Here is a 71,854-nt window from a genome sequence, read left to right on the forward strand (position 1 = left end):
AGAAACAAAGTGTGGATCGAATGAGGCACTTAACTTTTACACTAACAGACCATCTCAGCTCATTCATAATTGAGTGAGTGTATTAGGACACCTACCAAACAATACAGCAAGCTCACCTAGCTCAAATTCATGCAATTCTTGTGGACGGTATGGACACTGGAAAGGAATGTATCCAAAGAGGCTTGCTAACATACACAAGCTAGAAACCGATAGGCGTAACAAATTACAAAATCAAAACAAAAGATTTGCTAACTTTGTGCAGGAAGAGAGTCCATAGAGCTTCTCTGCATCAGCTCATACACTTGCTGAAAATCCGGATCTCTCTGATCAAGAAGATGTATTTGAAGTAGCCATCTTTGCTTTGGACATCCAGGGACATGATTCTGGATGGTACCTTGACTCAAGCGCTACAAGGCATGTGAGTGGAAGTAGAGATTCTTTTGATTGCTTAGAACAATGCAATAGAAATTTCAGGACCGCAGGAGGACAAAACTACGCCATTGCTGGTTGTGGATCTGTAAACTTTACCTTATCCTCTGGAACAATAAAGAGAATTCTCAACGTTTTGTATGTCTCAAGCCTCAAGAAAAATCTTCTTTCAGTGGGCTCAATCATCAAGAGAGGATGCGTTGCTTGCTTCGATGAAGACAAGTGCATATTATATAACAAAGGGACAAAAAACATCATTGCAGAAGCTAAACAAAATCCCAAAATTGGTTTGTATCAACTGGTAACCAGAAATGTCAATATACAAGCCAACATTGCTACCTCCTCAGTGAATCTTACAAGGCAGTGGCACAGGCGCCTTGGACACATTAACTATCAAACACTCCATCAAATGAATTTTGAAAATTTAGTTTCTGGGCTTCTTTACATTCCAATATATAATGAAGTGTGCAAGATCTGTCAAATGGGAAAACAGTCAAGGGCTTCTTTTCCAACAGCGAGTCAAAATAGAGCCAGCAAAGCACTTATGTTGTTGCACATTAATCTCTGCGGACCCCTACCGACCCAGTCCTTAGGAGGGTCATTCTTCTTCTGTCGCATTCATACTCAAACAAACACCCACATCGACCAATCCGGGAACTACATTATATCAAAAATTGTTCAAGAAGCGACCAACTATGGACCACCTCCGGATTTAAGGCTAAAAGGTCTATATCCTTCTTGACGGTGAACAGCGCGACAAACTAGACAATAAAGCGATTGAGGGGATTTTAGTCAGCTACGACGAAGAGACCAAGGGCTACAGATGCTACATTTCCAAACGCCAAAAACTCCAGATAACGCACAACGTCCGCTTTGATGAAGACAGCATGCTCAATAGCGGACAGTTCAAGCCTGCACCACTACCTCTGCACCATGACATTGCCCCGCTCCCCAATATAGATCCAATGTTGTCAAACAAACAGTCACATGGACCTCGCATCCCCGGCATCTGTGGCTACTGACGCGTCTCCAGACCCGTCTCTTACACTGCCGCACCACGTGCTCGCCAAAACCGCTAACACCCGCAAGCTCCCACCACAAACCTGTCAACCATTGTCTAGATTACATGATATCATCACATATCTAGCAGAATCTTTGTCGAATCTCGGCCTTTTGGAAGTAGAATCTATCTACAAGTTAGCTGCAGAATCCATGGGTATTTCTCATCTCAATGTCAAGACAGCGTTCTTGAATGGCGATCTCACTGAACCGGTACACATGGTCATCCCAGAGGGTTTCAAACAACATGGAACACGTAAACTACTAAAATCAATATATGGCCTTTAGCAAGCCCCATGGGCTTGGTTTGAAAAGTTTGATGACTTTCTCCAAACACATGGGATGCAACGCACAGAAGATGGAACTTCTTACTACACTGCATCAAAGATGCTAGGGGGGTAGCTCTTTTCATCTTATATGTAGATGATCTCCTTCTAACAGGAGATAACAACACAACATTGAACTGGTTGAAAACACAATTACTCAACCGATTTGAAATGTAAGATTTAGACTATCTGCAGTTCTACTTAGGAGACACATTTCTCATCACCAAAATTGGAATTTTCTTCAATCAACAAACCTACATCGAGGCAATTCTCATTGAATTTGGCATGAACAAATGCCATAGTACTTCAATGCCTATGCCCAAAGGCATCAAACTGAACAAAAAAGAGTGGGCTGAAATTATCAATAAAGCGACCTATTGCAGACTTGGTAAGCTAATTTACTTGTTAAACACCCGAATTGAAATTATATTTGTTGTTTGTACCATCAGCCGCTGTATGCAAAATCCAAGAATTCCTCACATGGATGCAGCCAAACACATCCTGTGCTATTTGAAAGGGACATTGGACCTTGGAATTACCTATCATTGAGGAAGTAGCACAGCTATTGAAGGCTTCAAAAATGCGAATTGGGCAAACATCAATGATCGCAAGTCCATTTCAGCATATGTGTTTAAATCTGCTGGTGGCTCAATCACGTGGTCTTCAAAAAAGCAATCTACGATTGCTCCTCCTCCACATACGCAGAAACCAAGGCTATAGCTGAAGGTATAAAAGAATCAATATAGCTTCGAACTTGAACTCATTGTATCATATGCAAAAAACCTAAATCCATTATGTTGTATTGCGACAATCAAAGTTCTCTGAAGTCTGCAAGAAATGCTCTTAGTCATGCTCGCTCAAAGCATGTGGAGGTATGGCAACACTTCATCCGAGAGAATGTACTCATTGGAATTGTAAACTTAGTCTATATTGCCTCAAATGACCAATTGGCAGATCTGCTAACCAAAGCATTAGGACGTCTAAAGTCTCTCAAACATTGCAATGGCATAGGAATCAAAACAGCACTCTAGAGGAAACTAATTATGAGATACTTGATCCTCCTCACAAAGAGATCCATAGAACATAGAACAGACTATTTCATTAGATGAACAACTTCGTACTATTTCACTAGGAGAACAATTTCGTGAGACACAGTAATCTAGCCTAGACAGATCCTCAACTAGCAAAATCTGTAGATGCTTTATCTCAAATCCTAGTCTAGTGGTAAGTAATCTTCTTTCAGCACCGATATCTGCAATAGTTAAATAGCCGTGACGATCCACCCAATCCTGTTCATGTATAAGATGTGAACTGGTTATCCTTTGTATCTCTCTTGCTTTTCTCTTATCAATATAATATGTAGAAGTTCTATATCAACAATACCCAGATCCTGCCTGTAGTAAGTTCGAACCACATCCCCACGCCCTCAACATTATTACCACGATATAGAACATACCCCACAAAAGCGCATCCGTCAATAAGAAGCACTCACAAATCCTCACCCTCGAAGATCAGTCTCCGAGCACCTAACCACTCGAGGAATTTAGAACAAAGAAACGAGATCTTCCGCATCATTTAAGAAATAGACGACTTATTCATCCTGCAAGGCGGATCATGAAACTCTCTGGCCCACCCTTACGATGAGACCATTTGTGGAGGGTACTTTGAGAAAAAAACGGCAGTGAACAGAACGACTTGTGAAGGGGAAAATGATGTGAAATTGTCAAGAACTGGAGCACTTTCAATTAATCTATCGTAACCATTTTTTCCCTGAGACATCAGCGGAGTTGAAAGGAACTCTCCATCCAGGGGTAGAAACCCAAGTTCTACGCTTATTGATACTTTGTCTTTTTGACATGACAGTGTGCAGCGACCTGCCATGAGAAAAGAAAAGCTGTCTTGTTGGGGGCAAACTCTAATACTTCCGGTTAGACGTAGAGCTACAGATGCACATATGTTACATGGAGGTAAGCTCCGCTTCAATGCCTTCGATGCGCGAGGTGGTGGAGAGCGGAGGCGGCTAGAAGAGTGGACAGGAATAGAAACGCGAAGCCACCGAAGCTGGCGATGATGGCGCCTTGGGTGTAGTCACAGAATCTGGTCACATAGTTGCAGAGTTTGGGCCAGTAATGAACTTGTTGCAAGTCCTCGCCGTTCCTTGCGATTAAGGCAACCGCTAGTCCTGCTGAAGCTGCTGACATCAATGCAGACGCAGCGAGCTTCACAAGAACACAATTCCCATTCAGAAGACCATTTTCGAGACTCATAATCTTCAACTATCTTCAGCAGCATGTATGAAAAACGTGATGAAAGGTTTCTAACTTACAAAGTCGACAAGGAGTGTCAGCCATGCGCTCGGCGAGTAGCTGAGAGGTCCTCTCCGGGCGATCACCGATATGCATGCCACAATGGCCGCAATTACAGAGTACACAAACACCATGGCGTTTGCAATGACAAACCACCTGCACCACAGTATCAAGCATCCGTTGGTCACATTGCAAGTGACCCCCCAACCTCAAGTGGCAATGGCGGCACAGTAGCACCATGGTCATGAGCGATGCTGCATGATAAGACACATTTTGAAGTAACACTTACCTGTAGGCAGGGTAATCTCTCCAGCGGCCCCTGAAATAGCCGTAGACAGTGTCGGAGGTCTGCGTGGAAATGAGCATGACGATGACTGCAGCAGCAGTAGAGGCAGCAGTGAGCACCCTGAGAAGGAAGTTGGTACAACTGTGGAATGAATGATGTCTGTGATGCCGGTGGAAATCGCCATCGCTGTACTTTCTAGGAACCACAACAACTGGGTCAGACATTGCTTCTGCAGCCGATAATGTGCACTACCCGATTCAATCCTCTGATGCAGACCCTGCTTTTCTGCAAAACACACATTTACAGAATAGTTATGCGCTTTCCTCCCATGTACTTCATTGCCATCGCCAAATAGAAACCACTAGTAAGGAAGCTAACATACCGTTCACTGAAATTCGTTCCCACAAATAAGATTTTGATTATGAAAATCTTTCTGGGTGCGCTGCGGCAGCTGAAAACAGTTGAACAAGCAGGAACATTTCCATAGCTCTCATCACAATCTTCACAAGACCTGTTACGGCCGTAGCTGTGCGCATCGATTTCCGCTCCTACAATAATTGTTTGTGTTGTACACTCCCTCTGCAGCTGCTGCCCAAGATCGAATAATCACCTCTGATTGCTTCGGAGTTGTCAGGAGCACCATCGACACTACGGCACCTCTATTGGTTACTTTTTCTCTGTTATCTTGGATGCTATATTCGGCTGCTGCGGTAGATACCATACTGGTAGAGGAGTCGACGAAAACAAGCACGACGGCTGAATCGTGTAAGTTGACCGACAACAGTCAGTCACTGACCTCCATCACCAAGCCACGGATTCTCTGACAGACGCACAAGGCTCAAGGAAACAATGTGACCGCTAATCGAAGAAGAATTCTTGCCGCAAGCTTGCGGCTACAGAAGTATCGCTTGGACTGAGTCTTCGTGAAAAGGCCCAAAAACTGACAGTCCACATGCCGGCCATCTACACTGCGCATTCGGCACATTCTAGTATCATCGTGAGTTGCCGCAAAGACATCGATTCCCGTTGGAGTGTTATTAGACAAGAGCGTTGAAAACATATGGTTTTGTTTTGGTCAGCTTATTCAAACTAAATACAAACTAAATACAAGACCCTAAACTTGGTCTCTGGGAATTTGTGACAAGAACCACCACTCTCGCAGTACCTCCTGCAGCTATGGAATTGCACGAGGCTGTTCTGAGAAATATTGTTAAGTTAAAGCTTTTGAGATGATCTCATACACTTTTGAGAAGATTGACTGTACTTCCACACATAGGCGTTTCAACTGATGTGAAAAACGAGAAAAAGCATTAGATCCTCTAACCAAACAGTTACATTGTACGAGGCATTCAGCTCTTATGGTTACTCGTATAAGATCATTGAAAAGTCACTCTTTCGAAAACACGCTCCTCGAACATTACAAAATAATGCACACTGTTCTGCGAAACTCACGTGAATGTTAAAAAAGCAGTAGTTGAGGAGTAATCGGACCCTCAAGAATTACTGCATTATTTTCAGGAAACTACATGCAATGACAAGTTACCAACACGGCGACAGTTGGAAGCAGTCCTTCAAACAATCAATCAAGCCTTCTCAGTATGAAATTCTAGGTGGATGAAGATACGACAACTGACTAACTGGAATAGGAGATGAAAAATCAGAATATTATAGAGTAGCGTTGTATACGAGTGTGTAAGTCACGCCAGAAAGGATTGTCTCACCATATGCAAGTTCCAATTTGTACGTCTCCTCCACTCAGCCAAGATGAAAAACAATTTCACTTCCACGTCGACGTTGGCCACTTTGAAATACGTCTTTTCGAAGCGTGAGATTCTTTTTCGCGTATTGATAGCCACACGACTAAGTTCATGCAAGTAAGAAAAAAACGCAGCCAATGATTCAACCTCTGTTTGAATAGAAAAGAAATTTTCAAGTCCCAGTACTGGGTAATTCATCCTTTTGCCACCACTAGCATCTTCACTAAATGGCGAGATGAAGAACCCTCGCCTACGAATAAGGCTGTATAGTAAAATCTTTCGCTTCTCAAAGAAGAAAGAAGGAAAAATAAAAATAAAAATAAAAATTCCGAGAAAAAGCTGAATCCTGCGGAATTATCCACGAAGTCGCCACCGAATCTATCTCTAGTTGTATTCCGTTGGTATGAACCCGGAACTTAAAAAACCCTAACCACAACCAAAATACATTCTCATTTATACCACATTTATTTAATCATCAAAAGTCATCTTCTTTCCCGTGCCAACCAGTGGAGCAGAGGACCTTCCACCACGTCCTCCACGCCCACCACTGCGACCCCCCCTATCACCTCGGCCTCCACTTCTGCCTCCAAATCCTGTGAAAAGTACCAAGAATAAATAAGCATAATTTGTGGAACTTCGTAAGGCAATGAGTATTCTCATTCAAGTTACAGGAGTTCGGCATGTTCTGGAATTTTAAAAAATACCTCCTCTGTCACCTCCTCGTCCACCGCGACCTCCACGTCCACCGCGTCCACCACTGAAGCTGCCGCCGCCACCGCCGCCACCACTGGGTCCACCGCTGCTAGCCTCGTTGACCACAAGACTGCGGCCATTGAAGTCTGAGCCATCGAGCTCGAAGGCTTTATTCACCTCATCCTTACTCCCAAACTCAACATAAGCAAACCTGTGAAGTAAATAAAACCGTACATTCGATTATGCAACAAGTCCACACCCGTGAACGAAAAGCTAGGGACATTTTCAAACACCAATTCAAGGCTATAAGCGGTGCAATCATTTACTTACCCCTTGATTTGTCCAGACTCCCTGTCAGTAGGAATGCGAACATTCAAGACTGTACCGCAATCACTGAAGAGCTTCGTTAAACCACTACGGATCTGTTCCAAACAAGAGCATTTGGTTAAAGACTACTGAGATGTCAATACAAGTAGGACACAGGAGAGCTCAAAAAAAAGAACTGTTTCAGATTCAAAATTCCGTACAGTCTCCTCGTCTTGGAACTTATCGAAACCTCTGACGTAGGCAGTCTGGCCACCGCCTGATCTTCCCCCACGAGTTCCTCCATTTGGCCTGAATATGCAGAAACATATTGGATATTAGAGTCCGGTTTACTGAAGGTACAGCGAAGGTATCGAAAAGATACGTAAACGCATCGCGGACTTGTTTACGAATTAGATGAACTTACGTTTGGCTCCAGTCCTTGCCACCTCCAGGTGTTGCTGCTCCACGTTCACGAGCCAAGTCGCACCAAATTTCCCTTCCTTCGACATTTTGCCCACTCTTTAATAAAGCATTCTGGGCACCCTCAGGGGTTTCGAACTCCACATGCCCAAAACCACGGGACCGGCCATCATCATCCTGAGAGATCCGAACATCTGCAACAGTGCCTGCATCCGCAAAAAACTCATAGCTACAAAAAAAAAAAAAAAAAAAAAAAAAAAAAAATGCAATTAGTACATGATCAAACTTGAGTATAAAACATATTAACGTGATTTTAACATACTTCAAAAGTCGCAAATTTAAAACATCCCAGAAGACGCCTACTTACAGTGTGTCTTGCGTAACTTTCCATGCAAGGTTCTTTACGAAGATCGTCTTGCTACCTCCCGTTGATGACGTGGTTGGAGTCTTGGCTGGAGTCTTTGCTGGAGTCTTGACCTTGTAATGATCCAACGATAAATTTTAGTAGAATGTACAATAAGAATCTACGGCAAAAGGATCGCACTAGAAGCCAAGAACTAATGATTAAGCGGCTCATCAACTCACCTCTTCTTTCTCATCTTCCTCTTCTGATTCCTCTTCTTCAGAGCTTTCTTCCTTGGCAACTGGCTTTGCAGCGACCTCCGTATTCTGAGGCTACAGAATGAGCACATAAGACGAAAATAACAGTAATATTACTTAATATCTAAAAGAATAATACGGCGCAAAAGAAATCCACATTTATCTGGAACAATTACAATAGTGGAAAATGGTTGTCGATCTTTTACCTTGGCTTCCTCCTCACTGTCATCATCATCACTGTCATCCTCTTCAGAACTATTGTCATCAGCCTTTTTTGCTGCTTTCACAACTGCGCCATTCTTGGCTGCGGGCTGAACGCAACAACCAAAAAAACAAGGTATTTCAATCTTCTCTTACCAAGCAGGATTCAGACTTCTAGATAACAGTTGACGAGCTATAAGCTGTTAAGAGCCATAACTGTACACCGCTGAAAACAATCTGAAACACAAACAGAACAGTTTGAAACAGAAGCAGAGTACTCACTAAGGGAATATTTGAAAAACAAGAAATTCTAGAGAGTAAAACTTGAGAAGCTCATAGGCATATGTCAAAATGCGCAACAGAAAAAGCTAAATCACGTGCACAACACACCATACCTTCTCGTCTTCGCTATCATCATCATCATCATCGGACTCCTCCTCAGAGCTCGTCTCTACCTTCTTAGCAGGAGCCTTAGCAACTACCTTCGCAGGTTCCTATATTTCAGAGTTTTCCTTAAGTTAATGACCCGAAATTCAACATCTTTACCAAAAGATATGCCAGTATGTACTTGACTGGGACCTACATAAGCGAAATTACTTGAGTCGAGGCGTAAGGATTATAGGCAACAAAGATGAAGCCATAGAAGAGCAACATCCCCGGACTTTCACCCACCGAAGGACATCATTATAGTTTTCCAGTTGTCACGCACTTGCTGAAATACAGATCCAATTACAGCAGATGATCAAACCTACCACATCTTCCATATCACTATCCTCGTCAGACTCCTCGGAGCTACTCTCTTCCTTCTTCGCAGGCGCCTTCGCAGACTTGGCGGCAGGCTGCATGAGAAAAAAAGGTGGTAGAATGTCATGATACAGCCTTAGCTTAGGGCTTTAAAGGAAGCCTGCCAACAAAAATTGAGTAGGCTCAACCAACAGTAAAATCTCCATTATATCACTTGCATACGAAAACCCGTAACTACCTTGACTTCCTCCTCGCTTTCATCATCGCTATCCTCTTCTTCCGAGCTTTCTTCAACAGCAGCCTTCACAGATGTCTTGCCATTTTTCGCTGGCGCAGCTTTAACAGGGACCATCTCCTAAATATGTCAAACAGTGAGGACGAGTTGAGCCATAAAAAAATTATTTCAATACACAATAATGTGCATACAATGCGAAATTCTTGGTGGGTGATCAAAGAGTAGAAAAAGACCTCATCAGAAGAGTCGTCGTCCTCTTCCTCGGAGCTGCTCTCTTCCTTCTTTGCAGGAGCCTTGAAAGTAAGTTTCGCAGCCGGCTTTAAATCCTGGAAAAGCACATGTAGTTACAGGCTGGACTCATTCAAGCATGAGAAAGCACAAAGAGAAATCTCGTGGTCCCTATTCGCAAGCAGTATCTAATACTTCAAAGGTACCAATAGAGCAAATCAAGCGAAACCTCTTCATCAGATGACTCCTCCTCGCTGCTACTTTCAACAGGTGCTTTCTTGGCAGGAGCTGCCTTAGCGGCTGCTTTCGGGGCAGCTTTAACTACGGGCTTGGGTGCCTGAAGCAGACAAAAATTGCATAAATTTACTCAAAGAAGGGCTGAAGCTAGGATCCGGAAACCAGACACAGGTATGTAAAATATAGGCTATCACCAAAGACAGTTCCGTTGATGCACACCTCTTCTTCCTCAGACTCAGAATCCTCCTCAGAAGAAGATTCCACCTTCTTGGGGGGTGGTACAACCTTCTTCTCAGGTTTAGTCTTCTTCGACACGGGGGCCGCGATGGCCTCTTCTAATGCTCTCTTCCCTGTTTAAAGAACACCGAAATGCAAGAAAATGAGTGTACGGGTACTCCATCTAAAATGGTACAACAAAGTCTACATCCACAAAACCACGACTTTTGGTGCTGGAAGCAAGAACATGAAACTAACGCCAAAGTTACATCATGTCTTAGGTTCAGTGGGAAAGTACTAAATTGTCGAACCTGAGTTCTTCTCTGATTTAGCCACGACGGGAGCAGCTACCTGAAAAATTTACAATATTTGAGTGCTGTAAGCGAAAAAAACATTAAAACATTAAAAAAACAAATAAATAAATTTTAAAAAAAAAAACGGACGAGCAACAATAAAAATAAGCAATTTCATCACCTTCCCACCGACACAATGAAACACAGTCATAAAATGTCCTGCTCGCGTCAGACCTTAGCAGAGCCGAAACGAAAATTATTACTACATACCTCAACGGATTTCGATTTCTTGCCCATCGTAGAATTCAATTTGGACTTCCAAAATCACTTGTCGATCGATCTGAAACATGGATACCACGAGGATGAGAGTGTGTCAGATGACGGTTACTGAGATTACAGACGACGAACACCAAAAGCAAGTTTCAATACGTGTAGAGGTGGCGCCTAGTCGATATCCTAACGTCTCATAAACCCCGCAATTCAACATAAGCGAATCACAGATCGTATCAATCAAAGCCAACGAAAAATAAATAAATAAATAAAAACGCACATAATTCCCACAATCGAAGCTAAAGAAACCTGCACAAAGGCTACCATGACAAAGAATGCAACTTTGCTACCCCTTCAACCCTTCTTAAACCCTCAACCTCACAGATGCTCTAAACAGAAACAAACCTCGCCACCCCAATTTCCACAGGACATATCCCTCCACAATGCACTCCAACTAATAGAAATTTAAGACAACTGAACCCGACCAAACCCAAACACTCGCTAAATTCTTAGCTGGAGAACCAATCACCATGGAAGCCATAAACCCTAGAACCCATCAAAACCCAACAGTCCGTACCCAACCAACAATGCGACGAGAAACCACAAACCTCACAGGCTGTATGGAGTTGGGCTAACAGGCCAGGTAGAAGGGCATAGAACGGCTCTCACTTAGACACAGATACTCGCAACTCGGAGAACTGCAAGCAAAACAGGACGCGTTGGCAGCATCGAGAGTATCAAGGAGAGGGACGACACGGCTCTCCGTTGGCGGCGCCGCAGTCCAGGTCTCATTTGAGGTCCCCTATTACAGCTTTGACACGTGAATTGGTTCCTCGAGGGGGAAATTCCTGCACACCGGCAGGGTTAACGCTGCAAGATTTCGTCTTCGCATCTTTATTTTTCCTTTTAATTTTCAAGCAAATATTTCATAACCTCCAACGAAATTTTCACACATACCTGTTCTGTTACAAACATGCTTTTTCTAACCAGACAAACATTTCTGAAGTCAACTATTTTATAACATTCGGTTATTCTAAAACAATCTTTTAATTTTGCATTTAATAACTCTGATATATATATATATATATATATATATATATATATATATATTTCTGATATTTAAAATCTAAAATAAAACCTATAATTCTGTAGTATGCTTATTTGTTTAAGTTATGTATCATAAATGAGATATCTTATATGGAGATAATATAACATATAATGTAAGTATATATATATATATATATATATATATATATATATTCCAAAAATAAACAAAAATAAATAAATAACACATAATTTGAAGATACTGGTGGAGAGCTATGATTTAACAAACTAATAAGAAAATTTATCATTTTAAGCAGTATGGTGACACAACTCTGGTAATGGTGATAAAACTCTACAAAGCAATACTACTTAATGTTACCTTTAAGAGATTTAGAGTCAATATGAGTATGATTTTATTTTTTGGAGATTTCAAAAGCTTGAAAGTAAAATTTTGTGACTATATGTATATTTATATTTATATATAGCAAGGATATTATTACCTCTTTATTTCTATAATTTTGATAGTAATCTATAGGAATTATAAAATAATACGACTATTATTAGAACTTAAACATCAATAGCTTAAAAAAATTATCAATAGTTAAAGTGGTACAAATTTGCAAGAATATTGGTTTTTTATAAAAATAATCAATATATATATATATATATATATGTATATATATATATATATATATTTTTTTTTCTTGAAGGATTTTATAGTTTTCTAAATTTAATTTTATAATCCTTGTTCCAAAGCTATTAGCTTGATTTATAATCTTCTAAACTTGAAATAGGTTACTAGCAATTTTTAATACTTGCATATAAATATAAACCATTCAAACAAGAATAAAAGCAGAGATCAAAAATAATTTACATTGAAATATATATATAAATATATTCATTTGTAGGTTTCATGTGGATGACACCTTATTGATTAAAATTGAGTATGTATACTGTTAATTACATTATTTGATATGATTTTTTTCTAGAAATTTGTAAAAATATATATATATATATATATATATATATAATTGTATTTAATAAATATATTTTTATTATAAAAATATATTTCTTTTAAATAATAAACAATAGAGTGCTAAAAGCATCAAAATAATTCATAATAATTAGTAAAATTATGTACTTTATTTTAAATTATTTAATAAACTATGAGAAATATTTATTTTTAATTTAATTGGTAATTTAATTTATTATACATTAAATAATAAATTAAATTGAACTAATTGAACTTTCAATTTTCTTAAAATATGACATATATGTAGATGTTGCAATGCATAGTGATTTCTACAAACAAACCTCTAAACTTAACTTGTCAATAAATAGTGCCTAGAGCATTAATATCTACAGGAGTTGAGTCTAAGACAAAGGGATCCACATAATGCCTAAAGCTCCTTTGCTACTCCTAAGTTTGGAGGCAATAAGCTAACAATAGACAAAAATGTAATGATTTTGTAATAAATCTTGTTACATTTGGCATAGTGGATATGTGCTAAATGGATCCTTTGCATAATAAAGGTAGTTTTCTACCTCCAAGATGTCACCAATTTGAATTTAATTGATGTTATCAACTTTAGTTCAATCTACAAGTAGATTTATTAAATCAAACAATATTAAATTGGAACATTGCATCTCTATAGACTACTCTCACACTGGACTATTTCTATACTTGAAATACCTTCTTCTAGACTACTGTCATCATCTTATTTGTAAATAAGCTCAAAACAAACTTTGGACCTACCTATCTTTTATATTTAAATTATTGTTGATTTTAAAAAATCATCCTCTTATTGATTGCCATGTATACCAAGTGCCAAAAGTTAAAAGCAGCATAAAAGTCAGATTGTGAGATACAAAACTACATGGAGACTCATAAATCTACGACACACAAGCCTGCTTGGCACATTTCTTCGAGGACAACACCTCTGAATTCCATGAATGGCAATGGCGACATGTGATTTGCAACCCCGTTTGAATCGAGTGCCACTTGCATCATGTGATTTGCAACCCCGTTTGAATCGAGTGCCACTTGCATCATTGCAGTTTAAGATGACGAACGATACTTCTGCTCTACAAACAAGCGGAGCCGAAGTCTTCCAGATGTTCATCTCTGACTTCTATTGCTAGGATGCTAAGATACCAAAGTATTGCAGGATTCTCCACAGATCAACTTTCTCATTCCTGTATTTGCTTGTAGGAGAGGTCATTACGTGTGAGGTTATCCATGAGCTTGAGTGGACGTAGAAGGGGCGAGAAGATCGATAACCTGCATCAGAGAAGGATTGATTCAGAAATATACATTCCCATCCACCGATGTTTCGCGCAATGAGCTGGGTTCTATTAACCACGTACCAAACTGGATTTCAGCAGGACGTTAAGTTTACTGTGAGCACACCGCAAAATGACCGAACCTTTCGGGTAAGAAGAGGTCACATAGACGGCTCTTGGATAATGATGAGACCATAGAAGATGATGCTACATTGCAGGCTATGAATGTGGTGAAACGTAATGCAGGAACCGTTTGTTTCCAGTATTGTTTCACCAGGGTCATCCACTGCTCGAAAAGTCCATCAGCTCCAACATATCCATAACACAAATGTTACGACATCGGCTGCACATCCACAAGCAGCTCGATTGCGGTGGAAGCCGGCATTTTATACATCGGCCGTTGCCACAAACATTCAATCCATGCCAGCGCGTAACTGTTGACGCAGGCGGTGTCCTGCACCGCTCCGCAGAGAGCATAACCGTACCAAGCCCGATACCCTCATATCGATCCGACCAAAGTCGCAGCCGCAACCGCTATCCCTCCCGACAACTTTTCCACGTCAGTCGGGGATCGGGTGAATGAGAATCGCTGACTCCAGATCCGTCGACTTCAGGCTGGAGAGCCGAGAATGTGGCAAATATCTGAGAGCAGTCGGCACATGAATGTAGATAAATGTCGCACACTTTCCAGGTGGTCGATCCTGCCGTCATGTGTTGCTGCTGCAGATCACTCAGATCATGCAGGTTCGACAGCGACAAGCGCTCGCATTCCAGTGCGGGAAGTCGATGACGGACCCATCAAGGCGCCAGTTATCCTTCCGACTCCCGTCGCGACTCTTGCAACAGACATAAATCCTTTGGCTTTTGAAGTTTTAGCAGCTTCGAATTATCGATGTCTTCTACATTGGGATTCCATAATGAGGGTTGCATCGTAGCCAGCCCGTTAAACCATATTTAGATGCGAGATTATGGTCAGGGATTTTATTTATGCCCATGTTTTTTGGTTCGTTGTTTTACAATGATATTTTCTGAGCAGTATATTTTGAGGTGTGACAAGATCAATGTCGGATGGTAGTCAAGAAATGAATATATAACTCGGCAGAAGTTACATTTGAAAAGCTAGATTTAATATTTAGGTTGAGAGATTAGCTGAGGAGAGATTTTCAAATTCAAGTCAATTTTTTATTTATTTGATAGCAAAGTATTATGTGGTGCCAAACAAGTCATCATACAAAGAACAAGAACATTTTGTGTACAAGAATAGTATTGAATTTTGTAGATCCATTAATTATCAAGCCTTAATTGCAAGATTTTACTGAGCTTCGGGAATCTTTGTTACTGCCCAAAACATTACCCCAAAGCATTACCAATACTTCGGAAGCACGGCATCTCAGCAGGACGCAATAAAACCACACAGCATCAAGTTCTAAATCTCCAAAGAAAGGCATCGAGCAAACCTGAAAGAGTAACTAGACTCAGTTCGTCGATATATGAGTAACATTTATAACTTACCTTGAAGTTGTCGATTCTTAGTCAACTCTGTCGATTTTCATTCAGTCAGATTCTACGTCCAAATCGCGTTCAAAACCCCTAACAAAATAAAGTTAACAAAAATGTTCCAAAACAATGCACGTGTGGGAGTTAGGAACGGATTTGCTAATAGGTCTTTTCAAAAAGAATCAAGTCCTCTGTGATAAGAGGTTGACGCTGAATCTGCTGAACGACAAAGTGAGCTGCATCCCACTGGCATATTTTCATCTGCAAGTATCATTGCTATGATAAGGTACAAGCAGATTTACGTGTAGGAAATAATGCTTCAAAAAATTTGCAACACTCTTTGGTTACTTCCAGTTCTAACGCCTAGTGACTGCACCATCTACTACTTAGGCTTCCGCAGGATCTGGTTGTTAACATTACGACCCCTAAATTCCCAATACGCATTAGCATTATGCAGATGTGGGGGTTTTGATTCTTCCCAGAATGAACATGACGAACTTTCGCCCCCTCAAATCACAACCGCCTTCGACTTCGTACTTCATCTTCTCTTTGGCCACCACGTCTACGTGCGACTTGTCCAGCATCACGAGAGAGCCAGCTAGCGCTTCCTCTATCACCATTCCGAGCAAACATCTGCTTCTCATGCTTTTCCTTCACTAAACTATCTGGTTTTTGTTCGGTCGAGACATCTACGATTCGAGAATGTTGACCCCCTGCAAAAAGGAGAAAAATTCAGCATGATTAGAGGTAGGTGAATTTGGTCACTCTATTCCGCATATATCACCACAAGCGAAGTGGGATAATTTTAATACCTGTGGAAACCTGTGCACTCATTCCAGAGTTGGACCTGGGATCGACATCAGAATGCATTCCTACAGCGACCGCTGTCTCAATGGAAGCTGCCTCCTTCACAATCTTCGTTGATTTTCTATCCTTGCTCAAAATTTCAAGCCTACGAAAGAATTCATATTCCTCCCGTACAGTATCACCTAAAAAGCTCGTCGGCTGTTTCTCTTGCACATCACTCCGGCCTCTTTCTGAGAAACTCGCCTCAGATCCTGTCTTTTCATTCATACACGCATCTTCCCCATTACAGCTATCTCCCTCCATACTATCACGTCTCTCTAAAGTAGCAAGTGCAGATTGTGCCTTTTTGACTAGCACATCAGAGCCACACTTCGCTTTCTCTACAAACCGCTTGATCAGCATCCTTCCAAGCATCTCTTCGGCTTCCAATACAAGATTTTCTTCGCTGAAAACATTGAAGTCGTCGCACTCGGATACTCGAGATTGACACTCCCAATCAGACCCGGCCGCAGGACCAGGAGTCTCCCCCTCCATTAATCCTTCCCATCGAGCAATTTTCTCTAGAACTGTGGGACTCAGTTCTCCGGGCCACTGCACAGGTGCACTTTGGTGGGACATGAAAAGCTTTTGTCTCACCTTTTCAACAGGGGTAGTCAGTCCTGCCCGGCCAACCCCAACCCCAACCCAGAATGGAGGATTATCATCGGCGGGGACGACAGGCTCAGAAGCAGGCCTCGTTGTCAAATCTATGTACTTAACGGAATAAGGAGTCTTGTGGTCTAAAGTCTCTGCCTCTGAGATGTCAGATACCGATTTCGACGACTCCATTGCTTCAGTGTATCTTACATTAGCTGTACAGTTATCTGGATTTGGGAAGGGAGGTTTTTCACTATCTAACTTTCTGTTCAGTACTGGATTGTTTACGTCAGAGTTACATGAGGTCCGTCTGCTTGGATGCGGTACACCGAGTTTTGCTTGGGAAAACAAGGCACCTCCAATGCCTCTACCTTTGAATGGTTCAGGAGTGGCTGATTCTACAGGATGATCTACCGCATCCGAAATCGATACTGAGCTTGAAAGGAGACCAAAACTTGGAGTGGCACTGCCCAACTCTACACTCTCTGCCTGATCGCCGTAAGACTCCAAACCATGAACAGAATCAATCAGCTGCGTAATAATCTGAGCATTGTCCAGTATCAGTTTACAGTCCCTTGCAGCCACTTCGGCTTGAGATCGTCCTTCGTCCTCAAATTCAATCACTGGTTGTAATAACACATCGAATGCATTATTATCTTGTTCATTGGATTCTCCTGATATTCCCCAGCCCTTGGAACTCTCTCTTCCTGTAACATCAGATTCCTACACACTAGCGCAAGGCTGAATAAGTTTAATTTGTGGCTATTCTGGGTTATCCTGAAAGATAAGTAAAATCAAATGCATGATTTAAATAAAATCATGCATACTACATGAGGCTTGCTCATACCATGAACTTGAAACACAACTTCTTCAACACATATGATGGAGAATTACACGGTGATGTGTATTTAACTACCAACATCCAATCCAAAAATGCAAAGAGTACTTGCGAGCAATGTAGAGCTGCAAGACCTATACAAACAAGTGTACCTGCTTCGTCGTTTCCATGTGCAAGCTGGATTTCAACACTCCTTGCCTTCCAGATCCTAGGCTTGGATGTGAATGAAACCCTGTTGGGATTTCCTCTGAAAGAAGCACAATAGCTGGTAGATCACCTTCCTGCACAGGAAGGTGAGAGGAATCTACACCACCTGATGAGGAACCCTCTCCCGGAACAGCTGAGACCCCCTTAACCTCTTCTCTGGTGGTTGAGCTTCGGTCCGCTGAAGTTTCACCCTTTTGGGGGGTACAAGGAGTCAAACATTCGTCACCTGCAACTAAGAACCCGTCAGACTCGTTCTCCACAAGACTCTGAAGGACTTCGAAACAAAATCAATCGTCTCTTACACATCAAAACCAGTATACTCACTTTAAAAATAAAAATAAAAATTTATCCATGCAGTAGGACAGAATGCAAAAAGTGTCCGAAACCAAGCATGTTGATACAGTCCATAAGACATACATAACAAGGAATGAAGGTAATAAGGAATACCAGAAGCAGAGGTACATGAAACCTCAGTTAGGCGTCTCAACCTTTCCTTCAACACCTCAAGCTCCTTATCCCTACTTTGTAATTTTGACAGCGCTGCCTCGAGATCCTCCTCTAATTCCGAGATTAAATCGTCTTGGCGAGCTTTCTAAAATTCACCAAGTGCCCCAACCATCAACAAAAACCGGAAGAGAAATCAAAAGTTCTGCATCCTTACAGCATCGCCAAAACTAACTACTAGACGGTAAAATCACATTAAGAGTTAAACAAATGCATTAGAATTAAAGCTAAACCACACATGAACAGACCTGCAATTTGTGCAATAAGCGCGTGAGCTCTCGGGGTGAAACGGCATAATTATTTAAGCATGCAGGTTGTGCAGGAGGTGACAGATCTTCATCAGAAGATTCTTCTACTCTAGCAGGTAAACCTGTTGGTGCTAGATCTCCATGAACCACAGATACAACACCATCCGTGTCTAGCTGCAGTAACAATGATCACACAATACCAAACATATGAGTTCATCTGAAGCAAGCGAAATAGCTTTGTGGTTACATTCCGATTCTACATGCTGCATTTACTTTTTATACGAATACATTCATAAGTGTCACCATTGGTCAACAGATGTCCAGCTGGCACGTCAGACTTGAATTGGAAAAGGGCAGACCTCGTCGAAGGCAGAATATTGACTGTCCATCGTTGCGGAGTCGCGACCAGTAAGTTGATCAAGTTCAGCTTCCAACTCCGCTTCGAGATCAGCCATTTGATCTTCTTGCTCGATGTCACTTACCGAAGCTGAGTCAAATCTGTCATTACGAACAGCACCTTCCCTTTTTGCGAGTTCCAACTTCAATCCCTCCACGCTCGCTTGCGCCTCTTCCAGAAGCTTTCTTAACATATTCACTTCAGTTCTATGTGAGCCGGAAACAATCAAAACCCCAAGAGCCACTCCAAATATGAAAACCAGTGTGTCGAAAGAAACCACCGCTGAACCTGAAATCAAAAGGATCCCCACATCAGGACACCGTATACAACCTTTAATCCGATAACTAGCACGAAAAAAGTCGGTGTTAGAACAAAATAGGGATTCTAAAAATTAATAATCAAAACGTTTCTGTTCCTAAACCTCTCAACGTAGACATCTGCGTTATCTACGTAAAAAGTCCAACTTCGACAAGGCCACTCGGAGGTTTCTTAATAGAGTGATACAGCGCTACTAAAATTGCCATCAAAGAACAACAACTTTCAATCCCAGGCTCAAGACGGCCATGCCTGATGACATTTACTGAATCTAAATCTCACCTTAGGCACGGGATAGCTTATTACAACTTCCAAAAACAAATCTCGTGTAGAAAGGAGCTAAGAGTAAAAGAATAAGCAATGAAAATTCTTTGATTACCTTCTGAACTAAATCTATACAATCCCAGCTCAGAAAAATTTGAAACAAATCCTCTACAATCAGCTACATTTTGGTTCTTTAAATGGACTAGTACAATCGGCTCCTTACAACTGCTGCCGTTGGAAGAGTTTGAAGCCATATCATTTTCTGAAACACCTTTGTTGCCTGTGACATTGTTGGTGATGCTCTCGTCCTTGCTAGTTAATGCTAGCTTTGAAGCATATTCTTTCAGGAACTTTGAGAGATTTGGCAGTTTTAACAGTCCAGACCGCCTGGAACTGGAGCTGTTTTCGTCAATCACATTGATATCACGAGAAGGTGAAGCTGGAATATCGACAGGCTTCAATGTCTCAGACTTGGCTTTCGCAACTGCAGGAGATGGGAAATTAGGCGGCCGACTTATGACCTTGACTCGGTTTGGAACAAATAAGTCTGCCATCTGAGCCCTGAGACAACTCTCCAAGGACGACACAGCCTTTGGAGAAGCACTTAGGCCCCGCACTTTTCGAGCCAAGGCTGCGCCTTTGCTGTTCTTGACTGCAGATTGCCTCCTGTAACCTGCGATCGATTGATCCTCTCCCTTCGCGATCGTCCCCCAAATACCAGCAGCATCGTAGCCCAGGAAAGGGTCACTGTGACCAACCAAACCCCATGAGAAGGCATCAGGCTGTATGTCAGAGGGAGCCAAGTCCGCTGCTGCTCCCATTCCATCCTTTTTCTTCTTCACAGAGGAAGAATCCCATACGAAGTCCCGGGCATCCGCGAAACTGGTCCTTGTGGAACCAGACCGCTTACTAGTGTGGTTGAAAGATAAATTTACTTTCCTTCGGTCACTCATGTTTCCTTCACCCTTGCATCCAAGATGATCGCTTCTAGAAGTATCCTAACCTCAAGTACTCCTCCTGCAAACGTCACCAAGTTTCCCAAACCATTTGCGGACTTGGAATTCGAAGTCAACTCTCACCACCAACTCAACGTCCCAGGGTGCACCATGGCAGAACTCCAGCTAGTCAAGACAATCAAACCCTATTGAATGATCTTTGTCTTTCTCTTCAGATGTGAGTTATTTTCCTTCCAGCAATGTCTTGCCTTTGCACAGATTGAAGACATTATCGTTGTATGGAAACTCTAAGTTCGGCTCAAAAACGCTGTTCGCGTTCAGCGGCTCAGCGTTCAAAGGATTGTCAACAAATTCGGCGGGTGAATGCAGGTCACTGTGCTTAGCATCACATCTCCTTCATGGAGACAGATATTCTCAGCGCGTTGCAGTCGTATGTGAGTTTACTTTGACAACAAGTTTTCAAGGATCCTCGCAAGTACACGACATGTCAGCAACTACAGCCGAGTCGATAGAGAATCTCTGATAGTAACACCACCTGCCACATTGTTATCCAATACTTCGGCGAGACAAGGAGCAGACTGAGATTCCAATATGCAGGGCCCTACTTCAACTGCAAATGAAAGATTGGTCTTAAAGCTTCCTAATCTAAATCGATGCTGGTTCTCATAAGCTACAAAAATCATCACCTTCATCTCCTTCACAGGTTAGTTATTCCCTCGAACTCAGGAGAAAACTGATGCAGCCGTGTACAACATATTATGTAGCGGCTGCGTAGGGGGCTCCAATATCTTCCGCATGCAAATTCTTCTCCTCGTCTAGCTGCCCAAGTTCAACAAGTCTCTGATTTTCTGGGATATGATTGAATTCGTCCGCATCCTCGAGCGCATGCGTACATCTGCGAGAACCTCCATAATCGTGACTAAACCTTATGGTGAGTACCCTGATTGGAATCAATCTACTCTGCTAGACCTTTGAAGATAGAGAACTCCTGGGTGGTGTTGAGCCAGTTGACGCCTGCTCTGCAATCAGGCCACAAGAAGTGATTAAAAAAATTATTCGTGTTCTAAATACATCCCTTCCACTACGTGCTCTCATTCTGCAGGGAAGCATTATGCTCTCATAAGCAGGCACTTGTCTCCTTAGCACACGTTCAGACTTGAGTGATGCTCGAAACTAAGTGTATCTTCAAAACCAATCGAAATCCTCGCAAGGGTCAAATTCTTCACCTCTAACTTGATGCTCTTGCCGATATCTCATCCCTAATGCAGAAATTAAGGAATCCTAAGCATGCTCCTTACGACATGACATCTGGAAACTTCAACCTGAAAAAGAACTATCCCAGTTAAATCCACATTCTGTCATGGTGGTGCCATGGAAATCAAAATCCTCCCCAGAGGCGTATCCAATAGATGCAAGAACAGACGACATTGAGCCATATACTTCACTTACAATCCACAAAGGCGCTCAAGTCGACTAGAAAGAGATGAAAACAAATGTTTCACAATGAAAACCTCCTACACATGCTTCATTCGACATCGGTGCGGAATCCACAACCACGACATTATTAACAAGTACCCGAGCCTGCTCAAATCAAGGAACTTTCTTCGTGTACATTGAAACTTCTATGTGAGGAAAGAACTACTCGTGTGACAGTTACTATCAGCAATACTTGCTAATACACAGAGCTGCGAATAGTCCACCTACAACAGCGTCATTCAAGGACTTCTATAAAGTCTGACCATACTGTACAAAAAAAAAAGTGGGCTCCATATGTTCAGGTACACAAATCCGCGATACTCAAACAGCCTTCAAGTGAGTACTTCAGAATGATGCAAGCCTCTGACCAAGATTACTTCAAACTAACCAATCTCAGATTGGCATTGTGCATTTAAGAAATGCTACGGGCCTAAACCGTCTTACTGAGGACTTCTTCGCAATACAAGATTGAGAAACGTTACACTTTCCGAATTCTGCTCTTCTGTGTTGATTCCAAATTAACTAGTATCTCCTCATTTCCCAAGATCATATGAAGGTGACGATTCTAGAAAGTAACGAGCCCAAGCTGTCGGATCAGACACAAAAGCTTCAATTCACTAATCTCAAAAATCCATTTCATTAAAGCGTGACATCATCTGATCGCGCGTAATCTACAAGCCCCTCCCTCTCTGTCCTGCTTGTCATCTACCTGGTGCAGGGCTCCAAACAATGTAACCTGCGCTCCTCCCTGGGGAAATCGTCCCGGGGCGCATCTTTCACTCCTAATTATTCTTAGAATCTTCACCACCACCCAAGGCAATCACAGTCGCAGTACAGATGAGATTTCACAACACCCTAAAAGACTACCATGGAACCAAAAAATACATAGAGCAAAAAATAAAATAAAACAAAATAAAAACCTGTTGCTCTACGCCTTCCCCTGCGCTCGCTCGCTAGTTGGCTTTCTCTCTCTCCCTCTCCCTCTCCCTCTCTCTCTCTCGCTCTCTCCGCCTATCGAACCTATCCAGAATGCGGTCGACACAGCCCTCGAAACCTCACATCCCTCACTCCCACGGACGAACCTCAATCCACAACAACGCAGTCCAGCTCCCCTGTCCTCACCCTACCATCAAGAATCGACTCTAAAACCATAGTTCTAAAGCCTGCGTCCCCAGGGCGATGATTACTGAGAAATCCGCAGGAGCTCACCCGGCGGCAGATGACTAAGGGAGGAGGCAAGGAAGGAGTCTGCGAGCGCGGCGCCATCATCTGAGCGACACTGCGCAATGGCGATACTGATGCGCGTGTGGGATCCGTCGGTCAACGTGCAGCATCAGCGATCAATGCTGCCGGGGTAAAAGCTGTGGAGCGTTGTTGCTCTCATCCATGATCCCTCTCCTCCAGGATGCGGGTGTGGTGTTGGTTGGAGGCACGAAGGGGGAGCGTTCCATCACGGCGGGGCGTGCTCAGCCACGACCACAACGACGACGACACCCCGGGTCCTCTGCTTCGTTTCCATCTCCATTCATGTGTTTGTTGTTTCTTCATCTCGGGAGTAGGGCTCGCATTGTGAGCCAGCCCAGCGAATGGTGCGCGACGTTGGGCCCCGGAACCAGGCTCTGGCCTTCGCCCCCCATTGCTAATCCTGCAGCGGTTGATACCCTCCTTCTTCGCTTCTTCGCTTCTTCGTTCCGGGTATCACGCTTTCCTCCACCAGAAGCTTCCCATTGGCACTATATTCCCATTTGCCGCTGCTTATGAGAATTCCGCCATCATAAAAATCCCACTCCTCCGCTCCCTGTGCTAAAAATAAAACGAGGGAGAGAGGATAAATGGAATCCTGACTGTGGAAGGAATGGGGGTTGTGTGAAGAGGGGAGCATTTTCGAAGGATGGGGACAAGAGGAGGCGGCTTTGCCATTTGTGGGTACCACTGTGAGTCTTAGCAGCAACCCAAGTTGTTCCCATTGATTCAGCTTTGGAACACAAAATAACAGATAAAAATATGAGATGTGACATTTTGAGACACTCACTGGATACAGTTGGTGGGGAAACCTAGTTGAGATACAAGATTCATTCATTACTTGATTAGTTGCCATATACCTCACCAAGATCCCAACTTGGTTCCCATTGAAAATTAATGCGACTTCCCTCATGCCACTTGTGCCTGTCACAATACCAATCCACATCAAAGACTGTAAACAAAGGACAATAACTAATGAATAAGAAGAAGAGAGAAAGAGAAAGGCTTTCATTTTCAAATAAATTTCATACAGAAAGTAATAAAGGAACGTTAAGTAAATTCGAAGGATAAGTGGACAAACCACCGCATTGCTCTTTTTGTGGAGGACCGCCACATGTAGAGATTAGTTATTCTTCTTCCGGTTAAGCATCTTTATTTTTGTGGTGAGGCTGGAGCAGCTATCCATGCTTATCAACAACTTTGGGGCTGGATGGTGATTTGTTTCTTCATCTGGAGCAACGAGCGAGATTGTAAGAGTCCTTTTTCCCCTTGTGGATGGGAGGATAGATGGACCCCAACTCCACGGCCACACACAGAAAAAGCAGCAAAATTAAAGGTGGAGAAATTTGTGGATGGAAGGAAACTTATGAAATGATGGACCCCTTGATTAAAGACAACAAAACAGAAAAGCAAACCAAACAAAAAAAACAAAGTGTGTGGCAGTAATTTGTCGCCGAAAAAGATGTGTATTCTAATTCTATACTCGAGGATGAAAGGAATGAAAATGGTGCGGGCTAAAGTATGATCTAGATAGATGCATAGCGAGTAATTACACACATTCCAACATTGTTTATACTCCATTTTTTGTGAAGAGATGAAGGGTTTTTGTGGTATTTTCATTTGTATTTGTGGAAGTTTTCCAGAACATTCTGCTGCACATGGTCTCTCCAGGCTTGAGGCCGAGCTTTTCTAGAGCATCCCACGAGTAGCCACGTCACACCTCCAAGCTCAGAGAGTAGCCACGTCAACCCTTCCCAACTATTACAGACCAATGGTTCTTGTGCCCACGTCGGTAAAAAAAAGACCATTGTGTGTTGTGGGGAAAGCTTTTGCCTCTCAAATAAGAAACAATACCAAATACGATAAAAATAGAAATAATTTAAGGGCGACAAGCTGATTAAGGTTGTAGGATCTATGTCAAATATTTGAACTTGTCCAAATAAAACCGTGTTTACACGTGCAGTCTCTCTCTCTCTCTCTCTCTCTCTCGCTCACTCAAACTTTCCATAATAGACTTGTAGATAGAGAACAATTCCATATGATGTGAAGTAACATTTTTATATAAAAATTGGAAAGTAAATTAACTAAAATATAGTCTCATTCTACTGTATACGTCATCTCTTGTCTTTTGTTTTCATTTTTCTTTTTGCTAACGCAACCACCAAAATTAAACAACATTTATATATCTTCAATAACATTTATACTACCATTGCAGTAATAATAATAAGAATACTAGTGCTAAGGAAAATGTTAACAGTGGTTACAAAGGTGTTTTTATGCACCACAGAGATATCGACTGGTGGAAAGTCAATGCATGTGAAAGGCTCACAAATCATTGAGATAGTACCCTGTCAGTTATCATCCATGGGGTGAATTTCAAGTTGAGGGTTTGCCTCAACCACAAATAGTCCAGTTTGGTTTTAGGGTTTTTTGTATTTTTTGACACAGAGATTCACACTGCATACATTGCTGTATGGATTTGGTCTCCAAACCTTATGGTTACATTACAAAGCCCTAGCTAGTTGATATAGTCTTTCCAATTGATGCAACCTTGTATAATTTTTAGCATTATTTATTAAAGTAATGTTTTTGTTTAGCTTTTTTCCTCATGGCAATGAATTGGACAACAATTGTTTGGTACTCACCTGTGGTCATAGTTTGAGGTAGTTCTTTTTAATTCCTCTTGCCTATTAAAATTATCTATTGAGCATTAGGTAGTGGATAGATACAAAAATCCTTTTTTTTACAAAGATTTTGGCGTGATTAGATCTTCACCATGAAAGGAGTCATAAACTCAATCCAAGTGGAGTTGGGTAACTTACCTCCTACTCTCTGCAACAGTTTAGGATGTTTGTGTTACATCTTTTGCAACAATATGTGCTTAATGGAGCTCATTCCATTTGGATTATCATGTAAACATGCACAATAACAAATTTTAAACATGTCCAAGTTCCTTAAAAACATTAGTCATCCTTGGATATAAATCTAGGGATAGTTTCTCCTTTTCCTGAACAAGGCAACATCATCATCTAATTGCTAATAATCCCCTCTCAATTTTAAAAAACTTGACAGCAAAAGCCAAACAGGGTTTAGGGTTTTGGTCATGCTAGAATGTGATGCCCATGAACCTGTTCAGAGAAAGGGTCTAAAACCAATGCACTCAGCATATTATGGAGCCACACCTGAAAACTGCATCCCTGCCTCAATAGGATTCAGATTCCAAATTCTTCCTGACAGTTAACTACCTGGTCTGGTGCCCTTCACTGTCAGGAATTTGACAATTCCACAGCACTGAGCTTTATTCACAGGCAATGTGCAAAGGGTCCTCAGGAACACATGGGAAGCAACAGCCTGTCTTGTCTCACCTGGGACAATGTGTTGTGGATTTTGTACTTAGGTTGGGAGGATTCAGCAATGACATCCGACTGCGGCTTTTCAGATTATTCCACTACATTTCTCCCTAAGGATGACAATTGTAACATGTGCAAACAAGAGGGACAAATCTTAAAGTTCACTCCTTAGATCCTTGGAATGCTTGAGAGTTGTGGTAGAGAGGCTGCAGTAACATTGCAAATGTGGACATTACCTTTGGTTCACTTGTATGCAATTTCACTCCTTGAAGCTTGACATCAGCAAAGTATTTCAATGAGGGAGCAGTTGGGTACTTCCCTTGATCCCACCAAATCTCATTAATTTCACTGGCACTAAGTGTGCTTCTGCCAGGTTTAGGTAAAGCTAAGTATTATGTTACAACTACTGTAAGCTGCTTCTTGATGTGGTTGGCAATCTGTGCTCCGTCGTGCATTGAGACATAGCTCCAGCTCTGTCACAGCACAACTTAGCATTGCACATGGCTGCAGATCATTTATTCAACTCATCCAATCACACTTGTCAAATGAGCTGTACTTGATTAGGATAATGCTTTAAAGGTTCAGTTTCATGTTCTTGTAATGTTTTCCTAAATCAATTGCCAGAGTAGGGTTACAACCTAAGCTACAGTAGGGTCTCCAGTGGACATACAAGTATGAACAATTTAAAGTTGACATTAAACTAAACTAAAATAAAATAAAATCCATTGCATAGATTTTGAGTATCTGGAATTCACTGTTACAAACTCAATTTATGTTACATGTTCACAAATAATAAGTGAATATATATATATATATATATATACATTTTTTTTCTTCCTATTTTAACATAAATTTCCAAAATTTCATTTGGGGTCTAGAAATATGTTGGGTCTAACTTATTTTAGCAAGCTAAAAAACAACATCTATGCCACATTCCTCAAATCCAATTTGCCTCAACCTCATGTAGTTGTAATCAGGAGAATTGAATGGCATAATTATTGGATTTCCTTTTTTAGGGTTTTGCATAGGTAGAGGTGAAGCCCCATAAGGAGCTTTTATAGCTTGAGCTGCCATAAACACCCATCCAGTGGTGATCAGGGGAACAAGAATGGCATCATTATTGGAAATTCTTTTTTAGGATTTTGCACATGTGGTGGTGTAGCCCAACTTTGCAATGAAGGGATGAAGTGTTTGCAAGCACTCAATGTCTACCTCAATGGGTACCTTTCTCTGGCTTCATAGTTCAACAATTGAAAGGTCAAACCCTACCCCTAAACATCCTTGATAAACAGTGACCCTTATCATAAATTAAGACAAGTTTAGGGTGTGAGTAACCACAGATTTGCATGTTAACTGTAAAATATCATTGTCTTCTTTGTATGCCAACTACTCTGATGTTATCACATTGATTGAGATATTCCTGTGTCAATGCTTGTCAAGCCAGTTGGACTAAGCAGAAAACAATTACCTTGTGGAATATAATAAGTTTTGTCATATTGTCTTTGCAAGTTAAACACTCTTTATTTTCTTAGAAATCTGTGGTCTGCGGAGATTATGAAGCAAATTGTTCATGTGTGTATTTGTAGATAAGTGTGTAAATACATAAAAATGTGATTGGATTCTTGAATTTGTGGCTAATATAACTCTACTTGGTTGGAAATAAGTTGTGATAGGTTACAATATTTACTATCATACAAGAAGGCATTCTTTTATTAGACCATAAATGCAAAGTGCGTATAATGTTTTACTGAAACTTTATTTTTCATGGTATGTTAGAAAATGTTTATTTTATTATTTTGTAATATTTTGTAAATGGGAACCATTAGGTGGATATTCCCTTTTTACTACATGGACACCCTCCTGCCATTTGCACAATCCCACCAAATCCCATTATTTTCACATACATTATAAAGTATTCATAAGTGCAATAAGTTTAGAAATACCAAGTAGAACTAAAAATCAAACATTATTAAATAAAATGCATTTATAAGATGTAAAACCTTAAAACAATCATTAACAGAGTAATTAAGACCAACATTGTTGATTTTTTAAAATAAATATCTGAAAGGGATTTGAATATGTAACAGAGTAATTAAGACCAACATATTCAAATCCCTTTCAGATATTTATTTTAAAAAATCATTGAATAATAATAATAATAATAATAATAGTAAAAAAGTACATGAAATACTGTATTATAATTAATTCTAAAACTTTGTTTCAAATGTGATCAGCAATGGAATATATCTATATTTTTATAATATTATTCAATGTTACAAAATAGTTACGTCTAAGTTACCAAAAAAGATGTGTTTAATTATTTTATGTTGGTCCATTAAAAAAAAAACGTTTAAATCAATATATTTTAAGTACATATTCCATGTTTCATTGTATAATAGCAACATAATTAATTTCTTAACATATCCTATTAAATTTATTAAATATATAAAAACGATAAATCATTAATAACATGCAATTGCAATGTAAATAGAATATTTTAACAGAGCAGATGTTTATTTATTATTTTATCTTGATAGTAAACTATTCATTCAAATGAAAAAAGTAAAAAAAAATACATATATTTGTAAAAGTATTGGATCATTTCCCTAATTTAAGTTAGAATTACCAAACATATTCTTGAATTTTCTTCCTTGCATTAATTAAAGGTTTCCTTCTCTTTCTATATATTCACGATAATGTACACATTTATTTAATATATATATATATATATATATATATATATATATTTCAAATAGTAAATTGGATTTTGGCATGTACATTTATACATATATATGTATAGTTTCAATAAATTATAGCCTGAAAATTAATTAAAGATAAAGATCATTATTTTAGAATTAATTTTCCTATTTGTTATTTTAGGGTATGTAAGTATATAAATTGACATTATTATCAACAATAGAATCCTTGATGTTGTGTAGATAATTCTAACCCTAAATTCTCAAACCCTAGTTGACACTAACAAGACCAACTAACATAAAATGCTAAGTATATGAAAACCCACTAAACCAAATTAAACTACATTCATCCAATGTGACTTGGTGCTCAATATCACATCACATCACATTTATTTTTATCTTATTTATAATATTATAAATAAAAGTTTGTTGCAAAATAATTTAATTATTCATTTTAACCACTCAATTTGGGCCCTAAATGCAAAGTGGTGATATCTTATTACATTTGAGGGTAAATTTGCTATTATCACAAAAATGAGGGATAGATTTGCTATTATCAAGAATATAGGGGTACTCTAGATATTTCAGCATATTTGAGGGATATATATATATATATATATATATATATCTTTTTTTCTTCAAAAATCTTTAATCCATAATATTACTTGAAAAAAACTTAAAGATATTTGTAATGAGATTAAATTTCAAACAATATAATACAAATTATCTTTACTACTCACATATCTAACTTGCTATAACCAGAATCAATAGAATCCCATCATTTATGTTTTCAAATTATTGTTATTATTGCTTGTGATAGAATTGCAAATTTTGAAATGGCAATTATAATTCTAATACAAAATCGTAAATATAATATGAGCTTAATATATGTATATATTTGGATTTTTATTAATGTGAACAAAGTCATTATTAACTCTCAATTTTGTTATTTGTTTATTTAATGTACAATTTTTTACCAATATATTATCGTTTTTGTGTCTCATCAACCAGTTTTAAGATCCTCCAGTGCTGCATCTCAATTATAAAAATTTAGTATAAAGTCTAAAACACAATAATTTTTTCTAGACACAACCTGCTCTTTGCATTTGTGTCGAACATAAGTAAACAACAACAGTTTTGTAAAAGAAACATATAACAAACGAAGTGAGAGAAGGCATATCAATTACCAATGCAAATCAAAATATACAGTTTATGGTAGTACAACGTTGTAACTTAATCCTAATCCTTTTGCCTTTCAATATATGGGCGAATTTACCAAAATTTGAAAACTAAAAAAAGACTATATCAACAAAATGGACAGAAAGAAGAAGAAGAAGAAGAATACATTTGGTGATATACTTACTCTTCCAATGCAACACATCTATTCCACGTTCTACTCCAAGTTTTGATGCATGCTTTCAAAACTGTGCATGTTTCTCACACTACTGCCAACACCAAGCTCACCTTATCTGCAGAATCAATGGACACTGCTCAATCAATGGACAACTTTAGTATTGGGTGGTGAACAAAATACCAAGTTAGGCAAAACCAAAACCAAAATCTCACAAGCCACATACCAGACATTGTGTCGGTATGCCATGAATATGAGGTTGTGTTTTAACAAAACATTGCACCACATCTAAGGGTTTCACGTTTCAGCATAACTTGGTGGGAATGCTCTTATCTTGGTATTACAGGAGTGAAGTCACAACTGGAGAGGATGAGGAAGAAGAAAGAATACCCAAAAGCTGGAAGTTTTCGAGTGAAGATTGGGAGTCTTGGCTGATGGACTGAAGATACGAGGCCGTCTTGTGCAAGAGCTTGGTTCTTGCTCTCGCGCATGAGGTAGTGCCCTCTCCCGAGCAAAATCATGGTGTGTATGGGCCAGTTACACAACAGTTTCGGTTCAACTAGAGCGAAGAAAATCATGTAATTGCAAATGCCCGTGCACCTAATTTAGTTGATAGTTTACACAAGAGAATGGTTTTACAAGGATGGTTGCTTTTGTACACTCAGTTACATAGATCCACTCCTTTTATAGTCACCTGGGAGCACTAAAGGTTATCGAGGCCTCTACAGAACTGGGTTCCGACAAGATTTGGATGCTTGAGAAGTCCAGTGCCGACTGCGTGTTGAGATCCAGGATTCGAGTGAATTGCGTGTTGAGCGCGGATTGCATCGGTTGAGGTGCGGGCAGCGGGATGTGGATTACGCCTTCCAGCATTTGCACCACCAGCGGCATCGAAGGCCTGGCGTGCATATCCTCCTGAAAACGAAGCACCCGAAGCAGCGCGTTGGTATTGTATGGCATTAATTTAGAAATCATAGAGATCATGTTAAAGCCACGAGGTGGTTGTGGGAGAAGAACAGTACCTGAATGCAGGCCATTGCGACCCGGAGCATGCGATCTGCTTGCCTCATATCGAATTCGCTCATGGGACACAGTTTAGCATCGACAATGTCTGCCACGCTGCACCCTTGTTCGATTTTGCGGTATGCCCACTTGGGGAAGTAATGCTTTTCCACGTCGCTGTCCACGTCGCTGACGTTTCTCCGCCCACTGAGAATCTCAAGCAGCACCATGCCGTAGCTGTACACATCGCTCTTGTCAGTCACTGCTGAGAATATGAGCCACTCGGGCGCTAGGTAGCCTGGTGTCCCTCGCATTTGAGTCACCACCTGCGAAACCCCATGGAAAGATCACAAGGTCAGTAAACTACAAAAGATGCAGGAGAAGTTAACAACCCTAATTGCAGTCATACTCATGCGGTAGAGGAGTAATTAAATGTACCTGACTGGTAACCGATCGACTCATCAACTTCGCGAGACCGAAATCGGACACCTTCGCAGTGAACTTCTCATCCAGTAGGATATTCTGGGGCTTGATGTCCAAGTGCACAATCCTCTCCTGGCAATCGTGATGAAGATACGCCAAGCCTTTAGCTGTTCCCAGTGCGACATTGAACCGCGTTGGCCAGTCAATGAAGTCAGTGAATAGCCATTGATCCAGGGAGCCATTCACCATGAATTCGTAAACGAGAAGCCGGTGAGCACCCTCTAGACAAAACCCCCGCAACCGAACAAGGTTGATGTGATGGAGGTTGCCGATGGTGGCTACTTCCGTGCGAAACTCCTTGTCTCCCTGATTGGCGCTCTGCAAAACCTTCACTGCCACTCTAACTCCACCGGGGAGCAGCCCCAGATACACTTGACCCGAACCCCCTTCACCAAGAATTCTTCTGAACCCATCCGTTGCCGTGAACAAATCACCATAAGTGTAGCGCGGCGGTAGGCCAGGCAAGGTATCCAGGAAAGCATTCTCTGCTGCGATGCGGGAGCTGCGCTCGGGCGGGTCAATTCGAATGGCTTCCAATCTCTGCAGGGAGAATCCAGGCGGGGGTGTGAATGTTGGCACATAAAGCTTCTGGGGTTTTGGGCTACCGAGGAGGCAGCACCACCGCACTCCGAGGCATGCGAGCACGCAGACTACGATCAACCCTGCGACTATCAGCACAAATACGATAATCAACACGTATATGTAAAGCTGGACGTCCATCGCAATGGCAGCAGCTGGATTTTGCACCTTCGTATCAACCCTCAATGCTCCTCAACCTACGCAATCGCCACCAATGCATTCATGAACTCTCATCTCGACATAGTTCAACGGCGGTTTGGGCCGAGGTTGAGTTTTCCTTACAGGAATTATCTCGGGGAAATTCAAAAACATTAAGTCGTTCAGACGACCGTCGAACAAACACATTGCTGCGGCAACCTTCACTGGAGAGTGTGGATGGCTTCGGGAGAAGCGAGCCGCAAGGGGTAGCGTCACGACATCTGGCTGGGGCTTCATGCAACCTACTCACTACTGCATTACATGTCTCGTAAGCAGCAGGTGGATCATTCACTGAAGACAAAAAACACAAGATCAGAGGAAGACATCTGGAAGGAATAAATTTTGGCACCTTATTCGGGGAATTGTGTATTTGGGCTGTTCCTGCTGTTGATGTGCTACTGGACCTGCAATGCTTCAGGTGGGCCTCCATATCTGCATCATTGCCTAAAGTATTTTGGCTCGGCCAGAAACCAACTAATGCATTCCGCACAGGTGGTCTTGCACGCAACGTTTCAGAATTGGGCTTCGACACATCAGATCGACATGTGCCTAGGTCGCAGCTTTGGAGGCGAGCAGAGAGGCATCTCTCTTATCAATTGGAACAGTATTTATTTTTTATTTTTAATTGTCCCTGAGAACGCCACGCTCTGCATTACTTTCAAATATGGCCAAATGTCGACCTTCTCGTTGATTTGTTTCTCAGCTTGTTTCCTCGTGTGGCCCGCCTCCATATCCAGTGTTGCAGGTCTCACTTTGTATTGACTGAGATGCTCGGGGTTCAGAATGCAACAAATGATCGTGCAAAAAGTGTGCATGTAAACGCACCGCTCAGAATTTAGCTAACGTTCCAAATATACAAGAACCTCAGGCTTGTGGAATCCTCGTCTAAAACTAGTACCGCACAAGGACTATCATATCAACTTCCACCTGGTTTCTCATGAGAATTGTGCCAATTTTTTAGTGTTGTGTCCAAACACCCTATCTAGCTCGTCTATGAATATTGGAGCAACTGAACCGAAAACGCTTGTTTCAACCCTTCGTGTGTTAGACTGGAGAACGGGGGAGCCGTCAAATAGCCACTACTTCCGCCATGTCATTTCCTAGTTCCATGACCACGTGATTCATTTTCAGCTGCAACATTTGGAGGCAACAACAAAGGAGAACTTGAGAAGCTAACATATAAAATTGACACAACAAAATCGTCTACCAGTGGAGGGAAATATGCATAACATATGAATGTTCCACATGGCAACTGAGATGAGAAGTGACCACAAGTTCGTTACACCGAAGTTAGTTTAAGACGATGGCAACAAAAGAGCGGAGAAGACATACCATTCGTAATTTGAACAGCTCATTCAACACTTGATCAAGGTGGGTGATGGCGTGCAGATCATGTTTGATATCCTCTAAATGAAGGAGCAACCAAATCGATGGCAAGACAAATGTGATGGAAAGCCAAACAACTAGCCGCCACAGCTTTCAGCATGAAAAGCCTTGCAGAGGTAAAAGATCTACAGCACTCATCAAAAGATTTTGAGCACTAGCTTTGAAGGAGATACCCACAGCTACTGGATTAGTGTATGAGGTGAGCAGCATGCAGACCTAAACTGACTCAAATTTGTTAAGGGTTCATTTAGGGGAGAAGCTGAGAGGTCACAATTTTAAATTTTTTGATTGGTTGAAATTGAAAAGTTTCACTTAGTTTGTTTTACATTTAAGAAAATTAGCTTAAGTGTTGCTAAAAGATTAAAAATGTTTTGGATTGTATTTTTTTTCCTACATGGCATTAATCATGTTGTCTTCTGCAATTTATGATAGTTTTATCTCAAAGAAAGGGTTTTATTAAAATATCAAAAGTTATATATATATATATATATATATATATATATATGTATGTATGTATGTATATTATAAGAATAAAAATTAAAGATATATAAAATTGTTTGTTTAAATGTTTGTTATAACTATTATAATAGAAACATAGGCTATCATATTTTATTTTATTTTTTGATAAAAAAATAATTTGATTCATTTCATGATTCCTTTTTACTTTATACTATCTTTGTAGACCAAGGCTTCTTAAAAAAAGAGTTTTTCTTCACCAAGTGTGGGACCTTTGTCATGCTTTTATATCAAAGCCTTATAAAATTGATATTTAGATTTAAAGACCCGCTAAAAGAATATGTTTGGAACTTTGAAGAATGTTGGAGAATTCATTCTTCTTATTTGTAACAACATGATAAATCTACAAATGTTTCTTTTGCAAGTGAGTAATTTTTGCCTTAGTTGTTTTGTTGATTTTTTTCTTGAAAAAAGGTAACCTCTTTGGTATTTTCCAGCATGATAGCTGAGATTTCAGGTCTAGAACTAGACGAAAAGTACCAATCTTTTTGGTGCAAATTGCAATTCTTTGTAATGGGTTTTCTTGAACTATAAACATATTAGTATTTGTTTGAGATGACTCATTTGAAAGTATCATTAACTGAAAAAACCCTAATTGTAAAAACAATTACAATGTATTTTAATGATAATTATTATAAACAAATATTTTTTTTTAAAAAATAGATAGGTAAGATGTGGTAATAATAATCTCAAAAATAAAACCATATGAAATAAAATTAAGATTGATAAACTATATATCTATATATATATATTTATAGTATATACTTTTTTATTTTATTCATTGAAGCATATATATTTGATTGATGCAAAAAATTATTTAACTAATATAAGGTAAAGCATTATACAAAATATTTATAATATTTTTTCAATTAATAATACTTAATTTAATACATTGAATAGATTCATTGGTGTATAAATAACATTAATTTTATTGGTTTTTTTTCATCATGAATAAAATAATTTTATAGTTTTTGCTATTAAAATTAGTTTTTTGTAAGTAAAAACCATGGATTTTATTTATTTATTATGCATATGCATGATCTACAATATATATGTATCCAAATTTTATAATGTTTTTTTGGAATGTTTGTATAAAATATGCCTATCATAATTTATTTTTTCAAAATAAAAAATTCATCAAAATAGCCACTTTATCTCAGATCCTTTACAAACTTAGAGACCTTTTTCAATTTTCTAATAATCAGTGCTTTTCAAATTTTACATACATTCTGTCTCTCTCACATACACACACACCACTTACATCTGTTTGGACACCGGGGGTAACCGGTCACCAAAGTTCACCCACCCGGTAACCCCCGTAAGGGTCCCCGCTCTTTCCCGGGGTTTGAATTCAAATCTCCCGCCGTTAAGGGAGGGGGTGCTTGCGGTGTCCCCGAGGCCATGTCACCATCTCCCATTCATTCCCTCTGGCGCCACCTTCACCACGAAGTCTCCGACCCTCTTAACCGCCATCCCCGACGCCGACATGGAAAGAATCGTAGCGCAGCTCCATTCTGTGGCTCAACGATTCCGCGTCGAGCCCAACCCAGATCTGTAGTTTTAGGGATGCGAGTCATATCGGTTTGGTGCGCTTCTGGACGATTGTCGCTGTTAACCTTGTTGCGGAGAGACCACCCGTCTGAGCAGACGACGAATCGGGTCATTGCCCTTTTAGGTTTTTGAAGCTGGAAATTGTCGTTCTTAGATTGATTGCGAGGTTTGACGCCGATCTCGTGTTTACTCTTGACTGCTCTTACACCTATACGCGGTTGTTTTCTCTCTCATTGCCGCCTCAAGGGGAGTCTGGATCATCCTCCATGTGTTTGTGTGTGTGCTCATTGTTGCACTTGGAGTTTTGACGCTAGTGAATACCGTGACTTGAGAGTGCTTCCCGCTTTCTCTCCCCTCGCTGACATTACTCAATCGTTTTCACGGCTTTGTGAAGATCTGACGGGGGTACGTGGAGGAGGGAGCAGTCCTAGAGTGCCTTGCTTCTGCCAAGTAGTCATTAAATTTAATCATCAAGAGGTTTATGTTGTTTCATTCTAAATGATGAGCTGATGATAAGAAAGCGCCATTATCTTACCCATACCTGAGTTATCAGGAGACGCAGCCTAGTCGTGACAAGCCTTTGCTGTTGAGGGTGGGTTCAGATGGCACCTCAGAGGAAGAGGAAGGTTGCTCAGGCTTGCTCCGTTCTAAAGACGCTTTTCATAGGTGGGTTCCTATCACCTTGGAAAGTTCTGTTCTCTCCACGATTTTCACTCGCGGAACGCAAATTCCATCTCGGTGAAACAATTTCACCATATATAATCATCCACAGTGACAACAACGTGTAATAATCTCGTCAATGACCTTGTGCACATGCCTGAAACTTGAATTGCGTGAATTAGAGACCGGAGGTCTGCAGAAAGTGAAGTAAACTCCTTCTCTCTGTTGTCGTTCAGGTAACTGCATAGTCGAATTCCCTAGCGATGCGGATCAGGAGTACATAGCCGACAAGCTCTGTCTGCAACTCCATCATCCTGCCTCAATAACAATAAGCGGTACCTCCTCTTATATTTCCTTCTCAATGATGATAGTTATCAACTGAGAATTTCTGTTTCAAAAAGTGTTTCCATCCGCTTAGAAAAGTTGATGATTTTTTATCAGTTTGTAGGTGGTTACATAAGTACCTCACTGGGCACCGATAGAACTCATTTACCTTTACCAGAACTTCCTGTTTGGACAATATTGAAAGCATCCCTACATGAATGTATTACGCTTCATGTTTCAAATTCTTCTGCTTTATATTTTTATCCACATGGTATAGGTTTCTCATGACCCTGGATAAGTGTGGATCAACGTCGTATTGATGAGGGGTGTGTCATCTTACATTTGAGGAATCTTGTTTTCTTGGTTTTATTGTGTTTAGTTGATAACCAGAAGCCTCAAGCGTTTGAGAAGCCAAACCCTGTTCTTCTAGGTAAGCTTGAATTTTATTGACATCTAACGTCTATTAATTGGTCTTTATTTGTTATGTGTCTAGTCAAGAGTGTGCTGAAATAGTTCAGGTTTCACTAGGTGTGCGAGATAAAATCCTTGTTAAGAGTGATTTCACGACATGCCAGAATTTTGAGAAGCAATTGTCACACAAAATGTTGCATACTTTGTTGATGTAGTATACATCGGAATGATGCAGAACAAGTTTTGCCTCAGGGTCCTTTGTTTCAAGTGATTAATCCAAAAAGCCCCGATTCAGCCGACTACTCGCTCCTTGAGGTGCTACAGTTTTTTTGGTCTTGGAATGACGCATATTCTGTTGTTCCGGTTCGCCCTTTGTTTTGCACTAATCCCAAAACTTAATAGATGTTACTCCCGAAATAAGTGTTAACGGAGCCTTATCCTTCATCGGCTAAATGTTTGAGCCAGATTGCGACGATGTTATATAAAAAGGAGCTGCCCGCAATGAGCTTTGCAGCTGGTACTGGGAAAGAATCTGATTTTCTTAGGAACTGTACAACGAGCGGGTGGGTGCAAGCCGTGCCGATCATGCAATATTTACCTGTTTCGCAGTTAGTGGTAATCGCCACGTGCAGTAGACATGTACTATGAGTGCAGGAGCTAGGAACTCACATCTGATCTCAATTATCTGCAGAAAGTATTGCACTTTGCTGATGAAGAAGCCAGGTGTCTTCCCTGCCGATACTGAGGTATGTCTGCCCTGCTGCGTGCATAATTCTCGTTGTTGGTTATAACCTGATTTGTTTTTGTTCTGAATGGATATAACATCATTGGGTAGTCTGCCCATGTCTTAACAATCAGAGCACCCCACTTACAATATTTTATCGATTTGGGATTAACGTTGGATACACGCAGGTTATCGTAGGGGCTATTACGTACCAAATTCTGCCTACCAATACTCAATATGCTGAAATTCCACTGGCTGCTGTAGACCAAATTTACCAGCGCCAGGTAAACTTTTCTTTTCAGAACTGCAGGAATTTCAGATTTAGAGTATTACTTGGTGGTTTTTCGCATTCTTATAGTTTCAGTATCCTCCGAATTTTAAATTTGCGATTTTAATCCTAGTGGATCTTGAATTGTTACCCGCCTCGCCTTCCAATACCAGTGTTCTCTGTGCATCCTTGCGCAGGGCTTTGGGAAGTTGCTAGTTAAAGAGCTAGCAAGGAGGTTAGCGGATGTGGGTGTGCTAACCTTGTTTTGCTGGGGAGATCAAGAGTCTGGGCATTTCTGGAACAAAATGGTGAACCTCTTCTCATCATATTCTTTTGCCTAGCTTTCTTTCCACTTTCTTTATTGTGGTCGATAGCGACTCTATCTCGAGTCCTTTCTGTCCGGCTACGGTCATATTGAATGCACACAGCATGGAAATCATTCGCCGCATGTTCAAGGGAAAGGTAGCGTTGTTGTTATTTCGCAATGTAAGATACAGTTTTCATGACAATGCTTATTAGTTTAGTACCGATGTTAATTGAGTTCAATGACGTTAGTGGTGGTTACGATTGCATACCATTTGCGGTTTTACAACGTGTAATTGGACAAATATGTTGTTCAGGGTTTCGTGAAGATTGCTGCCGTCGATCCCCAGGGCAAGCCCCAGAAACTTCGTCTGAAAAATGAAATTCGGAAAGCAATGTCTCTTCCTGGAAACTCAGCCCTCATGGTTTGTAACTTGCACGCTGCGAGTGCGGACGCTATGCCAGTCAGTTTCGGTGAGATAACTCCTCACCGGAACTCTGACAAAATTAATGCAAACCATATGATTGAGACCGAGACCAAGACCAAGACTGCGTCTGACAGGACGCAGATGGAAGTTCAACAATCTCCCATTGCTTGCAGTGAAGTCTCAGATCCGTATTCCCTTGGAGATACCCTTCCCAAGGTGCCGCTTAGCTCAGATGTGACTTCACAACAAGCTGCAAGCTTACCATGTAGTTCAGAATTTAACAGTGCAGAATGTCAGGTTAAGTCCTACTCCAAAGGATCCAGTTGTAAAGTTTCCGTGATGACCGATCATGTGTCTGATTGTAAATTCTCTTCGTTAAAGTTCAGCCGCACTCTCCGTTTTACAGGATGTGACATAGTGGAAGCATCTGAGAAAGGCACCTGTGAAAATACACCTGTACTTCCCTCAGATAAGTTAGCTGTGACCCAAGAACATAAGAGCCCAGGATTTATCTTTGTTAACCCAACTACCGAGACTAATGAGAAGATTCTTTCGACATCCCCAAGTAACCCCGTTTTGCATAGGAATGATAAATTAAGAGAGCCCTTGAGGAATGTGGAGAATACTTCTGCGTACAATTCCGTGCCTCTTGCGCAACATCAGTCCTCGGACGCGACACCAGGTGATGATCTTAACTTAGCGACCGCTACAAGGGAACCCCCAAAACCTACTGGTAAAGCAACTGCTCTTTAGATCCTTCTCTGAAGCAATCGTCATTGAATAGCCGGAGAGTTTCACAATGTAGCTGCATTTGAAATTTTGTGATACAGTTTGTATTGGTTGAAGATCGTTGCCACGGAATTTGCCTTCACTGGTTGGATCTGTGTGCAGAAAACCAGATGACTGTCAAATGTGATCTCAAGTTCATGCAGCTCCGTTTGTGTCTTCCTAACTTGGTTTGTGATGTTTTCCTCAGAGGTGTGTCTGGATCAGGAGAACGATGATCTGGTCAAGGAAAAAGTCTTAGAAACTGAGCCTCCTAAATCTCGTCTCAAAAGACCTCGAGCAAAACCACTAACATCAAAAAAAATAGGTAGAAAGTCAGTGCGGAGGGAAAGTAGCGATAGTCCGACCAGGATTGATCCGGTATTAGAAATGCCTGAACCATCAGCTTCTGAACCAACTCTGAGTTCATCCCCAGTAAAGAAGGCAGTCAGACAGTCAATGCGGAGGCAAAGTGGCGGTGATCCAGCGAGGGTGAATCCAGTTATAGAAACGCTCCAGGCTTCAGCTCCAAAACCGAGTTCGAATCCTCCACCAGCAAAGAAGGCAGCTAGACAGTCAGTTCGGAGGCAAAGTAATGGTATTCCAGGTGGGGTGAATCCAGTTAATGGATTGCCTGAACCATCAGTCCGTCAGTCAAGTTCTGAACAACTTTCAGCTGCTCAAAATACTGAAATTGTCAACGACTGTTCTGGTCTAAACCATGAGTCTGTCTCGGACACTCGAGATGCTAGAAGTGTAGATTGTCTGCGATCCGCGACAGATGACTGCGTTACGCCCGTAGGTGCAGATGATAGACGTTTGAAATCAACGTCGAAGAAACAAGACAAGGATGTCACGATTCGGAAGCGGTTGTCCTCTCGACCAGTTAATATTCCTGAAGTCAGAGTAGGATTACCGCTGGCCTTAGGTTATGCTAAAGACTCTGCGACGTGTTCCACACCAGTTGTTTTTCTTGCGAATATGCCAAACGATCCGAAGAAGAGAGCATTAATACAGGTTCGCCCTGAAAGCGTGCTATCATCCCTCCTTTCAAGTTCTGCCGTAAAACTTAGGTTTAATCTTTTCACCTTTCTTCCGTATGCTTGTGCAATTTCATTACCATGAGAACACCTCTTCTTCAGCATGCCACTATACCTATTTTATTTGATACACAGCTGGGTGTACGACGTGGTCATTGCATCCAAACATTTATGTGAACTTGACGTTATTAGCGTTTTTATTGACTTGTACATTTGGGTATATTTTGAAGTATGGAATGTGTTCTGATCTTATGAGGTTGTACATGCAGTTGGTGGAAAAACTTGGAGGGAAAGTGACAAGCGATGGAGGTCAATGTACACACGTTATTGCCAGTGAAGTGAGAAGGACTTTAAATTTTTGCACGGCCCTTTGCAGGGGGTAAGTTTTGTGTACCTACTCTGAACTGCTCAGTATCACATCATGTGATGATTATACTGTCGAATGCCTAAGACATGTAGTGTTAGCCTCTACTGGCAGGAGATTTTTCTCCATTTGCAGCAGGACCAAAGTGCCCGTCTCTGATTTCTCCTCTTTTCGTGCTCTCGTTTTCCTTGGTGAATATTACATAATTCAGTGCACTTGACAGGGCATGGGTTGTTACGCCAGAATGGTTGAAGTCAAGCAATAAGCACAAATCCTTCGTTGGTGAGCGCCTCTCATTTCTGTATGTACATCAGGCTTGATATCTCTTCTGTTAGATGGTGTATGGACTGGGTCTAGTTGACTTCAGTGTATTCGGCAAATTTTGTTGATCTTTAACATCGCCCTAGCTCATTCATTTTGTAATATATTTTGGTGTTCTTTGGACAAATTAGATGAGAAGGAATACCTGCTAAGGGACAAGGAATATGAATCGAAATACAAAGCTCCTCTGACGAATGCTATCCAAATAGCGCAGCACAAATCTTGCTCTTTGTTTGCTGGATTCTACATATACCCGACGCCACATGTGCAGCCTCCTTTGGACACCATAGTTAAGCTAAGTGAAGCAGCAGGAGGAAAGGTATTATCTCTTACCAATAACCATCCACTGTTCGTTATCTTCAAAGTTCGAAGTTTGGACTTCATTTGAGGATTTTATTCGTAGTGTTTGTCACCACTTGAACATTCAGCTTCAACCGATTTCTCTGTGCAGGTTTTGAAAAGCTTAGATGAAGCATTGCAACAGAACTATGTGTCGCACAGCATCGTTCTAGGTGGAGAGGAGGACAAGAGTGAAGTTGAAAACGCTGCAAAAGCAGGACTGCGAACTTTCACTGGCGAGTGGTTCATGCAAGCCATTGTGAAGCAGAAGATAGACTTGGATACAAATATATTACAGTAGCTATGTATTTATTTTGCACCTTAATCCTGTACAGAAATTCATGCATCCAAGTAGCTCATTTAGATTGATTCTATTTGTTAGAGGATGGAGAAATTTGGTTATGTGAATCATCATGCCAAAGATGTGGGATGTTGAGATTTTGAAATTTTCCCACCGCGACAACGCTTTTGTCTTCATCAACTAAGATATCATTCGGTGGAGACGTTGGTGTTTTATCATGTCAAGGATTCCATCGCACCTGTATATTGGGCTTCATGCGAATTGTAACGAGTGTCTTTTGCAGTACACTTTATAATTTGACTGGAACTTACACTACTGCACGGTATGACATGCGGTATCCCATCATGTTCGTGGTCACTACGAAAGTGAACCCAAGTCCTCTGGTACTTTTAATTTTATTACTAATAAAAAAGGAATCTGTACATTTTCTTTGTATTTTATTGCAATTGATTTAAAAAAAATTATTCTTTTAATTAAAAAACTGTTCTTAGATAGAAAATTCAAACATATAGACATATTACATACATTCAAATGAATAAACATGTATATTATTAAAATACATATATGTCAGTGCTGTTTCTTAAGTTAGAAGCAATTCGAATTTTATGAATTAGTTTAAAAAAATTTCATTTTTTTTTTTAATTAGCCATATTGAAGAAGTGTCAATTCCATTTAAGATTATTAATGTAAGAATTGGACAAATTTCTTCTTGTTGGTTATATTTGCATGTATTACCATGCAATTTATAATTATTCTCATTTATTATGTATTTATCTTTGATAAGATGGAAGAAATGTGGAAGGTTGCAAGTAATATGCATGCTGCTGCATATTTGCAAGGATTGTGTATGCTGTAGCAAATCTGTGGCAAACAAACATCAAAAAAATGTTGCACAAAATTCTTGTGCAATGTTTTTGTGTGCAATTTCTATTACCTTGTTAAGTAAATCAGCATTTAGTACACTTGTCAACTTATGTATCATTACCACTTACATCTCCTATGGATTATATGATTTGTGGGTAAAATTGGCTAATAAATTACACACTTTTAAATATTTAGCACAGATTAAAAAAGTAAACCAATTGCAAGTGGTACATTAAATCTAGTTCCTTCTAAATTCAATTGGCAACCAAAAATCTTGCACTTCTCTAAGTCAAAAATTCTTTCCTACCACCTTTACCTTGATAGAATATTGACCAAAGTACATAGAAAGAGTTGCAATGGGCCTCTTTGTCAATTGCATACTAGTTGAAATGTCTGCAATGAAGGTATTTTTTTCTTTTCTTTCAACTCTAGGACTCGAAGTATACTTGGGCTTAATTTCATTAGACATGTTCAATATAAATTTAATGGTTTTTTTCCAAAATAAATAGGTTTGGATTCCTTGCTATCAACACAATGGTTTACATCTATTGTATCTTATTTTTTTACAATTGCGCCAAAGATGACATTGCATCTTTTGACCTCATCAACCTAATTGGTGTATTAATTGCTCTCCTAATCATCATTTTGAAAGGTATTGAAAGTTCAAAATCATACATCTTTCTTGCAATTTTAGATGTAATAGCATAGGGATTGAGCACCAATATTACAACACTATTGATAATGACGCTTCTTAGATTGATAAGGCTAATGATATCCTTAATCTCATTTAGAAATTGCTTTTTGATCTTTGACATCAAGGAAGAAGAAAAAAAAATCTCTCAACAATAAAAATTACTTCATAATTAATATTCTAAAGAATTTGTTGGCAATTAAATGCAATTTTTGTTTTATAACTAGGTCAAAAAATTGCATCCATATACAACTATGTGAACTTCGGTTGTCATAGATATTATAAGATAGAAGTGATTATTTCAAATAGTATTTTTTCTATTCTTTTGTCAACTTAGTTGAAAGCTAGATTTTGGAGTTTTTACTAATGGTTGCTAAGAGGCACAAATTTCTTATAATGTCCTTTCATTGAGTGTAAATATGTTTTATAAAAGCAAATGAAATATTAAAAAATTCTAGGCATTACATCTTAGATTTTTTTTTTTTTTTTTTTTTTTTTTTTAAATTATTTTTCCATGTATGTTTACAACAAATACCACCACTATATGTAATTTCTTTTATTTTGTAATTATGTAAGATTTCACTTAACTATTTCTAGATCTCAATATTTGTTGTACTCTTACTTATATTAGCTACTAAAAGCTTGCAATTGGTCTTGAATTTTGGCTTAGATATATTATAGTAACAATAGCATTAAGTTAATTTTAGCTCAAGTACAATGCTTAGAAGTTGAATACTTCTATTAAAAATTTACTTTAGATAAATCTTACCACTGCTATGCACAATTCCATTTTCTTCTTGGTATAATCATCTCAAATTGACAATACAATCACATACTACTATACACTCTTTATGGTCAATACATTGCTAAATTTAATATAGAGGTGCTTGCATCAATCTCCCAAAGATATTCCAAGATGATATTTATAATTTTATAGCTCAAACAAAGATTGCTAAATCATAAAAGTTTAGAGTTCTTGCTTGCTAAATAAAGTTTAAATCTCATCAAATTCATATTAAGAAGAGAGATCTACTAACAACCTTTAATGTGCCTTGTAAAAATTGTTCTCATCCTTTGTAAAGTCATGAAAACCCACAAATTTCCACAACTTAATTTTTGCTATTACTTAATCTCTAAAAATATCTTATAGTATGACATCCTATCTCTTAATCAATTATTATAGGTAGAAATGTTTTTGGAATATGATTTATGTGCAAAATTATACCCTAAGAAAGTTGTTTTAAAATCTAGTCCTACTACCACCTTTGCTTTAATTGGTATTTATTCAAAAAATTTAAGTTTCTTTCTTCTACCTTCTTGACAAACCTAAATGCAAATTTATAAGTCCACCATGTAATTTCTTTTTTATACTACAAGAACTAACAAGCTTCTAGATATATTTTTCAATTGCAAATACCATTCAACTAGAATGATTAATTTTCAATTCCTCAAAATGTATATTAATAAAGTGATATGATTACCTTTATTAGAAATAAAATTACCATATAATGTTCTAAATCTAACAAAGAATAGCGCTAATTACAAGTAATGCAAAAAAATGCCATATTTCACAATTTAATCTAACACTTTATTTAAAGATATGCAAATAATAATAAATTTCAAACAATAAAATTAAAAAGATACTAATTTTATATTATATAATAATTATATGAAAAAAGTAAAATATATATATATATATATATTTTGTTTTTTATTACAATAGATGTATTTTTTAATTTTTGATTTAAAAAATTAATTTAATTCTTATAGTTTTTTTTTTAATATTTAAATTTAATCGAATAAAATAATCTTTCTATAATTCAATATGCATGGTGGATAAAAAAATTATTACCTAATTAAAGAAATTATGTTATTTAAAGTTACTTAAAATTTTGTTCTTTTTTGATACTACAACATTCTATTGAATAATTATTTTGGACCTTGAGTACATTAAAGTGATATTACTCCTTTTTAATACAACATCAAATTGTAGTTAATGGATGCTGCTTTTAAGCAATATCATTAAAAGTTTTATTTACAAAATACAATTGAAAAAATGAGCAAAAAAAAGTAGATATTTAGAAGGTTTATTTGTTGATATTAATATGATAGTTGGAAATTGCCTAGATTGATATGCTTTGATTCATATGCTTGCATGAAAAATTGCAAATTAATTTTAGTACACAAGTTGGTTCACTAGTTTTTCTAAAGAAATTCAATATAACATGGATGAAGATATCATCAACAATAAGGTTCTAAATTTCATCTAATAATTATATGTATGCAAACCAATATCAATGGAAGTCCTTCTCAAATCTACTGTAAAAGCTTTAATAAGACATAAACAATTATTTGATGACAAATTGTTGGCATGTGCTGCAACCAAAGAGGTTGAAGATGAAGAAGAAGATCTAGAAGCCTAATCTAAGCAAAAGGTGCCAAAAAAATTAAAATAAAATAAAATACTTTCTATGTTGTGATCAAGTACCTTGATATAACAAAGCCTATACATTTTCTTAAACATATATAGTGCTAAAAAGCTTCTAGTAGAAGTTGCATTTCTCATATTTTTTGCAAAAAATATTAAATTTTTAGTTACAATAGAATTGATTATGTATTATATAGTGGATATTTTGGCAAAAGATTTAGAATTAAAATAGGTATTTTTTCTCAATTTAAAAAAATATTATGGCATTTAAGATCAAAGTAGTTTCATTTGCAATAGGTATAATGGTATTTAGGATTGAAACACCTTTGTTTTGTTGCAACATCTAATTCTAAAAAAATATCATTGTTAGATGTTATAAATTCAATAATTCTATGAAGATTTATGTGTCTTTGGTCCTTAACTATATATAACTAAATACTTAGCTGTATAAATTAATAAATTATATTTTTTTATTAGATATTAAGGAATAGAAATGTTAAATTATTGTTATAAAATAAACTTAGTAGAATCAAAACATATGATGCCATAGAAGTTATTGAGTTATCAAATATTAAATTGTAAAGAAATTATTTTCTATATCTCATATATAAATAATAATAATAATAATAATACAATCAATTTTTATTTATCCATAAAATAGTTGACATTAATAAATTTACATATATATTTTTGTGTAATTTGTAAATTTTTTTCTCAATTGTATTATTTTATTTCAGCACTAATAAGAGAAGACATATCTATATATATATATATATATATATATATATATTCTCCTTGTATTTTTGTATAAGTATAAACTTTAAAAAGAAACTTTTTGTACCAAAAATATCACTTAATGATCTTGAACAAATAAAAAAACTAAAAATAAATATGTATTACTTATGTTTAGATGAACGAGCATTTATATTGTTTATAAATGCCAATGCTATTTTATAAATTAGAAGAAATTATCCTTTTATAAATTTATTATAAAATATACATATCATATTTATTTCATGAGCTCACTTTCTGAAAGTATTGCATCTACTCAAAGATTAAAATTTACATTTAAAAATTAATTTAAAATTATAATTAAATCTTAAATTGAAATTTATTTCTTCTATGAGTTTTTATTCTTAACTTTTAATTTAAATATGGTAGAATAAAACATGTAGATTAACTTTTGAAGAAATATCTTTATTCTAATATAAATCAACAATGTAGTGATTGAACAAAACTCTTCTTGTTGATTATATTATAATTATAATTTAATGAAAATTTCATAGATAAAACCTTAAAACATGAACTGTTTTATATTAATTTTTGTATAATTGTATAGACCAAAAAATTTGTAAAGCTAATAATTAGCTCATTTATAAGCTAATTATTTAGGAGCTAATAATATCAATTAATTTCTTTATTTTTTATTATATCACAATCTTCTTATGAAATATAGAATAAAATAATTATTTTTTTAATATAAATTATTAACCAATAATCTTAATACTTGATAATATACATTGTAATCTTAAATTCAAGAAACGAATTTATAAAAACTATTAGATACACAACATCTTTTCTAAAGTGAAAAAAGTTTTTTATGGTTCATTTGTGGTTTTTTATTCTTATGTAATAATATGATTAAGAAAATATTAATACCTTTGCCAAAGACTATTGAACATATAAATTCTTACTACATAGATTTGTAATTTAAGTAAATTTTTAAGAAAGATATTCTAATCTATCTATGTAATTTTTAAGCCAATTTTTTATCTTGTCAAATTATATAAATTTTTAAAATTTGTGATACACCATTATTGATTTCTAATAAGTTCAAAACTTTTGCTTTAAATTTTTTATTTTTATTCTAAACTTCTAAAAAAAATAATTATCATACAAATATATATATATATATATATATATATATATATATATATATATATATATATATATATATATATATATATATACACACACATATATATATAATTTTTTTTTATCATCTATGAATATAGAAAAAAATATAATTATATTTTTCTTAATAATTTTTTTCTATTATAAATAGATAAAAAATAGATTTTTTTAAATCTAATTTTTATATATCCTATTTTATTCCATATATAATGGATTTTTATACATTTTTCTAACTTGATTTCATTATAATTCTAAAAATATTTATATCAAAGTATGCATATATATACATATTGTGGTAATAATCCAATGTTTATTTTGTTACATAAAACTTTATATTTAAAATATGACCATTAGTTCATTTTTAACTTCAATATACATATTTAATCATCAAGTAAGATTTTACTCCTATTTTTTTCTTATCAATTCAACTCAATTAAATTAATATTTAAGAAAAATTATAATCTTTTATAGCCTTTAATTTAAAATTTTATATTGTTAATTTTTTTATTTATTTTAAATAGTACTTGTATATTAAATTTTTAATGCATAAGTTAAACTCTTATACAATAAGAAAATCCAAATAATCACATTACTTAAATTATGCAAGTTTAAACATATTTTTTAAAAAACTGTTATAAATACAAATTTCTTTCTAATAGGATTTTTTATAAGAGAATTGCAATTAATGTCACGGACATACATATTTATCTTGATAATTATCTAGATAATAAGAATGGGTAGAAGTAAGTCAAACTAGATAAATATGATAATATCTTGTGGAAAGCTTTTTAGAAGCTTCAGAAATGTTGCTTTGATTTATACATGTCTATAGGTGATTGGTAGGTTGAAAACATGGCCAATAAAGAGGCCACATGTCAATATGTTGACCACTTGTAGTACAAGTTGGACATATGGCTCACACCTAGGAAACTTGCTTTGCAAATTAAACATATGTCCAACAAGTTAGACGCGTATTAGAATTCCTATAGCATGTCACCACATAGTTTTTAGTTAAGTAGTATATATAGAGGCAAGAGTGAGGCCTTCTTTATTCTTGTCAACTCCTTTCTTGCTTTTAGTCTAGTTTCAAGAGTCTTCTATTTTTTTAGACTTTGGCAATAGCCATTCCAGTTCTTCCTTGAATATACATACTTTCTTCTATTTTGTAACTTTCCTTTTGATGCACATTTGATAAGTTTATGTATCTTCTTCTAGTTTTTATCTTTGATAAATTGACAAGTGTACATATATAATATCAAAGCTTTATCCTTTCTTGATTAAGAGTCGATTATCTCTTTCTCTTGATAAGATATAAGCGTATTAGAAGTTACACATTATCCTCTTCTAAACTAATATTGTTTTTAGAATTATTTTTTTCCTGATTCTTGACTATTGTATTATGTGAGAATAGACATTTTTTTTTTTTTTTTTTTTTTTTTTTATTGTATTAGCATGGCAGAGCTTGGTGAAATGAAGAGTGCAATGGCCCAAATGCAAGAACAAATAAGAGAGTTAATGCTTGCGATGCATTAACTCACTCTACCACTACAAGGAGCAAGAAGATTATCAAGCAATGAAGATATAGAGATGATTGGAGTTGCTTCAATATCTACACCAAGCCATATTACTGCTTCTATAATGGAACATCATTCAAGTTTCAAGCAACCAAAAATTAGATTGCCTAAGAAGTTTGATGGCATAAGATCTAAGTTTTCATGATTCATCAATCAAGTACAACTGGTAATTGAATTAGAACCTCAAAGTTATCCAATTCAAAGATCACAAGTCAGGTTTATTGAAACACTACTTTTAGATTTTGCTTTATCATAGTTTTCATCATTCCTTGAATGACATGATGCAATATTGGATAATTTGGAAGCATTTTTAGCAGATTTTTTTATTTATATATAAAGAATATGATGCAATCCATATTGTAATCAATAAGATTTGTAACTTGCGACATGACAATCGATCAATGACATTATATGCTTCACAATTTTGACAATTAGCGATAGATATCAAGTTGGATGATGCAGTATTTAGTAGCCAATTTTTTTATGGATTACAATATGAAGTAAAGAAATTGATGCTCAATTTACTTAATCTTTAGACATTGAGTCAAATAATTGAGTTTTCTATGAAATGTGATAATTGACTTTTTGAATTTTAATCTGAGAATCACACAAAAAAACCTCAATGTTATTACAATTCAATGATGATACTAATGACTTTTCAATCTAAACATTTGAAAGTAAAAGATATGCAAATTGATGCAATATGTTTTAAACTTCTTACCAAACAAAAAAAGACTCACTGTCATCAAGAAAGAACTATGTTTATATTATAGAGAAACTAAGCACACTACTCAATATTGTCCAAAGAAACGACACAACTACAAAATGATGAGTATTACTGTTAAAGATTAAAATATGTCAAAAAACAAATTTATCAAGCTACAATAGGGACCGTGCCATTGCAATCTTGTACAATTTTTAATGAAGGTCCTATTTTTTCCTCAAAATCTTCTCTTTTTTTTATAATAGATGTGCATTTAGGATCTAATAATCATAAAGCCTCTGTCTTAATCGATTCAGGAGCCTCAACTTCTTTTTTAGATGAAGAATTTGTTAAAAGTCATAATATATAGTTAATACAAAAAATTAAACTCGTACACATAGAAATCATAGACTGTCATCTATTATCTTTTAGAGATATTATTCATGAAACACTTCCTATAGGTATAGTAATAAATGGTCATAATAGTTGTATAATTTTAAATATAATTAGATCCTCCTCTAATCTAATCATTTTAAATTTATTGTGGCTAGAATAGTATAATCTTGTGATAGATTGGATTTCTTATAAACTTGATTTCTTTTCAAACATCATTAAGAGTTTTTCTAATCTAATAAAAAGCCATGAGTCAAATATAGTCAAATATATACTTATAGGTGCAAAAGCTTTTTTGCATATTACAAAAAAAGAATCATCTTTTATTATTTATGCCACACTCATTTTAAATGATGGAAAGATTTTAAGTAAAATTTCAAGTCAATATCAAGATTTTCAAGATATTTTTGAGAAGAAAAATATATATATTCTCTCAAAGCATTGTCTATATGATTGTTCAATCGATCTTAAAGAAGGAAATCAGCCGCCATATGATCTAATCTATAGTTTATCACAAAATGAGTTGGCTAAACTCAAGAAGTATATTGATACATTCATACACCATTCAAAATGTCTTGCAGGAGCTCTTATCTTATTTGTAAAAAAAAAAGATAGATCATTGCAAATCTGTGTAGATTATCGAGGACTCAACAAGATTACCATCAAGAATAAATATCCTCTGTCTTTGATATCTAGACTTTTTAATCAATTAAATTAAGCTAAGATCTATATAAAAATAGATCTACGAGGAGCATACAATTTGGTCCGCATTAAAGAAGGAGATGAATGGAAGATTACATTTTGAATAAGGTATGGGTACTTTGAATATAATGTCATGCCTTTTGGATTCTTCAATGCACCAATTACTTTTCAACATCTTATGAATGATGTTTTTTGTGAGTTTTTAGATAATTTTGTTATCTATTATTGATACGACATTTTAATCTACTCTAAGAATGCAGAAGAATATGAAGTTCATGTTTGTTAAATGTTATAAAAATTTATAGATGCAAGATTGTATGCCAAGATAGAAAAGTGTATTCCAAACTATTCAAGTTGACTTCTTAGGATATATCATTTCAAAAAATGGTCTAGTAATGGATCTTAAAAAAATTTACTCAATAATAGACTGGAAGATTTCAAAAATAGTAAGAGATGTACAATATTTTTTGGAATTTTTCAATTATTATTAGATCTTCATTAAGAATTTTTTTTCAAGTTGTAGCACCACTTATACACTTAACTTATTAAGTCTAGCTCAAGTAGAATAAAGAAGCAAAAGCATCATTTGAAGCTTTGAAGAAATATTTTATTTTTACACTAATCTTGCATTGCATCAATTTTTTCAAAGCATTTTTTATGGAGATAGATGCATTTGACTTTGCCTTGAGTGCAATCTTATCACAAATAGGAGAAAATAACAAACTTCATCTAGTACATTTTTATTCAAGAAAATTTTCAGTAGTCGAGATTAATTATGAAATCCATGATAAGAAACTTCTTACAATTATAGATTCTTTTCAAGAATAGCATCACTATTTAGAAGTTACTTCAAGTCTAGTCATCATGTATATGGATCATAAGAACCTTGAGTATTTTATATTAGCACATGTTTTGAATCATCACTAGGCTTATTTGAACATGTCTTTATCAAGATTTGAGTTCAATATTACTTATCAACTAGAAAAACAATAAGGTTTGTGTGATGCCATTTCTAAATATTTTTATCTTATATCAAAAGAAGGAAAAACATCTTTTGACTAACAAAAGATAATTTTACTGAAGCCAAAATAATTATATCTCTGAGCAATGAAATGAACATTGATTGTTGATTTGACTTTTTTCAAGTAGATCCAAGAAAATATGTCCTCAAACCTTCTTATTCATGATATTAAAAATAATTCTTCTAAGTCTCAAGATACTTCTAAATTTGAATTTAAGAAGAACCTACTTTACTTTGAAGGATGCTTATATGTTCCAGAAAGAGTAGCATCATTACATGCTCTTGAAACTTGTCATAATTTTCTAAATTCTTCCTTGACAATACCTATCACTATCGTGGATTACCAAAGGATATTATATTAGACAAAAGAACACAATTTTTATTGAGATTTTGGAAAACACTTTTCAAGATATTGAAGGTGGATATAAAACTATCTTTGGCTTTCTACCCTCAAATTAATGGACAAACAGAACGGGTAAACTAAGTTTTAGAGTAGTATTTGAGGTATACTATTAACTATCAATAAGATGATTCGACAACTCTTTTGCCATTGGGAGAGTTTACTTATAATAATTTGGTACATTCTTCTATTCAACAAACATCTTTCTTTACCAATTATGATTATCATCCATGATTTGACACTTTTGACTTTTCAAAAGTTGATAATCTTGTAATAGAAGATGTGGAAAATCAATTGTCAAAGCTACATGCAACAATGAAGGCACAATTAAAAGAAGCTCAAGAACAACAAAAAGTCAATGTAGATGTCTAAAACAAGGAATAATCTCAATTCCATATAGGAAATAAGATATGATTACTTATTTTTAATATTAAAACTATTTGTTCTTGTGATAAGCTAGATTGTTGAAGGCTTGGACCATTTTCCATTTGAGAACAGATCAAAATATTTGCTTATCAATTATACCTACCAAAGTCTATAAAAATTCATCCTATGTTCCATGTGTCTTTACTTGAGCCATACAAGTTAATGGATATACAAGGAAGGAGACAAATGCCACCACCTTCTATAGAAATGGACAATAATGAAGAATTTCAAATGGAAGAAGTCTTAGATTCAAGGTGGCACCAAAATAAGTTAGAATATCTGGTATATTAGCATGGATATGACATTAATGGACGCATATAGAAGCCATCCAAGAATCTAGCAAATGCATCAACTAAAGTTAAAGCTTTTCATCAATGACATCCATCAAAAGCGAGATGAAGAGTTAAAAAATTCTTTGCTATAAAGCAAAGCAAGTCCAATGGAGATTTTCATTCTATCTTGTATCAATATTTCTTTGGATTGTTTAGTGCTTAGGAGATGGAGAACCAACAACCAACAAATTGAACTCAAGAGCTATCATTTGTTGAGTTACCAGATAAGACATTGCAACTATCACAACCTTTGAGATGACAAAATTAAGATGAAGATCCTCAAGAATAATATGTTCTTCCTTGAATAGATTGCAAGATACAATGTGCTTGGTACCATGACTTTGGAAGGGACTCTTAGTGTTTAATGATACTTTAGGAGGTAGAAACCACTCATGATGGTATTACTAATATTTTGTTTAAAAGAAGTTATGAAGGCCTTAATAATGATCAAATATCAGGGTGGTCTTCTTACCATAATATGAAATATTATGAAGGGACCTATCAAGATAGTTGAAAGGACCTATCAACTACCTTTGAATGGAATAAAGATTAGAATACATGGCAAATATAGTTCGGTGTATCTTGGACTTCATCAACATGTAACCACTATTCCTCATGGAACTCGTCACTAGAAGCAAGGATAATTTCATGGACATACATATTTATCTTGATAATTATCTAAATAATAAGAATAAGTAAAAGTAAGTCAAACTAGATAAATATGATAATATCATGTAGAAAGCTTTCTAGAAGCTTTATGAATAATATAAATTTTATCTTTGATATGTGTATGAATATAATTTAGAATAAAATTAATAATCAAAAAGTCAAATTGCCTTATTATCCTAAAAACTAAAAATTAAACTTTATTATATTTTGTAGATAATATATTAATTATATATCTATTCATTATATATAATTGTATGTATTGTGATTATGTGACATATATATTTTTTTAATATAATAAATATTATATTAAAATTTAATAACATAAATTAAAATAATTTATTTCTAAATAATTAACATGTCATTTATTAAATATATTTATTTTACAAACTATGATAGATACATATATAATTTTCTAAAACATTAAATTACCTTATAATGCTTACATTTCATAAAATTTCTAAAATATGAACATGTCTATTTCTACAAATATGTTTCTAAAATATTTGCATATTTGATGTTTACATAAATCTAAATTGATATCACATGTACTTTGCTTCAATATATCATATTTTTAGGACATTGTTCAATTGACCCATCCTTTTGCTAAATCAATCCATCTAAACAAGAATCACACATTTGGGATTTAACATCTTCTTGTAAATCAAGCAAAGTTATGAAAGTAGAGCCCACAAAGCACCTCTATCACAGCTAACTACCAAAGCCTACTCACAAAACAATGAAACTGGACACACATTCCTCCAATCTATCCTATTATACACCCTCCACCCTCAGCACACTAATTCTTCAGCTCATTTATCATGTAATGCATCAATTTAATAAAAGAGTGGGTCAATTTTTAAAAATTCCTATTTTTAACACTCTCCTTTACTACAATGTTTTAGCTCAAATTATCAAATGTTTCAAAATGATAAAGAATCAAGTAGTGGTTGAAAAATCAGTCATATATTTATAAAAATGAAAATGAAATCTTCACATTTAAGTTTCTTAAAAAGAAAAAATGAAAAATAAAAAATAAAAAAATACAGATATAGAGGCTTTATTTTTTCTTTTTTTAATATAAGAACCCTTCGAATGAGAGCAAGTAAGACTTTGAAGGGGATTTAAGGCTTCAATTTACTATCTAAACTTGACCCCAGCCATGTGGTTTGAGTAAATCAATCTTAAAGCAATCGTTAGGAAATTCATTCTTAAGATTGACCTCTGAGTCCATCAAACAGGCGGTTGAGCCTGCAAGGTTCTGTTCACAAAAGCGGTTCATCCCCCGATCATACTTCCAATGCTGATGGAAGTACCTGTTTGGCACCACACAACTGAAATACCTCTTAATATTTATTGATAGTTTCCATAAAAGCAAAGGTTCAAAACTGTAGTCCAGCGTCAGATAACGTGCATCGCAGGGTGTGAAGAGGAGATGGATTCATGCTTGCTAACAACTAGCCGATTCAGGTGGCCATGGCAGTTCATCGTTTGCAAGTTGGAATGAGGTCCTGCGTTTAGATCGTCTCTATGCCGAGCATGATAAGTTTCTCCGAAGATATCGATGTGGTCTTTTGCTGAGAACTTCAACAATGGAATCTTATGAATAAGAAAAAATCCCAAGTGAATTGATTCTAATCACTGCCCAACTCAAAGTCCAGTGATTACCCCGAATTCTCACATTTTGCGGCAGAAGGTTCAGATATGCAAGTATGATAATGTACCCGAAGTGTGTAAATTGTCCTTTATCAAATGTACAAGGCATGTCAAAAGACAAGCAGGTGTAAAGAGTAAGGCTAACCCAGCAGCCACGAGTGAGGAAGAAATTTCTGAAAAACATGGACCTACAAGTGTATTCTAGTTTCTACAACTACATTCCTACTTCGACTAACTTGACTTTCGAGATTTTCTAGAACTTGAAAAGCTCAGCCCTGAGAAGAATCCGTTGAAGAAAGACTTCTTTTTGGGGCCGCGCAAAATGCTCTCGAGTCCCTTATTCCTGCTTGAGTAAGTTGTGTTGAGTCTGCTCAAGGCGGCTGGGTCGCCTGCATGCCATGAGTGTGGCGCTTTATTCTGAACCTTAGGCGCAGCCGGTCCGCGAGAAAGAGGAGCTGCAGCAGGCAGTTGCTCTGTCTCTTCCCATAACGCCAAGCTCTCTACGCTCACTTCCTTCTCCAGCTCGCGACGGAAGCTGTGCCCCATGGCAAAATTGTCGCGCTGGTCGTCCTCGTCCACCGTCGGCTCCACGTGAAACTTCTTGCGCAGCTCGCGTCGCAGGGCGAGATCCGTACAGCAGGCCGTGCTGTGTCGCGCTGGAGTAAAATCAGCGTTAGATCGGCTGAGTTCTGTCAGTAGGAAGCTATCGTCACCTGAGATAATGGTTCCGGTGCGACTGGTCCGGGTGCTTGCTGTGAACACCGACGCGTCCGCGATTGAGCTGCTGTGGTCCTCTGAACTGGTGGCCGTCGCAGTGCTAAAGCTCTCCAGCTCCGGCGCATCAAAAGAAGTCTTTGATGGCTGCACTTTTCTGTAGCCATTCTGAAACCGTCGCGCGATAAAGCTCCCGCGAAATCCAGACTTAGAAGTGGGCTCCTCAGCGCCCATCCCAGGAAACGTCAACTTATACACTTCTGGCGTTGTCCTCGTCTCGCGAAGCGCCGTCTGAGGTATCATCACTCTTCCAGGCATGGTTGGTTCCAACAAAAACCCGCCTAGCTCCCTCCAAATCTTCTAATGAAAAAACCAAACTAAAACGAAGAAACAATGAAAAGCGTCGCTGCAAATTACTCAAAAATCTTTCTACACCAGCTCCAGATCCTCCTCGATCACGCCCGCCGCAACGCAACCGCACCCCTGCTCGTTCTCCATCGTCATTTCGAACACTTGCGAAATCCCTTCCTTCGCAAACAGACAGCCCTGTAAACGACTGCACTACCAGATTTCCATGCAAAGGTGCACCTTATCACTTTCAGATGCTAGCGTAAGCGGAGCTGTACAACCCTGTCCAACGCAGCAAATAATTTCCCTAGCGTCTGCTCCCACGAACACGAGGCGAAGTCGATAACGAAATTCTATCTGATTACAACTGGTAACGGCTCTGATGGACCAGACCAGACCAGACCAGACCAGACAGGAAGCAACAAGGAGTGAGCTGCTGCAGTGACGGCGCTGGACCAAGGTTAGAAATGGCTCCACCAGGAATTGGCCTGCAAGGAATGGAATGGGAGTAAGATTGGGATTGGGATTGGGATTGGAATAGGAGCGAGGCAGAGATGGGGCTGGCTGCCAAGTTGAGGGAGAGGTATCGCCATTCGAGAGCTGGGCTATATATGTAAAGAATTGACAGAGTTCGCAACGGGGAGCCGCACTTTGGAGGTGGGATTCTGCGATGGTCACGTGCGTGAGGCAGCGGTCGCGGCGGACTCCCAAGTCGCGCATTTATGAGCGCCCCCAGTTTCTCTCTCCCCTCTTTCATTGGCTCTGCCCTACCCTGCCCGACTTCTCTGCCTGCCCACTCTCGTGGTGACGCCGGGCTCCGGTGCCCACGCTGCCCCTTCTGCCGTGGCTCGTTTCACCGCGCTCATCCATCGAGAGTGGTGAAACGACATCCATCCGCAAATCATGGTTCTCTGTTGCCACCAAAACCCATGCGAAGCCTATAAAATTGCCTGTTCTTTATTACTTTCGTTGAAATAAATAAATAGAGTACTCATTTAATTGGAGTGAGTCCATCCATCACACTTCAAATCAACACAATTTTTGTTATTCCCCCATACAATTATTTATTTCTTGGTCGTGCTCATTATAATAGTTGGTACCATTTAATCTTAATTATTTAAAATGTACATCTAAGGATCAACTGGAAGATTTATTAACTAGATATCAATCTGTAGGAGAGATATTATTTCGTTTTACAGCTGTCATGATTTTCAAAAAAAAAATCATTATAATTGATATTTTACTGAAAAATCAGAATAATTCGGGATATATATATATATATATATATACTTTTCTTTTTCTTTTTCTAAATGTCTATTTTCAAGAACGTTGAAGTTCAGAAACGTTAATGTTTTCTCAATTCGATGACACAATAAAACACATACGCAAATGGGACTCATCAAAACTCTTTTATTGTGCACAGTGGCAGCAATAACACATTACAAACGCCAATGAAATTTGTATTCCCCACTTCCGCAATATCAATAGCAGTGATAAAATCCAAAACATGTGTTTTTCCACAGTTAATTTACATACTGTCTCAAAATAAACACTTATACAATTTTAGGTTTGTGTTATTATCCATATTATTTGAATTCATGCACAAACTCAGAATGGATGTGGTTGGGAGGATTCAAAGGGAATGTAAGGTTGGCGCACCACCTCTCACACAATGATTGGGCAACTAGAATAGTGGCAGATACCTTGCTTAGGGACCCGTAATTAGGCCCAATGACCAATAAACTGCCCTGAAATTAAAATTATCAAGATCATAAATGACTTGAGAAGATGTGGGTCCAACTAGTTCAATAATTTTCCTTCCAAGCATTCTTTTACTTCGTCCATTGATACTATACTCTTAAAAATAATTTTCCTTATTAAATCATGTTTTCTTTTTCTATTCTAATCACATTAAAATTAAGTTGAAATTCCCACAAGATTTCTCAGTTTCTTATAGCACACAAACAAATCGCTGGATTAGATAAGCATCCATTCTACCCCCCCCCCTCGAGAAGTAGGCGTAACGAATGTTGTAACATGGCTATCATGTAACGATTTTCATTCATTCATCCATTTCTCAGTGCCTCATTAAAAGCACGAAGGCTAAAGCCGTTTGCCGCGGACTTCTCCCCGTTCACACTGCGGGAGGCATGTGGGTCCTTGTCCGCCATCTGGTGGTAATAAAGGTGGAGGGAATAAAGCGAAGTGGAATAAAGAAATCCGTTGTCAAAGTGCTAACTTATTTAACATTTGCGGTTGAGGAGAAAAAAGGTTACACTCCCACCCCTTGAAATTTGAAAATTTTGTAAAAAGAAAAAAGAGAGATTAAAAGAAGTGCATCAATCATTGGGATTTCAATCCGTGTTTTATATTTATATTGTCTGTACAAAATATTGATAGTTTCATCAATCTTGAATCACAACGTGCTCATATTCATGTGAACGGCCAATATGTTTATTAATATGATTCAATGCTTTTTACTGGATTTCATGCATTTGCATATTCATCATTCTCCCTGATAATCAATCCCCCAAAAACTAATTATTTCCTATAATTAATCAAAATTTTGGTAACTAATGCCATTCTATGGTACCTAGTGAATAAATTTTGTTTTTATTAATTGATTAACATTAAATAAATTTATTAATTAATTTAGGTAATTGACAAAGGTCACATAGGCGACAAGGCCACATGGTTACTACGTTGGAAACAATCAACTTAGATTATAGGGTCAGAGCAAGGAGCATTTCATCTTAAATTCAATGCTCATTTTAATGATTAATAATCTCTATAGTTTTTGCTATTTAATAACTTCTTCTTCAATAATTCCATAGTGTGTGTTGTTTAATTAAGTTGTTTTATATTTTATAATAATTTTCTTTCAACATGAAATTAGCAATTCGACTTTTTTAATTTACACACAATTAATAGTTATAATTTAAAATTTTATGATCATACGTCATAAAAAAAACATAATGATATTTATTTATTTATTGGTATAGGATGGTTGTGACAAGTTTACAAAATTAATACACTATTTGTGTGCACCATTATATTCTGCAATCTCACCAACAATAAAATGCAAACTTCCTCTTGAAAAAATAAATAAATCCCACAATATCATAATATTGTAATTCGCCATTCTATCTAACAAATTAAAATCTGCAATATATATATATATATATATATATATATATATATATGAATGCATTGTATTAAAAGATTAAGAAAATGCATTGTTATTTATAAACACCATAATGTTGATGCATAGTGTGATACATTGTGTTTCAGTTAGTTGTATGGATAGGTTAATTTAAACTTGTATTTGACTACAAGTTAATTATAGGAAATAAGTAAATTTTATTAATTATAGAAATTAATCGATTAATTCACAATCCACTTGCAAAGTGATTAATTATTTCCTATAATTAATCAAAATTATGACGATTAAAACGCATTGTGCAGTTAATTGAATCATTCAAGATTACATAAATGAACGTGTACGAGAGTCTGCTACGTGCATGCATTGCTTTGTCCACATTCACGAACAAATCTGGTCAACACGTCACCGAAGCATTGAACTCAACCCTCCGCCATAAAAAGATAAGTAGGCGGAAGAAAGATAACGGATATAGCCGCCTTTTGTGCATGGGACCCAGTCGGTGCGCATGGCCAGGCGAATGTGTTGCCAAGTCACCACGAGCCGGGAATGGGCATCGAAATCCGTTTCTTCCAGTGTGTTCTTCTCCGTGCATTGGGGCTGGGAGAAAGCAGAGGCGGTAACCCCCGGTCTCCGTGCGCCAGCCCTTCCGTCCACTTAAGGCCCGCGCCACACGGGAATAGAACTCGGGAAAGGAAGTGGAATGCTGGGTGGCATCATGTTGGAGGATAAGGGTGGGCATTGCTTAAACGATTTTACTGACTTCATCCATTGGGCCAGAATGGATGGATGAAATATGACAATATAATAATGGAAATTTATTTGTATTTTACGAGTTCAAAGTCCATATATACAAAGTATAATATATTGTCAAAGGTTAATAAAGAAGGTTTTCAAAAATGTATATTGATGGTAGGAGTAACTACAATCCTGCAAAAACATAATATACTTGAGAAAAAGGAAGAGTAATTCTGCTCTGGTGGTGGATTTATTGTTTTAAACAAATTAAAACATTGCCTTCATGAATAGATGTTATGATAATGGAGCAGGGTTGTGTTGTTTGTCAAGAAATATGAAACATTGATTAATCATATACTTACTAATACATTTTAAAATTATACAGTTTAAAACATTCTCAAAAATGTTTTGGAGCATGATAAGAAATTGTACACTATTGCAACCACCAAATAGTGTGCAAAAACATCTCAACCTAGAAGGCCTTGGGAACAAGATTAATGAACCTATGGTATGCCAACAGTGTGACCATGATATCATTCAGCCATATGCCATAACTTGACAACATCTAATTCTCATATAATTATATGTCTCTCTCTCTCTTGTGTGTGTGTGTGTGTGTGAAAGGGGATATATTCCTCTGCTTTTCATGGGGCTGAGTGGCCCCCAGTTCATTTAGTTAGCAGAGGTGGGTTAGATGGAAAAGCCATGTGAGAAGTATATTAAGCCAGTGCTCTCTTCTGCTTCTGAGCCTCCCACTTACAGTTACTGCTGGGGATCCACATGGGCCATGCAATTTGCCAGGTCAGCCCGCCCGCTTTCATACGTGGAGGGAAGAAAAGGGGAAAACTATCGAAAACATGGATTCTACTCACACCCCCATCTCATCACAATATACTAGCGATGGATGAATAAATGAATCACATTATACATCCATATATTACCAACGACGTCAAGTGTTCATCCAACCCTGCGCGGAAATGAGTCTTCAAAGTTGCGTTCGTGCCGCGAAAACTCTTGTTTCCTACAGTCCCGTGCGATCGCCGCAATGCCTACCAATGAGCGCAAAATTCGACCTCTGCGATGAATTAATGGCCTCCGAAAGTGGTTGTCCGGCATCTTCTGGGGACTCGGGGACTTTTCGAAATTCTTGGGAATCGTGGGTGAGGCGCAAAAGAACCTAAAAGAAACATCTCACGGGAGGAGGAGGAGATTCGCAAAGTTTTGTCCGACACTTGACCTGTGAGGCTCCGAAGTCTAGCGCCTGTCGTCACGAATCTGTCGCTCTCTCTCCACGTAGCTGCCGAGAGTGATGCCCAGTCCCCGATGACGCCCGGAAGTAACTCACTGTTGCGTTGGAGATGACCGCTTCAAAGCTCTCCAGAAGTTATTTGTGTGAACCTGCAAGCGATTCGACAATGTTCAGGTATGTGTCGGTGATGAGGAACCTCAGCACGACCAGAGTTAATTCAAACCTTCTTGTTCTCATCGACTTCCACCCTACACAGGTCCCTCAACACCCACCTGCACGCAAAACCACCAATCGTCCTTGTGTAGACTCGATTGCAATGATGCACCCTCGATTCGCATACTGCACGAGCACAATGACCACAAAGATCAGTTGTAAACTTGATTAACAAACACATTCTGATATCGCCTGCGGATGGAAGCGATTCGGCATTGTTCTGTCCGCAACGTTTGATGGTAAAGCTCGGCTCCATTTTATTAGCGTGTTTAGTTTTTTTGCTTTTTAATTTAATTTTAATACAAACATATTTTTCACATGTGTGAAAAGAAAAGAAAAGAAGTGAAAGTGAATAGTGGGCAAGTGAAGAACAAAACAGAAACTTGTATTACCACAATCTTAAAAGTGGTATGGACTAAAATTTTGATGATTTTTTAATTGTCAATCTACATATTAAGATCGCTCAAGGAAACAAATGGTGGTTCTCTCTCACGGCATGCTCCCTTCTTCGTTTTCATCAGAAAACTTCACGTTCTATGGAGTTCACAGCTCCTTTTATAATTAAATGAGGGCATTTTATAGTTCATTAGGAACTAATTACTTTGTGAAGCAAGTAGTAGACCGCAGGGATGGCGCATCTCTCTCCACTTATTCTATGATTGCCTTTGGTACGGTATCTCCCTACCTATTGATGTGGTCAAATTTTGCTGCACATTTTCAACAACTTTTGTCTGCTGCAGCTTACCTCCTCACATGTGGCTTGATTGTTGATAGTTTTGATTGTATAATGGGCTTTGATGTATAGGGTTAGAGTGTAGATTATGAGCATGAGGTGTATAATGTAAAGATTGTCTGTTGTTGAGAGCAGATGAGTAGTGTGGATTCTGAGGTTGGAATTTGATTGTATTTGATGGTTTATGTTTTTGCAGACCTTCATGATTCCATTAATCATGCCCCGTTGTCGTATTGTAATTGTTTATAGTATGTAAAAATTAACTAAAATAGATAAAGTATTTATAAATATTGATATACTTTAAAGTGGTTAATAGGTTAATTTAAAGAAAGTTGATGTAAGAAAATTTATTTTGAGATTTACATATATTGATTATAGTGTTTAAAATATATAGGATTTAAATATTTAGTATAAAATTTATGGAGAAGATTGGAACTGAAAGATGAAGATCCAAACCTCTAAGAAGCTTATTTGGAGGAATGAAAGTAAGGTATGGATGGATGAAGGCTAAAAGTGAAGATCTTTATCCCTATTGGTTGAAGGCCATGCATAATAGGCATTCAACAGGCTATCTGCGACCATAACAAGGATTTTGGCAACTTAAGAAGGGGCATTTGAGAATCAGAAGCAAAAATTGTAAGATTTAGGATTTGGGCTACAATTTGTGTACAAATTTTAGAGGATTTGGAATTAAGGTGATGAAATTATAGTCATTTGAAGTTAAGATGTCTTTTATGATATACTATTGCTATTTTGAGGATACAAGGAGTTTTATGATATATTTTGGAGATAGAGAGAGGCAGTCACAAGAGTGATTTTAAGATCTATATCTTTTGTGAAAGAATTTGTGCCTTTGGAGTTTATATGAAGAAGTTATAGAGCATTGAAGACAATACCTGTAATTCAGAGGTAGTAAGTGAATTATTTTATTGATAGTAATGGTTCGAGCCATATCTTGAGTTTTTGGATGAATTTTTGGCTAATGTTCTTTTAGAAGTGTGTGTCATTAAATTAAAAAGCTATATATCAAAATTTTATGATATTTAAGTATTTAGTTTGTGAGATATGAAGAAATTTGCACATATGTGTATGTAAGCAAGAGTTTGAAGCTACTGTTGGAGTTTTGGCAATATCTCTAGATTCATAACAAACTTGAAATTAAAATTTGTTGTGGTAGTTATTAAAAATACATTAGAACTTCATGTAAAATTTGGATTTATTTGGATGGTTTGATTGTGAGATATGAGTTATTGAAGTTTGGAAAAAATTTACCTTAAGGACATACAAGGTTTTATAATATTTTTATCACATTTTTGGTGATCTTTGGTACTTAGGGCTTATGTGTTGATGTAATTTCTCTCATAGGGAAAATTTTATATATAAATTTGGTATATATATATATATATATATATATATATATATATATTTTTAAACTTAATGCTTGGTTGAGTAATTGGTGACAGCCAAAAGCCTAACACTTTCTTAAGGCATTTTCTCTCTACCTCAATACCATTTTTTTTTCTAGTCACATATATTATGAGGCAATTTATTATTAACCACTATAGTATAGGAGTTAATTAATGTTGACTTTTCTAAAGGAATTACATCTCTTTTCATGGCTATACACATGGTTGCAAGTTCACGATAGAGGTAGCTTTTTCCATCTTTTCTAAAGATTTATAATTATACTTCATGGCCTTTTTGAATTAGAATGGTATGTTTTTTAAGTTTCATGACAAACCTTTTATTTTATTTGTAAATATGCTAAGATGGTAATACAACAATTGTGGTCATTTATACAAGTGACAAAAATTTATAGAAATTGGCAATTAATTGCTACTTACCAAATGTGTAGCAAGGAAAAATCATCAAACAAAGAAAGCAATAGGCTTTCTTTTTTGGGATGAAACTCCAACTTTTGATATAGTGTTAAAAAACTAATCCAATATACATTTCAAGAAATAAGCTATATTAGACAGTAGCTACATATGAGGAAGTAAAATCCAATTACATCTAAGGAGGTTTCTAAGTTTCAATGATAGAATCAAATTAGACATATAGAGTAGTTAATTTAGATTGGTATAGAAACTTGCTTGACTTGATTTTCTATTAAAAAACTTGGTATATATCAAGGACATGAATCTCAAAGAAAGAAAGTTCTCAATACACTCTTGTATCACTGAAGAGAATTAGAAAGTTATTCAAAAGATGATGTAATATTAAACTAAAATGGCTATTGCCAAAAACAAGAAGACTAGAAAGTCTTGAAACAAGAACAAGGACTAGAAAGGCATTGACAAGAGTGAAGAAGGCTTCACTCTTGCCTCCATATATACTCTTAATTAGGAGCTATATGACAATGTCTTATTGGACCTCCAAAACTTGTTGACTTTTGCTAGCCACATATCATAACTTGCAAGGCAAGTTATCTATGTATGTGCCACATATTTGACTTATTCCATAAGCTACTACATGGAATTAACTTGTCTCATAAGCTACCAATACGTGGTTAATTTTTTTGGCCAGGTTTCTATCCTATAAATACATCTAAAGTCAAAACCGTGTCTATGAAGCTTCTATGAAGCTCATCTAGAAGATTGTATGAAATTAATCTAAATTTATCTACTTCTACCTAATCATATAAGTAATTATTGGAGTAAATTTATATATCCATGATATAGTATATATATTTTTCATATATTACCAGCTTCATAACTACTTTATAATTATTGTACAAAGTCTTGAAGAGTGTAGTAGAGTATGTTTTGTATGTTTGATATATTTCAAACATAAGGCTTTTGTGATTGGATCTTGTCCTACTTTAAAGAAGTGAATTTTATAAGCAAACTTTGTTAACAATCTTAGATTTATTAGCTATATTATTTATGTTACATTAGTTTGTTTTATGGGTACTGATTTTATTTGTACCTTTTAGTATAAGTTCTATCAAATGATGAGAAGATGCCACTGTATATGATTAGTGTGGAGTATAATCAGTAGGAATTGACAAACTAATTGTTTATAAAATGTTTGCAAGAGATACAAATTTTTAGTTTTCTACTCCACAAGAATCTGATCCAAATTGATTCAAAGTCAAAAAGAGAAGGAGAATCTGCTTCTTCTTAAGCACTCCTGAAATTGACAAGGTATTCTTGAAATTGTAGTTTTTTAAAAAATTATTAGAATTTAGTTGAATGATTGTTCTGGAGCTAATAGATATCAAAGAATTTTTTTCCAAGAGTTGATTATTTTCAGAGTAGAAATACTACATCGTCAATAAAAATGTAGCTTGGGCAATTGAGACAGCGATGGCAAGCCCACTGTGATCTTCTAAGAAGCACTGGATTACAGAACATTGGATTATTTTGTGATTGTGAATACATCTTCTACCATAGATCCTAATACGATATGTTAAATAGAATCTACTTAAATGATAATTCTCATAAATTAAAGAGCAAGAGAGGTAGGATTTGTTGAATGCTCAGAGAGGTAAGAATAGCAATGTATATAATAGCCACAATGTCAATAGTCATATTAGAGCTCTATCATTGACATTGTGCATTATAAAAAAATTCATTGACAAATAGATGAAGAAAAATGAGTCACAGTCCAACTTTCACTTTGAGCCAGAATTCATAATCCTCAGCAAGAGTAGAAGAAAAAATGACGGAATAAGATCAAGAGAAGGTGCAAGTATTTTGAAAGCCCTAGAGCTGATTTTATAATCACTTTAAGGGAGAAGAATGCTTTGGTCTTTGAGATGATCTAAAGATGTAGGAGAAGATAGGTGTTGGATGCAAAAGAAGGCATGTGCTGGATGAAAGTTTGAGAAGTGATGAAGATGACCCATGATATCTCTACCAAGTCACATTATTGCAAGAATTTTGATACAAGATCAAATAATCACTGGTGTATTATTTTTGGCATCTAGCCATTTCATGATGAAGGAATTATTTGTTTTATTAGTGATAAATGTATTGAGTATATGATTTTGTAAGTTTTTTTTGAAAAATGCGGAATTATACATGAAGTGCTGAGTTAATTAAATTTTTATTATGCTTCGTATTACATTATAGAAAAATTATACAAAAGTTCCAATTCATTGAATAGAAATAAGTGACGATGTTTTTTTTTATTACAATCAATCAATATTAATATTTATTTTATTACAAAAAAAATTCTTTAACTTTATTATGATCAATGTCAAGTTTCATTTTGGATTAGATATTTTGGGCCATATTTCTCCAAAGCAAGCAAATGAATTTAATCGTAATACTTTTATGGCAATCAAAGTTCACTTACTCTAGCTAAGTCAAATTTATTTTTATTCATATAATATTTTTAAAGTATAATTTGACTTTTTCTTCTCTATATCAAAAGCTAGGATGTCATTATTGAACATAGGTTTATATAGGGATTTTATAAAATACAAAGTTGTTTTATCATTTTATAGTTTTATATTAATAGTTTTTATCTTCATAGTTATATTTATAGTTTTTGTATTATATTTATTATATTATATTTCATATTATATCTTCATTGTAAATAAAATTCTTGAGCAACAAAGTTTTATTGGAATTTTAGAAATATTGTCAACTACAACAAAAATTACTATATAAAAATTAAATCGTAAGAATTTCATTTTTTCTTCTTATATGAGATTTTTTATATTCAAATTTATATATATATATATATATATATATATATATATCTATTTTTATGTATAGATTAAAAAAATAAATAATAATATATTTTCAATAAATATTATTTAATAAATAAATAATTAAATATTTATTATTATATTTATTTATTTTTATTTGAAAAATGTAAAATTTTGGAAAAATTGATCTTTTTATTGTAGCAAGTTTTTTTAAAAATATATATAATTTTAATTAGTAGGAATGCATAGATGTAGAATATTTTTTGTTAAGACATTGTGACATTATAATTTGACTAATTAAGCTGTACACGCCCATTTTTATTTTCTAGGTACTATGTAATTTATCTAAATTACTTGAATAAAAAGATTTTATTAGAATTTTATAGAGGTATAATTTAGATACATACAAGATTACTCCAATTGTCTTGTGGAATGTATGCTATTGTAAACGATCCAACTTTAATAATGAATTGAAGAGCAATTGGATCCTATTAAATTATTATCTAATAGATATCATCAATATTGACAAAGAAATGATAGAAGAACATTTGAAGTTTGAAGAATGGTTGTTGATAATATGAATGTTGTTTCATTTTATCCAAAACTATTTCAAATCTACAATTGTCATATTAATGTTGAGGTATGTGCATTTATTTGTGTTGCCAAGTATATCCACAAATATATCTATAAGGGATATGATTGCATTACAATACAATTTAAAAACCAACAGGACAAGATCAAGCAATATTTGGATGCAAGATACATTAGAATTTCAGAGGCTATTTGGAGTCTTTCAAGTATGCAAATCCATGAAGAAATACAAAATGTTGTTTGTTTAGCCATTCATCTATTAAGAATGCATCAAGTGATATATGATATAAATAATGAGACAATTGCAATTTTAGAACATGCTGAGAGAAAAAAGATAATATTAACTTCATTTTTTGAGACATGTGAGCAATTGTAGTTGCAAGACAATATACATACCAAAAATTTCTATAACATTTTATTTGACAAAAGACTAGAAGGACGTTGATGTTTAAAAAAATGTGGATTTGGTATGAGAAGATTTTATTTTGTAAATCATGCAATAGAAGAAAGATATTATTTGAAGCTTTTGTATATCTAAATTAAAGGTCTATAATCATTTAAGCATTTGAAGACTATTCATGAAATTTCTCATCCAACATTTAAAAGTGCATGTTCAGGTTTAAGATTGCTTAAAGATAATGGAGAGTGACAACAATTTTTAAAAGAAGCATCAAGAATACAAATTGGATATCAATTGATGGCATTATTTGTTGTTTTGGTATTACATAGAAATTTGTTAAATCCATTAAACATATACAAAAGATCTTGGAAAAATATCTTAGATTATTTCAATGCTTGTTTGCAAAGAGAATATGGAATTAGAAATCCAATAGAGAAATAGATTAAGGATTTTGGATTTTTTTTGCTAGATAAGATTTTGCAAGACTCTAACAAAATGCTTGCACAATTTCCTTCAATGTCATTACTAAAAAAAAATTAGAATATAATAGTTAATAAAATTTAATTTATTGCCAAAAAAAGAATATAAAATATTCAATAATTAGAAGAAAATTTGGAATAATATATTCCAAAATTGAATCTTCAAGAAAAAAAATATATGATGATATTATGGCCTCTATAATGGAAGAACATGGACGAATATTTTTCTAAATCAACCTATAGGAATTGATAAGATATTTGTCTACAACACTTTGACAATTTAAATTTGATTGATGCAAAAGATTGTCATATATGTTACATCATGAGGAATTATTGCATTGCTGCTTGAAGAAAGAAGAACTATCTATTCTACATTTAAGATTCTACTAGATTGTAATAAAGACCCTTTTTATTCAATTATTAAGAATTTTAACCATCTTGAGTTTTTTTGCCAAACTTTGTTTATTATTTGAGATGAACTTCCAATGCAACATGGTTATTATCTTGAGGCAGTTTATCATTCCTTTACAGATATTTGGAATATTGAAATTTCCTTTGGAGGAACTAAAATAGTTTTTGGTAGAGATTTTTGCCAAATATTGTTAGTGATTGTAAAAAAAATTCAAGAGAAAATTTTAACAACATCTTTTTGATATTTAATACTTTGGCCTTAAATAAAAATCCATCTAAAGAAAACATGAGGTTGAATTTAAGAGCACTTCAAGCAGATATTGAGTTTGCTAATTGGCTTGTTTAAGTATAGAATGCACACACATGTTGTATGTATAGATGGTGGTGCATCTGAATTCTTTGTGGTTGCATTATTTTTAACTAATATTTCTATTTTTTACATGCCATATTAAAAATGGTACAAACTTATTATCCAATAATGTAGTTAAGCTTCTTCATCACATGTTTGTTAATCAATAATTAATGCATTTAGTAGATATTATTTATCTAAGGTTGCTAGAAGGTAGTATAGTAAATGATATCTTTTTTAGAGATAGAATCATTTTATTCACATGGAATAATGATGTAGAGGATATTAATAAAAAGATTATGGCCATATTTTCCAAAGGAGAACAAGAATATCAAAGCACTAATAAAGTTGTTGTTGAAGATGGTATCAAAAAAAATAATGTTTATCCAATCAAATTCATCAAGTTGTTTAATCCATCTAGAATGCCCAAATTAAGGCTTTGTCTTTAGATTCAGATTCTAATGATGCTATTTAGAAATATTGCTCCTTACTAAGGACTTTTTTTAGAACCTAATTGTTAATTACATGACTAATAGATCAAGTTCTTGGAAAAATTTTTGCTAGAAACTTGGTGTTTATTTTACAAATTACATTAATTTCAACAATAAAAAGAACTTCTATTTATTCTAAAGAGAAAGAAATTTCTAATCTATCTTGCATTTGCAATAACAATAAATAACTTCTAAGGGCAGTTGATAAAGCATGTTGGTTTGGATCTACAACAACCTATTTTTTTCCATAGTTAATTTTATGTAACACTCTCTCTATGTACTTTCTCCTATTCTATTAAGATTCTTCTTCTTAAAAATGATAGTTTAAATTCTATGCCAAATATTATTTTTTCAAATTTTTTAATTAGATAAATATTAATCATTTATTTTTATGTTTTATATTTCAATTTATTAATTTATTGAATTTAATACATCTTTGAATGTCTTAATATAATTATATGAATTTTTAATGTAATTTAATGTTTTTTTAAAATATTTTCACAACTAGTTCTTTAAACAAAATTAAAAACTTTTTTTTTTATATTATCCATGACAATAACTCAGATTTATCTATCTTACTTCATACTTGAAAGCTCTATTGTGTATTTTATTTCTTTCTATTTGAATTGTATTATATTTGAATTAAAAAAATATTCTTTTACTCATAAATATATCATTTAAAAATAACTTTACTTGAGTCACACTTTCTAAAATAATGATACAAATTCATCTAGTTATGTTGTAATAAAAATGATTGTTACTAGTTTTTAAAGAACTTTGTTCAAAGAATACAACTATTAATAAAAGTAAATTCTTTCTCTGTACTTGACAAATAATATCTAAGCCTATGATATCAGACTTGGAAATG

At 36.4% G+C, this 71,854-nt stretch overlaps 5 protein-coding genes across 20 annotated transcripts; 1 reads left to right on the forward strand and 4 right to left on the reverse strand.

Moving 5' to 3' along the window:
• Nucleotides 1–3,524: 3,524 nt before the first annotated feature.
• On the reverse strand, nt 3,525–4,879 carry LOC112281633 (CASP-like protein 1U2). Its single transcript, XM_024518376.3, has 4 exons — nt 4,789–4,879; nt 4,410–4,691; nt 4,141–4,276; nt 3,525–4,033 (listed from the first exon to the last, which is right to left on the reverse strand). The coding sequence occupies exons 2-4, from the start codon at nt 4,628–4,630 to the stop codon at nt 3,794–3,796; spliced, it is 597 nt and encodes a 198-aa protein (XP_024374144.1). The 5' UTR covers nt 4,631–4,691; nt 4,789–4,879; the 3' UTR covers nt 3,525–3,793.
• Nucleotides 4,880–6,301: 1,422 nt separating this feature from the next.
• Nucleotides 6,302–11,353, reverse strand: LOC112281632 (uncharacterized). 8 transcript variants are annotated; one of them, XM_024518374.2, is made up of 17 exons: nt 11,215–11,353; nt 10,607–10,676; nt 10,355–10,394; nt 10,047–10,177; nt 9,820–9,927; nt 9,596–9,688; nt 9,366–9,482; nt 9,136–9,222; nt 8,779–8,877; nt 8,389–8,493; nt 8,168–8,251; nt 7,950–8,059; nt 7,587–7,811; nt 7,384–7,471; nt 7,187–7,278; nt 6,868–7,067; nt 6,302–6,756 (listed from the first exon to the last, which is right to left on the reverse strand). In XM_024518374.2, exons 2-17 carry the CDS (start codon nt 10,631–10,633, stop codon nt 6,632–6,634), a joined length of 1,731 nt encoding a protein of 576 aa, XP_024374142.1. In that variant the 5' UTR covers nt 10,634–10,676; nt 11,215–11,353; the 3' UTR covers nt 6,302–6,631. The 8 variants fall into 8 exon arrangements, with proteins under 8 accessions (XP_024374142.1, XP_024374137.1, XP_024374138.1 ...); XM_024518369.2 differs by having other exon boundaries at nt 8,168–8,257; XM_024518370.3 differs by having other exon boundaries at nt 8,168–8,257; nt 11,276–11,345.
• A 4,292-nt stretch (nt 11,354–15,645) lies between these two features.
• Nucleotides 15,646–23,619, reverse strand: LOC112281426 (uncharacterized). Of its 9 annotated transcripts, XM_090249436.1 has the most exons (10): nt 22,999–23,267; nt 22,788–22,877; nt 21,829–21,924; nt 19,762–21,616; nt 19,030–19,355; nt 18,671–18,844; nt 18,366–18,510; nt 17,864–18,144; nt 16,243–17,596; nt 15,646–16,143 (listed from the first exon to the last, which is right to left on the reverse strand). In XM_090249436.1, the coding sequence occupies exons 4-10, from the start codon at nt 20,597–20,599 to the stop codon at nt 15,944–15,946; spliced, it is 3,318 nt and encodes a 1,105-aa protein (XP_090105562.1). In that variant the 5' UTR covers nt 20,600–21,616; nt 21,829–21,924; nt 22,788–22,877; nt 22,999–23,267; the 3' UTR covers nt 15,646–15,943. The 9 variants fall into 9 exon arrangements, with proteins under 9 accessions (XP_090105562.1, XP_024373696.1, XP_090105559.1 ...); XM_024517928.3 differs by lacking the exons at nt 22,788–22,877; nt 22,999–23,267 and adding an exon at nt 23,288–23,619; XM_090249433.1 differs by lacking the exons at nt 22,788–22,877; nt 22,999–23,267 and adding an exon at nt 23,288–23,619 and having other exon boundaries at nt 19,762–21,621.
• A 6,912-nt stretch (nt 23,620–30,531) lies between these two features.
• On the reverse strand, nt 30,532–33,794 carry LOC112281064 (G-type lectin S-receptor-like serine/threonine-protein kinase SD2-5). The gene is made up of 6 exons (XM_024517230.3): nt 33,636–33,794; nt 33,064–33,502; nt 32,158–32,870; nt 31,740–32,045; nt 31,108–31,632; nt 30,532–30,835 (listed from the first exon to the last, which is right to left on the reverse strand). The coding sequence occupies exons 1-5, from the start codon at nt 33,792–33,794 to the stop codon at nt 31,408–31,410; spliced, it is 1,842 nt and encodes a 613-aa protein (XP_024372998.3). The 3' UTR covers nt 30,532–30,835; nt 31,108–31,407.
• Nucleotides 33,795–36,594: 2,800 nt separating this feature from the next.
• LOC112281876 (uncharacterized) lies at nt 36,595–42,995 on the forward strand. Its single transcript, XM_090249442.1, has 15 exons — nt 36,595–36,909; nt 37,035–37,098; nt 37,329–37,427; nt 37,796–37,846; nt 38,063–38,142; nt 38,293–38,390; nt 38,519–38,573; nt 38,740–38,835; nt 39,017–39,127; nt 39,440–40,283; nt 40,527–41,332; nt 41,625–41,734; nt 41,943–42,001; nt 42,172–42,359; nt 42,492–42,995. The coding sequence occupies exons 2-15, from the start codon at nt 37,035–37,037 to the stop codon at nt 42,678–42,680; spliced, it is 2,850 nt and encodes a 949-aa protein (XP_090105568.1). The 5' UTR covers nt 36,595–36,909; the 3' UTR covers nt 42,681–42,995.
• The last annotated feature ends 28,859 nt before the right edge of the window (nt 42,996–71,854 follow it).

This window comes from Physcomitrium patens, chromosome 4, assembly GCF_059467195.1.
Source record: "Physcomitrium patens ecotype Gransden chromosome 4, ASM5946719v1, whole genome shotgun sequence".
Lineage (NCBI taxonomy): Eukaryota > Viridiplantae > Streptophyta > Bryopsida > Funariales > Funariaceae > Physcomitrium > Physcomitrium patens.

Excerpts from the sequence above, each read along its gene's own strand:
- LOC112281633 (XM_024518376.3), bottom strand. The coding sequence starts at position 4,630 with ATGTCTGACCCAGTTGTTGTGGTTCCTAGAAAGTACAGCGATGGCGAT. Across the intron at positions 4,277-4,409 it reads AGAGATTACCCTGCCTACAG|GTGGTTTGTCATTGCAAACG; the intron begins GTAAGTGTTACT and ends ACTGTGGTGCAG. Across the intron at positions 4,034-4,140 it reads TGACACTCCTTGTCGACTTT|CTCGCTGCGTCTGCATTGAT; the intron begins GTAAGTTAGAAA and ends GTTCTTGTGAAG.
- LOC112281632 (XM_024518369.2), bottom strand. The coding sequence starts at position 10,633 with ATGGGCAAGAAATCGAAATCCGTTGAG. Across the intron at positions 8,878-9,135 it reads ATAGTGATATGGAAGATGTG|GAACCTGCGAAGGTAGTTGC; the intron begins GTAGGTTTGATC and ends TCTGAAATATAG. Across the intron at positions 8,494-8,778 it reads ATGATAGCGAAGACGAGAAG|CCCGCAGCCAAGAATGGCGC; the intron begins GTATGGTGTGTT and ends TGTTGCGTTCAG.
- LOC112281426 (XM_024517928.3), bottom strand. The coding sequence starts at position 20,599 with ATGAGTGACCGAAGGAAAGTAAATTTATCTTTCAACCACACTAGTAAG. Across the intron at positions 18,845-19,029 it reads AATATTCTGCCTTCGACGAG|CTAGACACGGATGGTGTTGT; the intron begins GTCTGCCCTTTT and ends TTGTTACTGCAG. Across the intron at positions 17,597-17,863 it reads ACATGGAAACGACGAAGCAG|GAATCTGATGTTACAGGAAG; the intron begins GTACACTTGTTT and ends GCTAGTGTGTAG.
- LOC112281064 (XM_024517230.3), bottom strand. The coding sequence starts at position 33,794 with ATGCACACTTTTTGCACGATCATTTGTTGCATTCTGAACCCCGAGCAT. Across the intron at positions 33,503-33,635 it reads ACATTTGGCCATATTTGAAA|CCCAATTCTGAAACGTTGCG; the intron begins GTAATGCAGAGC and ends GATGTGTCGAAG. Across the intron at positions 32,871-33,063 it reads ATTTCCCCGAGATAATTCCT|TCGCAGGGTTGATCGTAGTC; the intron begins GTAAGGAAAACT and ends TTGTGCTGATAG.
- LOC112281876 (XM_090249442.1), top strand. The coding sequence starts at position 37,035 with ATGGCACCTCAGAGGAAGAGGAAGGTTGCTCAGGCTTGCTCCGTTCTA. Across the intron at positions 38,391-38,518 it reads AGGAACTGTACAACGAGCGG|AAAGTATTGCACTTTGCTGA; the intron begins GTGGGTGCAAGC and ends AATTATCTGCAG. Across the intron at positions 41,333-41,624 it reads AGAAGAGAGCATTAATACAG|TTGGTGGAAAAACTTGGAGG; the intron begins GTTCGCCCTGAA and ends TTGTACATGCAG.